The sequence below is a fragment of the Patiria miniata genome, unplaced genomic scaffold, assembly GCF_015706575.1.
Source record: "Patiria miniata isolate m_02_andy unplaced genomic scaffold, ASM1570657v1 HiC_scaffold_16, whole genome shotgun sequence".
Classification (NCBI taxonomy): Eukaryota; Metazoa; Echinodermata; class Asteroidea; order Valvatida; family Asterinidae; genus Patiria; species Patiria miniata.
Genome location: NW_024037054.1, coordinates 15,087,462 through 15,148,409, shown reverse-complemented (window position 1 = coordinate 15,148,409; position 60,948 = coordinate 15,087,462). Strand labels below are relative to the sequence as shown.

General features: G+C 40.0%; 3 protein-coding genes across 6 annotated transcripts in view; 2 read left to right on the top strand and 1 right to left on the bottom strand.

Annotated features, from left to right (window-relative positions):
• Positions 1-370: 370 nt before the first annotated feature.
• On the bottom strand, positions 371-19,316 carry LOC119723095 (ceramide glucosyltransferase-B-like). The gene is made up of 9 exons (XM_038193616.1): positions 18,907-19,316; positions 15,884-16,022; positions 14,640-14,742; positions 13,116-13,217; positions 6,088-6,200; positions 3,176-3,354; positions 2,137-2,223; positions 1,706-1,895; positions 371-893 (listed from the first exon to the last, which is right to left on the bottom strand). The coding sequence occupies exons 1-9, from the start codon at positions 19,020-19,022 to the stop codon at positions 729-731; spliced, it is 1,194 nt and encodes a 397-aa protein (XP_038049544.1). The 5' UTR covers positions 19,023-19,316; the 3' UTR covers positions 371-728.
• Positions 19,317-27,373: 8,057 nt separating this feature from the next.
• LOC119723093 (tubulin polyglutamylase TTLL7-like) lies at positions 27,374-52,353 on the top strand. Of its 4 annotated transcripts, XM_038193613.1 has the most exons (18): positions 27,374-27,586; positions 30,301-30,382; positions 31,828-31,962; positions 34,645-34,804; positions 35,808-35,865; positions 36,434-36,565; positions 37,102-37,260; positions 38,792-39,008; positions 39,835-39,999; positions 41,081-41,239; positions 42,334-42,522; positions 43,936-44,196; positions 45,505-45,582; positions 46,673-47,020; positions 48,017-48,151; positions 48,856-49,097; positions 50,210-50,392; positions 51,504-52,353. In XM_038193613.1, the coding sequence occupies exons 4-18, from the start codon at positions 34,651-34,653 to the stop codon at positions 51,631-51,633; spliced, it is 2,610 nt and encodes an 869-aa protein (XP_038049541.1). In that variant the 5' UTR covers positions 27,374-27,586; positions 30,301-30,382; positions 31,828-31,962; positions 34,645-34,650; the 3' UTR covers positions 51,634-52,353. The 4 variants fall into 4 exon arrangements, with proteins under 4 accessions (XP_038049541.1, XP_038049542.1, XP_038049540.1 ...); XM_038193614.1 differs by lacking the exon at positions 30,301-30,382 and having other exon boundaries at positions 34,648-34,804; XM_038193612.1 differs by lacking the exon at positions 30,301-30,382.
• Positions 52,354-55,880: 3,527 nt separating this feature from the next.
• The window catches only part of LOC119723092 (V-type proton ATPase 21 kDa proteolipid subunit-like), an 8,379-nt gene continuing 3,311 nt past the window's right edge, over positions 55,881-60,948 (top strand). Inside the window, exons 1-4 of the mRNA XM_038193611.1 lie at positions 55,881-56,062; positions 58,116-58,164; positions 59,121-59,204; positions 59,977-60,054. Coding sequence (XP_038049539.1) covers positions 56,005-56,062; positions 58,116-58,164; positions 59,121-59,204; positions 59,977-60,054 — 269 coding nt within the window. The 5' untranslated portion in view covers positions 55,881-56,004. The remainder of the gene's footprint in view (positions 56,063-58,115; positions 58,165-59,120; positions 59,205-59,976; positions 60,055-60,948) is intronic.

Genomic DNA, 60,948 nt, shown 5'->3' with positions numbered 1-60,948 from the left:
ACGCACAAGCCACCCATGCCACCATAATATAATATGAGGTATAGCAATCAAGAATGTTGCGTGAATGTTGCCATCGTTGATAAACGTTAACAATAATTACATTAAGTGGAACGCACCCCAAGATGTCACACATCCAGCATTTGACCAGAAATTGTGAAACGGTTACGTCAAGGTATCGGGCATTGGACCACATGGTTAACCCATTAACCCTTACACTAATTACATTGGGTTTATTCACTGATGACTCCCTAAAACCATAGAGGGCACTATAGGTGCAGGGCGATTTGGGCTGGTTTGGGGCAGTACAGGGACTAATGGAATAAACTCCAACAATCAAGGGCAAGTTCGCGCAAGAACTATTGCTGACCATTGGTTAACCAAAGTTCAACTAAAGTGAGCTCGAACTCTGTCTAGTCGACGGTGGTTGACTACGCTAGTCGACTATTTGGAACCAACCTACTGGGGCTGGTTGCATCCCTGGTAACCTCTAGCCGCGCGCATTCATAACGTACAGCAGGGAGCCAGGATCCAGAGGTTTTGCCATGACATTTTTGACCAGCGTTTGACTAGAGACGTTCGCACGTTGCTATTAGTGCGCAGGCGTAAGTTACGTCACAAATCAACCACTAGTCGACTAATGGTCCTTGCCCGAACTTGGCCATAGTTGGAGACGGAACTAAAGCTTGTGAAATGGGTACCTAGATATGTGCTTACAACATGAGCCGGGGTCAATGAACCTCTTCGAGATAGCCGCCCCACTTGACACGGAACGTTCCCGTCCGCCACTTGACCTTGTTGCCGAGGCATCCTCTCAGGAAGTAATACGGTGTGGAGCATTCCCGGTAGACCCAGGCGACCATGTAGTCGAATTTGGAGCAGTTAAGTGGTTCCACCTGTCAAATCAAATTGATCAAAATCACCGAACGGGCGGTCTGAATGCTTCTTCGTGTGAATGCAAAGGGTATGGGACACTGAAATTCGCCAGACTCAACATGTGTTGAACTTGGGCAGGCACAAGTGAAGCGCTTGCAGTGGCATCACACATTCGTGTTTTGCATATGTGAAACGGCCTTTTAATAACCAGAGAAATAAAACTTGGGAAAGTCTGAAAGAAATTCCCACTGTGTCGGCAGTACCAAAGGTAATTTCACCGCACAATCTTCTACTACATGTACGCATGTAGGCCTAAAGGCACAGAGTATACTCTAACCCCTTGGGAACAAACTCAATGTTTCTGACGAACTGGTTGACATTCATGGACTTGCTACACATGGCTTTTATCACAATAGCAGTACAGGAAGCTAGGCCAAATCAATTGGATACCACTAGCACTGCTTCAGGCCATTAGGCCAAAGTCCATCATACTCCATCAATATTTAGTCACATTAGGCCTTCTGGACCATGTCCCCCAAAATCCACCAAAATTAGGAGGGGGGGGGGGTGGATTTTGATGGAGTTGGGGTGGTTTGGGTTAGGATAAAGAATTTTTGGTAGCACTATGTGGCAAATCTCTTTTATGAGTTTCTAAGTTTCTGAAAAGAACCCAGGGGAGGGGGAAGGGGAACTCAACATTTCTTACGCATCATGGATAGCTTTACTTCCCTGATACGTCAGAACATCGACCAATGAAAGAAGCACTTTGGCTCATAAATATGTATGAGGTGAAGTAAACTTAATCTTAGTCCAAGAATGTACGTTTTCTCACCTGCATGGTACGCAGCTGTACATAATCGAGCAGAAACCACTGCAGCATGTGCACCATGAAGAAGACAATAGGATCCCAGTGAAATAGGTAATAGACGGCCAACGTACAGCAAAGCCCGCACAGGATTGACTCGGAGAACGGCTCCAGTATGAGAATGGAAGGAACGGACGAGGTGCGGACCGTCGTCCATCTAAATCAATGGAATTGGAAATCAATTTTCTTATCAATGAAAATGAGGTTAAAACTCAAATTTGAATTATCGTATATTAAAAAAGAAAAAAAAAAGGTCTGGCTGGCAAATTCAGCTAAACCATAACAGCAGTCAAAATCAATCAAGTGACTGTTTTGAACTGTTACGAACTCACATCGCTTGTATCATTCCTTTGAAATGACCTATTTTATTGAGGTGAAATGAAGCATGTTCGTCCTACCTGACCATGCGTTTAGCAAAGGACTCCAGCGATGTGTTTGCTGAATTCTGCATCGCAGGAAAGCTGCTTATTCTGGTAGAAAGACCACTGTGAATATAGGGGAAAATACACAAGCTCATTCATCAATGCTTGTAATTGAATTGATCCTTCAACACAGATCATAGGCCGCCTTAACGCCATCGGCTTTTAACACAATCAGGCTGTTTGTGCTGCCCAGGATCGAGCTGGATGGCTGAGACGAATCTCAAGCATTGAAAAAAAACATTAGTCACAATGTCTCAAGTTGAGTACAACTCCAGTAGCGTCAACTGGAGATTCTCCATGAAAAATCCATGCCAACAGCAGTAGATGTAGAATGGAAATTAGTTGGATCCTTTTATATTGCACCCAAGAAAAAGATTTGATGGATTTGTGAGAGTTTCATAATTGGATTATGTTACCTATGAGCATGGGCGTAGCGAGGGGGGGGGGGCAAGGGGGGCACTTGCCCCCCCCCCCCAGAAAAGAAGAAAAAAAAATAAATAAGGGAAGAAAAGAAAAGAAAAGAAAAAGAGGCGCGAAGACAAAGTGGTGTAAATTTAATGAGTTGGGGGAGGGGGCAAAATGTCCCTGCCCCCCTCTAAAACTGATAAATCGAGAATGTGTTGAGAAATACAAGCATTTTTTGGCCAACAAATTTTTTGCCCCCCTCTAGAAAAAATCCTGGCGACGCCCATGCCTATGAGGCCGTGTTTACACGCAAAAGTTTTGGGGTATTTGGAACGGATGACAGATAAACACGCAGGGAGCGAGGCCGGAAATATCCGTCAGCGACCCGCTCGCAGCGAGCGAGGCTGGAAATATGAGTGTGCTGCCCGAGGGTGATGGCCTCAACCCGCCTGGCTTGAGGTTGAATGAAAATAAATCCCGCACCTGTTCCATTCTCGTCAAAGTAATCCCGGCATGAACTGGTTAAGTATGATAAAGTACAAGAGGGCAAAGCACCATTCTGAATTGATCCTGAAAACATTGTTTTACGGGGTTCATGTCTGACTTTTACCTTCTGACAGCAGCAACTCCCATGTAGAAGTCCTCGGATATATATTTGCCTAGTTCCGTGAAGCCCCCAGCCTCTTCCAACACGGTCCTTCGTATCAAGTTGGACATCCCCGTCACGCATATGGCTCCAACCATGTTGCAGCAGATGTACATCCGAGTGTGCGACCCGCCAAAGTAGGCCTGTTGGGAAGCAATAGGCAGGTTTAGAATTAAGAGTTGAATAAAAGAATAAATGCGAGCTTGGAAGGTGTTAAACACTATGCTTAAAGGGAAAATACAACATTTGCAAACATCAAAAAATAAAACTACCAAATCATTTTGAAATACCTTGCTGGACTGTTAGTGAATGACAGTGTAAAGCATCCTGTAAAATCATGGCACCTGGTATACTGTCATTTTCAAGAAAAGTGGTATTTTTGTATCAATTTCCAACGCTGATCGGCCGACCAGCGTTGGAAAAAAACTGGCTTTTTTTCAAATACTGGCCCCAGTTGACACATCGCACTTGTTTGTAATCGATTACACACCTATGAACGGGTACAAGCCAGCTAGACTGGTTCCCTGACCTTACAATTCCCCAATGTATGTAAACTGCTCTGTTTCTTCTTAAATGGAGTCAGGGAACCAGACTACAGGAAAATGATTGTTTTTCTTGATTTTTATAGCATTTTCGAACCCAAAACCTCAAAAAAGTCAGTGTAACTATATTTGCTATATATTTCCAACCCCCCAATTCCATCCATTTCTGAAAATTACAGCAAAAGCAAATGATGTAGATTCCCTTTAAACAGAGTGTTTAATACCGACCAAGCACATATTTATTCCCATTCATAAATACCTTTTCGGTCAAAAAAAAATCAAAACTTTTCGGTCCAAAAGTCAAAACAAGTCCAAAATTAAAAGTTTGTCAAGATTTTGTTCAACAATTTTACATTCTGTTTTTTGAAACACCCCTCTAGCTATATAATGGAGTGTCCAGCTCGCGAGTAAGACGTAAACCACTCCCTTTATGGAGATTGGCATGCGCGTCACGCATACTGCGCGATTACGCGCAGATGCAGCTGTGGTGAGTGCGTTGTGAATTAGGACTTTGAAATACTGACTCACTTGTAGTATTGCGCATGCCTATGTGAGGATTGTGAACGTTCAACCAATAAAACGATAAAAGGCACTGGATTTCATAGGAGTCCAAATTTCATGTGACACTGGGAAAGTGTTTAAGACCAGCCAGCCATGTCTTTATCATCCATTTAAGACCAGCCACATGACGGGCTCTCGCCCAATAGGAATGGGTAAACTGTCTTAGGTATTTATGAATCCAGTTTTTAAAGACATTTCCCCATTTTATGGACTCCACAACGTCCACGCACAAGTACCCTTTCAGTGTTTACAAAGGGAGAGTTGGGGGAGACCACTGGGAGAGACAATTGAATGCAACTCCAACTACGGCAGACGCTGACGCGAAGACGCTACTGGTTTGTTCAAATTCAAAATTAAATAAGTTGTGTACAGGGTGAGTAAAAAAAAAAATTGGAAACCCAAATGATGCTCCATATTTTGAAAAGAATTTCTGCATATGTAACGCTTTCTGGATCTAGGATATGAAAGCTCAATTAATAAGCTTTCTTTTAGGCCGGTTTCTGGTATGGAGCTTGCCCAAAAAGTGGTGCGGCGAAGTGGCTTTGGTTTTTTTTTTTACCTGATTTTTTTGCTTCAAATGTCGGCTGATGACTGCAAATGATGCCCGACTAAATTTAGTGCAAAATATATGGAAGTCCAGAGAGGCCAAATAAAGCTTATTCTTGACCACAACCCCATCTAAAAACACGTTAAAATTGTGCAGCAGCAGGATTCCAGTCAAACCAGTGAGTTTGGCGGTTTTGAGACATCATCTTTCATTGAAAAAAACTTTTTCATTTTGCCGACGCACATGGCTACGGCGACGCGCGCGCATACCAGAAACCGGAGACTTTTTTTTTTTTGGCCTTAGTGAAAGAATCAGTCGAATCGCTCATGTGAATGTACTTTTACAGTCATGGAATTTTGAACACAAACACCGAACCCACAACCTGCAGAATTACCCACAGACCACAAATTCAATGCTCCAGACCACAAGGCCACGGCGCTCCACCGCACAGAATAAAATAAAGGGGGGATCCAGAATTACATAATATCTATGTTAGATGTAACAGGGATGGGGAAAAAATGGAACCCATACATTCTTTGAATGACCCACAGACAAAAAACAAAAAACCAAGGCCCCCCCCCCCCTCCAAAAAAAGAAGGAAACAAGTTCACATTTTAGAAGCAAACATTATAAGATACAATATTTGCAAACATAAAAAAAAACCTAAATGATCAAATAATCAAGAAATATGTTACTGGATTGTTAGGGAATGACAGTCTAAATCATCCTGTTAAATCGTGGCTCCTGGTGTGCTGACATTATCAAGAAAAACTGACCAGCGTTGGAGAAAACTGGCTTTTTTTTTCAAAAAGTGTTCTTTTTTTTTGCATTTTCTTTGCAATTGATTACACACCTGTGAAATGGTACAAGCCTGCTAGACTGATTCTCTGATCTTACAATTCCCCAAAGTCTATAAGTTGCTCCGTTTGATCTTAAGTGGGGTCAGGAAACCAGACTACAAGAATCGGATTGGTTTTCTTGGTTTTTCCAGCATCTACGAACCCAAAACGTGAAACAAGTCTGTGTAACAATATTTGCTACAACATACTAATCCTCCAAATCCATTTCTTTCTGAAAATCGCAGCAAAGCAAATGTTGTACATTCCCTTTAAGAGACTGTACGTATAAAGTGTGACAAAAAACATAAAACCTTATTTTGCGGTATCAAAACTCATCTAGATCAGACTACCTTTGCGTAATAAACTGAAATTGAAACAAGCACTCACCTTTTCGAGTGTGCCGCCGAAACCTTTCCTGTTGCAGCAATATGGTATCGCATGAACTAAACCCACGTCGGGCGTCATTTTGCACACCATTTCTGTCAAAGTGTTGCTATATACTGTGGGTCGGACAAACAAAGAAATGCGTTAGAGAGTACATCTACTACAGAATTCATGAATTGAAAAAAAAAAAAAAAAAATGTTATACAGTGGAACACCGCTATACAGAAAATTCTGCTATATACCGAACATCATCCTTGGCCCCCGATTTTGGTGTACAAAACTTACCAAACATTGTTGTTGAAGAAATTAATGGCAACAAAAGAGCGACAAAAGCCACACATTGCTGTAGGTAGTAAGCTCAAAAATTGTGTAATTACATAATTCAATAGTGAGCACATGTTCAAAGTCGTCTTTCAGTAACTACCTGGGTGTAATTCTGAAGGGTGCTATTTATTAAAAAGTGAGTACCTGAGCACCGGCAGCTTAAAATCGCTATACCGAACAATCGCTATTACGAACAATTTCTGTGGATCTTACGATGTTCGTTATAGCGGCGTTCCACTGTATACACTAACAAATGCACAAGAGATTTACAAAATGTAGTGCTCAATAAACTTCAAAAGTTCTGCAATACTTCAGCCGAAAAAATGTGTCAAACAGTAATCCGACCTACCTGGGTTTTTTTTTTTTGCCCAAACTTTTTAATGTCACATTTGGCCAAATATTGGAAATGAAATTTATTTTGAAAATAAAAAGTCTTCCCTCTATGCAAGTTGTGTAGTGTGTCATTGGTTTATTAACAATTAAACAGGTTAAATAAACAGAATATCGTAAAAGGTACCCTAAAAAAAAAAAAAGTACATGTAAGGCCAAGTAAAAAAAAAAACCCACAACCGACAACAGTTGATCGTCAGGGGTTTTTTTTCAAAAAGAGGAGGATGAAGGCCATTTTATATTTTATTTTCTTTCCAAGATGGCTACCAAGTATCTAAATTCGCCAAGTTCGATTCAAAATGACCGCCAGCTTTTAGTTAGCTATCCTAAAAGTAAGTCAAGTCAAAATATTCATGTTAAACATGTTCTATGCATTTTATTAAAGCGAAATACAAGAAACAGGTAGCTTTTTGAGGTGAGAAAAAAATTAAACTTTTTTTTTTTAGGATGCGGCTTCAAACAAGGATGCGGGCTGGGACGATCAATTGTGGTTTTTTTTTTGCTTGGCAACAGACAAACATAAAGAAGTTACAAAATGAAAGGATTTCCTTCTAGGGGGGTACCATAAAACATGTTTTGTGTTTTTTTGGCCTTGGATTTGTGTATGTCATTTCGTGAACCTACTGTGCACAATGAATGAGCGTGACAATGCTTTCAATACTGCTACAAACTCACAAACAAGTTGTGCCTGTTACCATTTACACCGCACCTGTCGTTGAACTATCCTACGATTGAAACGATTATAACTTGTCATGCAATTTGACCTTTGGGTCACAATGTGATAAATGTAAAAACATGTGGGTTTTTTTTGGCCTTGGATTTGTGTACGTGTTCATTTCGTGAATCAGTTCAGTCTTTATACTGTGCACAATGAATGAGCGTGGCAATGCTTTCAATACTGCTACAAACTCACAAACAAGTTGTGCCTGTTACCATGGTTACCATTTACACCGCACCTGCCGTTGAACTATCCTACGATTGAAACAATTGTAACTTGTCATGCAATTTGACCTTTGGGTCACAATGTGATAATGTGAATAAAATATTATACAAATATTGAGCGGCTCAGAGTGAAATGGGAGGAATACTATCGCAAGGTAAAATCTGGACTTTTCAATTTCACGAGGCGAAGCCGAGTAAACTGGAAAAGTCCAGATTTTACCGAGCGATAATATTCCTCCCATTTCACAATTGAAAGGCACTCAATATTTGTTTTATATAACTGACATATATCCTTGTCATTTGATATACTTGAACTTTTATTTTGATACAAAATATGTAGAAAATGTATTTCTCTCTTCCAAACTACCCCTTCACGAAAATGTTTGAACCCAACTCTGTAGCGCTGGCTTTTTGGAACAATACGCGCTACGCGCAACGCTGAACGCGCACACCAGCATGCATTTGCACACAAATACCGCGTCAATGGAACAAGAATGATCCTAACTGTTGAATAGTATTTCCCGTTCCCCATGGGCGAATGGGACTTTTTGAGCCGCGGCGTGAATGGGAGCAATAACGAATGTCACGTGATGTGAGTTCCACCAATCAAATGACAAGGATCTGTATGCCAGTTATATAAACCATACCATTCCATACAGTCAAATTCTGCTTCCCTTTTTTTTTTTGCATTTTTATCCCTACTGTGGCGCCCGGTGGCTTTGCCACAGGGAGGTAGAACATTCCAATTTCCTGTCAGTTTAGATTTGGCATACCGGTATATCCTGCAACGTTCATTTCCACTGAAAGCTGACAGCCGCGAGCCCAGAATGCATATATGGGTCACTGTGTCAACTCAAGGTCCATAAGTGTGACATTTTTCCTGTTCCTGTATCCTGTTCACCTTCAGACCTTGGTATATTGTAATTTTAACAGCTTCAAATGATATCTTTATTTGTTGAGTAGGTAGTCTTATTTTTCAGACCTATGTAACAGGGGAAGGAAATAAAGTGGACCCCACATTTATTGAATGTCTCACATTGCCAGTAATGTTCCTAGATAGTGAAGGTACATGTACAGGCTATATATTGTACATTATTGGTCTCCTGTACCGGTACATTTAACGTACATTGTATGTTGACTGCTGTGATGTGGGATATGACATTTTCAACACCCAAGGGTCGCTAAACGTCATATCCCACATCACAGCAGTCAACAATTGTTTTGTTATACCTCTGTCTTGGATTTTTTTGGATTGGATGTTAAAATCACGAAAACAAACAGCAGTAAACACAACAATCATGACAATCCAACGCCAACTCACATGCCATGTTGCGTGCTCGAAACAGCTAATTGTCTGCTAGTTCACTGCTCCCACTCGTGTATGAAAGAATGGTGAAAATAGTGTGGGTACCAACGATACAAGCGTTTCACACCATGCGTGCCGTTTAGGTACAAAGTCATAGCATGCTCCCTGTGGGATATCACGTACATGTACGTGATATCAGACAAGGAGTGTGCCATGACTTTTTATAAACTAAACACGTGATCCTTCTACTTCTAGGCCAATGAAAATACATTATTCAAGACAGAGGTATAACAAGTACATTTGCTTAAAGGGAATATACCGGTACATCATTTGCTTTTGCTGTAATTTTCAGAAATGGATGGAATTGGGGGGTTGGAAATATATAGCAAATATAGTTACACTGACTTTTTTGAGGTTTTGGGTTCGAAAATGCTATAAAAACCAAGAAAAACGATCATTTTCCTGTAGTCTGGTTCCCTGACTCCATATAAGAAGAAACAGAGCAGTTTACATACATTGGGGAATTGTAAGGTCAGGGAACCAGTCTAGCTGGCTCGTACCCGTTCATAGGTTTGTAATCGATTGCAAACAAGTGCGATGGTCAATTGGGGACAGTATTTGGAAAAAAAAGCCAGTTGTTTCCAACGCTGATCGACCGATCAGCGTTGGAAATTGATACAAAAATACCACTTTTCTTGAAAATGACAGTATACCAGGTGCCATGATTTTACAGGATGCTTTACACTGTCATTCACTAACAGTCCAGCAAGGTATTTCAAAATGATTTGGTAGTTTTATTTTTTTGATGTTTGCAAATGTTGTATTTTCCCTTTAACCTTAACTCCCTAGGCATTTTTGCTAGGATGCAACTTCAATCCTGCAAAATCCTCCAACTGCCCCCCAAAACAGCCTCACTCCTGCAAAATCCTCCATCAATCTCTTTCAATATGTCAAGGCAGAGCCAGTTACATCCTGGAGCACTGCAGAGTATTTCACATATTTTTGTCATACACATGTAGCCTCAATCCTGCAAGATCCTCCGTTTTGCAAAGAGGATTTGGAAAGGTTAGGGTTTACTGTTCCATGGTCCATAATAGGAGTTTATTGTCATCATGCAATTGTGCAGTTACATTGTACATCCAAGGCCAAGTTCGGGCAAGGACCATTAGTCGACTAGTAGTTGATTTGTGACGTACCTTACGCCTGCGCACTAATAGCAAAGTGCGAACGTCTCTTGTCGAACGCTGGTCAAAATGTCATTGCAAAACGTCTGGATCCTGGCTCCCTGCTGTACGTTATGAACGCGCGCGGCTATTGGTTACCAGGGATGCAACCAGCCCCAGTAGGTTGGTTCCAAATAGTCGACTAGCGTAGTTAACCATCGTCGACTAGACAGAGTTCGGGCAAGCGTTAGTCGACCAATGGTTAACTATAGTCCTTGCGCGAACTTGCCCCCAGCTGGGCATGATTGTAACTATAGATGTTGAGGCGCCCCCTGGAATGTGTACTGCATTATTTTCATTCTTATGTGGTGAATGTGTATGGAATAAAGTCACTCAGGCTTAACGGTGTGAGTGGCCAGCCAGAGCGAGCTGATGGCCTCGAGGCTTCAGTCTGAATCTGGCATCGAACCCAACTTGACTTACGCGCTATTATTGTCCCTGTAAGACTCCAGCTCCTTGGCGCCGTACAACACGCAAAGCACAACACTTTCTAACCCCAACCCTACTGAATCCAACAGGATCCAACTATATCATACACCCGATGGAGCCTGTTGGATTGAGCAGTAAACCCCTTGTGTACATTCCTGATGCAAAATGTTGGATTCAGCAGGCAACTGAACCGCATTATAACACCAAGTTGGACTCCCTTGGATTCAGCAGACAACTGAAAATAAGGCACAGTGGATTGAGCAAAAAACTCCGGTTGGACTCTGTTGGATTTAGCAGGGTAGTCCTGAGGAACTACTCGGGGGTTAGGGGTAAATTTATACCAAAGTAACTACCGGTACATGTATATTGTAATTCTGTATTCAAACAAGTGAGGGCAGCTTAGGTCACTATTGGCTCCTTGCACAAGTACCCCCTCAACGGCAAGATAGAGAGAGTCGGGGGAGACCAGCGGGAGAGGCATTCAAATGCATTGCCGATCATCCGATGATGACTAATGCTCATGTGAAGACGCTTTTGCTTTGTGCACATTCAGATACCGAGTACCTGCATTTATTGACACTACATACAATGTACAAATACAATGTACCTTCATTTTTGTATTTATGTAAGCATTACCTGCCTTTTCTGCATGCAGGATTGCAGCCTACATGTACATTTTGTACATATGCGCATACATGCATACATCGTGTAAGTCTTCACAGGGTGCCAATTATTTTGGTATATTTATCGCAAGTGATGTCGGCGCAGGCATGGTAACACGTCTATTCATTGTGTTGCGTGAAGCTTCGCTGAACATGTGAAAGATCAGAGTGTCCAATGTGGAGCCCATAATTTTTGTTCGTGGTTCCCACAGTTCTTGATGCCTTTCATCTCTTATAAATGCAAAAATAGTGAGGCAAACTTGCATGCAACAGTATGTGCGATGGACCATTGATGACAGTACAATACTTTGAAAAATAACGTACTCGGGCCTCAAAGGCACAAAAACCACAGTAGTAATGGGAATCTTTGGATGAGTTTTACATTTTTTTATTTTTTATTTAAGGTTGCTTTCCCAACTCTCTTCAACAAATTCAATTTGTTTCTATTGTACGTGTACATTTATTCCAAACACGAAACCTCTTCTTTTTTTTCGTTTAGGCCTTAAGCGCATATCTGTATCCGTCGATCGAAAAAGGTTTTTTATTTTGGGCATAAACAGATAGGTCTGGCTTCCAAGCAGACTGGTTCCCTGTCCATACATTATCTATACTGATTGTGAGGCTGGAACCAGCCTACCCAGAACGAATGGAATTACAGTCCGGCACGAAGTAATTAGACGTTCGTAAAGTAAAATGCAATACCTTAGCCCTAACCTCACGTAAATCTACAATATACTACTCAGTAGTAACCTGTAGTATGCATTTCTTTCCATACAAGTGTGAACAACACATTTCTGTGGTATTTCGTCCTTGACCCCTAAAGAGCCCTTAATCCTGACGATAGGGTTAGAGAGGGCGGATTTTTTTCGGTTGAAGTGTCATCAAGTAAACATCTTTTGTACTGCTAGAAAATAGCAAATTAGAAAAAGGAATCTATTTTGGGGGGGGGGGGGGAAGAAACTCGAAAATACTATGGGGAATGTAGCTTTCAGTGACTTTAAGAACCACCACTTAACAATTGCCCACATTATGCAGGGCGACCCCAAAAATACAACCCTAAAACATTTGCCTTTAAAAAAAAAAAAGGGATCGATGGATTTTTATGTTTTGAGTACTGGATTAAAGCGGAGAGCTTTTTCTTTCTAATAAAGAAAAAAATCATGAAAATAGCACTTTGGGTTGCTGGAAAAAAATGCCAATTATGTAAAAGTAGTCATTTTTCATCCTGTACACAAGTACTTCAAACAGTGAAACATTTTACTGTACGCCTACTGTGCAATTATCCTTCATTTGTGCAAATTCTTCAGTATTTTCAGTATTTATGATGGTGAAAGAGCTTAAAATAGGACTAAAAAGGATGAGATACCTGTTCAGGTGGAAAATAAAAGGTATTTTGGAAAAAAAATGTTGCAACCTGACGCCACTTTTTTCTTCATATATCATCTCAATGAAGGTCTTTCATTGCAAAAATGATGATAAGACATGAATCTGGGACTAAAAAAATATTTCCAATTTTGTTAGGAAATACTTAGAAAATTGTCTTGACTCTCCATAGACTTTGTACACAATCGCGGAAGTGGCATCAAGTTGCAACATTTTTTTCCGGTATTTCCATCGAATTCATTTGTACTCTTGTCACATTATGTGTCATGTTGTTTGTAAGGATTAGGACATGCACAAATAGGTACAGTGAAAATCCCGTATTGTGGTAATTTTTGTGTACAGGATTCTGATAGACATGTCTGCTACACTTACCCCTAATGCCGCTGTCGCTGATCATGATGAGGTCGTACTGAGCCGCACTGTAGCCAGGCATCAGGTTGTTGAGTTTGGGATTCATTCCGACCCTAGACCCACCTGTAAAGATAGTTATAGCTAAGTGAATATTGTACCATTCAGTAAGGGAATAAACGTGTGCTTGGGATGTGTTAAACACTATGTTTAAAAGGGAATATACATTTGCAAACATCAAAAAATAAAACTACCATGTTTTTACGAAATACCTTTCTAGGATGTTGGTAAATGACAGTCTAAAGCATCCTGTAAAATTATGGCACCTGGTGTGAAGTCATTTTCAAGAAAATGGTATTTTTTTATACATTTCCAACGGTGGTCGGCCAACCACCGTTGGAAAAACCTATTTTTCAACTACTCCTCCAACTTTACACTTTTTTTCAGTCAAAATTTTGTTTGCTATTGGTTACATGTTCATGAACGGGTGCAGGCCAGCTAGACTGGTTCCCTTACCTTACAATTTTCCGGCATCTATAAATTGATCCATTTTATCTTTAGTGGAGTCAAGGAACCAGACTACTTGAACATTTTTGTTTTTCTTGGTTTTTCCAGCATTTTCGAACACCAAACTTCAAAAATGTCAGTGTAACAATATTTGATCTACATGTATTATACTAACCTCTCAAATAGTTCATTTCTGACAATTACAGCAAAAGCCAATGATGTACATTCCCTTTAAACAATGCTGATAATTACCTGAAGCGAAGGTAATTTTCAGCATCCAGACTATAAATATCTTTCCAGGATCCACCATCATAAATACCTTTTCGTTCAAAAAAATAAAACTTTTCAGTCCAAAAGTCACAACAAGTTGAAAATTAAAAGTTTTGAAAAATTTGGCTCAACAATTTTACTTCAAGTTTTTCGAATCACCCCTCTAGCTATATCCTACAGTGGAACGCAGCTATAACGAACATCGTGGGATCCACAGAAAGTGTTCGTAATAAGGATGGTACAGTATAGCGATTTTGAGCCGTCGGTACGCTCTTTGACCAATAGTGAACTAGCAGTTCCCACATCACGAAACTTTAGCAACGGGTGGTTTGCCCTTTTTATTCCTTGGGGAAATAATAGCGATCTATCTATCTTGAACATTCAAACACGATGTAACTATGGGTCGTTTGATGTTCGGGAATTAAAAGTGGCCCAAAAAGTGTTTAATACATGTACAACTGGTAGATTCTTTTGTTAATCTGTTGACCTTTTTCAACAACAATTTTCGGTACGTTGTGTACATTAAAACCGGGAGCCAAGGATGATGTTCGGTATAGCCGAATGTTCAGTATAGCGGTGTTCCACTGTACTGTGGAAGTGTCCAGCTCGCAAGTAAGACGTAAACAACTCATTTTATGGAGATTGGTAAATCATGAATGTGGTAAATTAGGGGCAGAATTTGAAGTCACTTTTTTCTAACGATAGTCGGCAGACCAACTTACAGCCCTACCGTGTCAGTCTGAAACTGCAAACTTTGAAATGTGTACTCACCCACAAAAAGCCTGGCGTCCACATGAGGGAACTTTTCCATGAGCGCTTTCACTACATTGCAAGCGGGGTCCTTTTCATCTTGTATGCAAAATATGAGCTCAAACTACAGCAAATAAGAAAACAAATAAATAACATCAGAAAAACACTGTGGACAAGTGAGTGTGATGGTCAGTTTTCAAAACTATGCATCCATGCCTGCAATGTTCCATGCTAGTCCAAACATTGAACTCTCGACACTGTGTACAAGAGTCCAAAAAAACCAAGATAGTGAAAACATACACGGACTGTACCAGTCTAGTCTAAGGCTTTAAACTGAAATCTCACTCAGGTGCAAATTATTGAAGCAAAATCTCCTTTAACCATAACCATCCCAAATCCTCCAAACTTTTTTTTGCAAATTGGAGGAATTTGCAGGATTGAGGTTACATGGCAAAAGTGCATTGCTAATTTCGGAGTACGCACTGTGTCAAGGTCTTGGGCCGGACCTTGTGTTGTTTATGCTCAGCAGTGCATAAATTTAGTCCTTGATTATACTTGAAATCCTCCGCACTGCTCCAGGATGTCACTGCCTGTGCCTCAGCCTATTGACAGTCATAGCCAGAGGATTTTGCAGGATTCAGGCAGTGGTCACCTCTCCACGGACCATATTCAAGAAATAATGGAGGAATTTGCAGGATTGAGGCTTACACGTACTATTTTTCCATGAGGCCAATTGGAGGATTTTGCAGGATTGAGGCTGCATCCTAGCAAACAGGCCTAGGGAGTTAGGGTTAAAAGTTGAACTGAGACTTCAAACATGGCTGGTGAAATACTGAGGACCTTGTCTTTGCCTCATAAGCATTTCTTGGGACTTTTGTCAGCTCAGGTAAAGTTGGCCAGATTTGTTTTACAAGTTTTGGGATTGAGCATACTCCACAATGCACTTACATACATGTGTGATGGCCCTTCGCAAATGTAAAAGGCGCAAAATGCATTCCAGGACATCACAATTTTTCCCGTCGTAATGTTGCTCATGGTTCAGCATTGTCTTTCTCGTTGGCACGCAAAACACGTCATGAATTTTCGGTCACGAATGACCGGAAATACTTTGGAGCAATAGATTCATAAGGGCGTGTCTGCCCTAGGCAGAGGTTGACAAATATTTTATTACAAGTTCCCGAGCTAATTTCTCGTATCACCGACGGGAAAAAATTATCGTCTGCGAAAATAAGACAGCATCGTCAGTGCTATTGCTTCAATCTTACCTTTGGATAGTCCAAATTGAAATAGGTTTCCAAGTTGTCTTCTAGGTTGGCATCGACACCGACTAGAGGCTTCAGGATCGAGACGCCAGGGAGTTCTTCCCTCACTACGTTGCTTGGTTTTCTGTGCATGCATAATTTTCTGAAAGCAAATAGCATAAACTATTACAGTACAGCATTCAACATGTAAATTTCTGTCTTCTGTCAACGATATTGTATCTCTTATCTAATTAACTGGCTGACTAGATACATGTACTTGGTACTTCGCGGGGGAGTTTCAACAGGATGCCAGAAACACCGGGCAAACCCCTTCTCTCATAAGTGTTACTGGGTTCTTTTACGTGTATTGCATTACACAACACACAGGACCTACGGCTTTACGTCCAATCCGAAAGGACGAAGCTATCAGGAGTGCCTTGGTTAAGGGCACAACTGTCAAGACCCAGGCTCGAACCCACATGCTGCTGCCTCTGAAACACCAGAGCATGAGTCTGGGGCGGTGCTCTTAACCATGTTAACCGCTAGGCCATGACACACTGACAAAGAAAGAACTATAGTAATTAGTATTGACTAGTATTTGAATTTACTTTACTTCATTTCATCTCAAGACATAAAAGAATACAGTTTGTACTTAGAATTTACTAAGATTCATGTAGTTTTTAGAATATAAAGATAACATTGAAATGACACTGTCACGCCCCAACTATCGCATCGGTCCCAACTATAGTTGGGACTGTCCCAACTATAGTGCGGCAGTTGGGTCGGCCCAACTATAGTTAGGACTGGAGTTGCGCCGGATGCTTCATGCTTGATAGATCTTGTTGGATTAAATGTTCCGCGGCGCTGGCACCGTGTATTCGTCGTGCATGCATGCCGCAAGGCTGGCCGGTCACGTGGTACTGCCTAGTTGGATGAGTTGTCCAGCTGCTGGGTTGATTGTCCAGCAACATTTTGCAAAATTCAAAGATTGCCATGGCCGGCCAACTATAGATGGGCCCCACCCATAGCTAATGTCAAAGGTCCCAAGTAAAGTCGGACAGTATGTAACAGAGCTGTAGGGAATGTTTTATAGTCGTCGTACATCAATGTAAACTATAGTTGGGACCGCCAAATAAAAATATTGCGGTGGCCCAACTACAGATGGTCCCCACCCATAGATAATTTCATTGGTCCCAAGTAAAGTCAGATGTGTATTTTAGAGTTGTAGGGAATGTTTTATAATCATACAACAATGTACACTATAGTTGGGACCGCAAAATAAAAAGATTGGAGTGGCCCAACTATAGATTCGCCCCATCAATAACTAATTTCAGTGGTCCCCAGTAAAGTCAGACGTGTATCAGAGCTGTAGGGAACGTTTTACAGTTGTACATCAATGTAAACTATAGTTGGGACACCGCAAAATAAAAAGATCGGAGTGGCCCAACTATAGATGGGCCAGCCCAACAGTGGAACTTACAGTTGGGATCGTCCCAACTATAGTTGGGACAGGCCCAACTATAGTTGGGCCAGCCCAACTGTGGAACTACAGTTGGGACAGGCCCAACTATAGTTGGGACCGATGCGATAGTTGGGGCGTGACACCACCACCAAGAGATGCAGGGGACCCACAAAAAGCAAAGCTTGTGTGAGTGTGAGTCCCCTGAACACAAACAACAAAGAAGATACAGGATGACAAGAACGAATATAAACAAAGACAGTATGAAAGTTAAACAAAAAACATACTGTACATGTTCATACACAAAAATAACGTATTGTTCAATTGGTTGTTTTGAACACGAAACCATGCAGGACATTTTTGAGAAATATCTCCCTATGCACATTTCTCCATTTTATTTTAAATATCTGGATCTGGACATCGTGGATGTAGGCCCCTAATGTGTTTTGAAAATGATAGGGGAAAGAATGTTGCATCCTGAGGCCATTTTTTTCATCTGTTACTTCAATGAAGGTCAGTGATTGCAAAAATGTTGAAAATGTCTGGCAATCTGGGACTGCTGACTGAGAAACATTTGAGATTGTGTATCTCAAGCCAGTATAAGGGAACAAAATCCACTTTTCAATTATTTGACCTACCAAACTTGTTGGAACATACAGGTATGAAATAGATAAAGGGCAGGGTTTTGAATTTTTGAGAGAAATTTTTTTTGGGGGGGGGAGAAAGAATGTTGCAACCTGACGCTACTTCAGTGGTTGTTTACAAAGTCAATGGAGAGTCAAGAAAATTTTCCAAGTATTTCCTAACAAAATTGGAAATATTTCTCAGTCCCAGATTCATGTCTCATTATCCTTTCAGTAATTGAATGACCTTCATTGAGATGATGAAGAAAAAGCAGCGTCAGGTTGCAACATTCTTTCCTTTGGGGGTAAAATGACGATGACGACAAAAGGCAACACGGAAATAAAGGCGATCACCGCGTGATGAACCATGTCATGTGCACCGTAAGCACGCAAGCAAGACACGCTGCACGGCACCAAACCAACCGGCCTGTAAACCGCGTAGGAAAATTGTAATTTCTACCCCAAGAAACTGTTCAAAAATTACCAAAAAGGTGTCTCATTACATTGAGATAAGTCTGCTTTACATGTAGGTTGTTGACGTTGACGGAAAGATTTCCATATACGAAGTTCACTAATTTTCCTCTGTATTGACTAACAAGCCCCCAGATAGCAATTTCATGTCATCAAAGTCAATTTGAGCAGTGAGAAAATACAAGCATTTTCTTAGAAAAACTTAGATTTTTTCAGTCCAATAGGGTTTGTACACAGGGTGTTGAGTGAACTTCGTATATGGAAATCTTTCCGTTGTTGTACAATGCCATTTTTTAGAAATAAAAAAAAATCTTGATTCTACTTCTAGGCCTAATCAAAACAGGGGCCCTACACTACACGATCGCCAAAATGTTGAACATGTTGAAACCTGGGACTGAGAAACATTTCCAAATTTGTTAGAAACTACTTTAAAAATGCACTCAACTCTCCATAGACTTTGCACACAACCAAAAATTCCCATAGGCCATACTTACATGTAGAGAATGGCAACCAAGTGGAATACATACAAGCACACAATCTCAACGCACACGAAGAAATAGGCAAGTCCTAAAGTGAAATTCGACGTCAAATACAAATTCCAGAAATCCATATTTTTACTAGACCGAGATTATCGATTACAAATTGATTAAAAGAAAACCCCACTCGTCAGGGTTTTATCATGATAACTGATTTTGTTACTTTGTTAGTGGAATAGTGGGTTGCAATACACTAGTCTACGTCGTTGAAGATGTGCAATATCGGGTCCGGTTATTCATGGTCATGTGTGGGTTGAAAACACGTACACCCAGTGCATAGTGTATAGTACGGGATTCGTAGTACATCACATACGCGTGATTCATGACGATGATGACATGATCACGTCGTAAGATCGTGAATGAAGTGCGCCCTCTGCACGGAACGGTCGGCCGCACCCATGCTAGGTTAATGACTTGTTCGTATCAAAACAAGTCGAAGTATCTAACTGATGAGAGACTCGAGTCAATCGAGTCGAGTCATTTACCCAAAACGACTCGAGCCGAGTCGAGTCATCAAATTGTGACTCGAGTCGGACTCGAGTCGAGTCATTGACTCGAATCATTTTTCATGATCAAGTTCCAAGTTGATATGTCTTCTGCTTGTCTCGCCCATGTCTCAATGAGGTCATCTCTCCATCTTGTTTTTGCCTGCCTCTACTTCTTTTTCCAGTCGTCCTTGGTTGCATCTTCTTAATTTTCCGTCCCGTGTTTGTCCATCCGTTTTGGCCAAGTGCCCAGCCCATCTCCACTTTGACTCTTTGTCGTTTATGTTGACATCATTAACTCGAGTTTGCTGTCAAATGACAGTACATCTTTCTTTGTCTCTTAACCCTTTCCTTACCATGGGCGACTTTTGTCGAAGTTTTGTCGACTTTTGTTGCAGGGGGGGGGGGGGTCATCAGTAAAAGTTGAACATATGATTTCCACTAAGGCGAATTTTGCAGCGACTGTTTCATGACGTCACTTTGCATTGGCATTATTGTGAACCCGGCTGATCTTTACTTTATAGAGCCTATGCGTCGGCCGAGGGGAGGGGGGGGGGGATACCCACGGTTGCCGGCGGTGAGTTGGGGGGGGGGGGGGGGGGTGAGTGTAGGACACGGTCGGCAAGTGGCAGTTAGCGATCCGTGTTGGCATATTATAGCTGCTTCGTTTACAAATTTGCTCACCTTCAAACTTTAAAAAAAAAATACAGCAAATTAAAAAACAAAGACACAAGACAGCTACTTTAGACTAACTAAGTATGGCGTGTCAAACGTTGCAATATTCAATATTTTGCAATATATATGTTGGATGTTCAATATGTGTTTGTTATCTTTTACATTTATGTGCGATGTTCAATATAAGTGTGCGATGTTTTTCATTATTTGCGCGATATTATTTTAATATATTTGTGCGATGCTTTACAATATATGTGCGATGTTCAATATATGTGTGCGATGTTTTACATTTATATGCGATTTTCAAGATAATATATGTGCGATGTTTTCAATATTATGTTCGATTTTTTGCATTAAATGTGCGATGTTTTTCGGTACAATTGTGTGTGTTGTTTTACAATATATTTGCGATATTCTCAAATATGTGAGCAATGTTTCACACATATGTTTGACATTTCGAGCTATTTGTATTCGATGTTTCATCGGTATGTTTGCATTCGATCTTTTGCAATATGCATTTGATATTTCCCTTTTCATTCGATGTTTCTTTAAGAGTCAAAAGTCTGGTTACTAGACCGCGAAAGTCTGACTATTTTGCCTAAAGTCAGTGTATGAGACGTCAGGGGATCGCGTAAAGTGATTAGCCAGACCTAAACGGTAAAAACCGGAATTGTGGGTAATTCTGTAAGCATACGCAATGCGTTCATCATTGTTTGGGCAGTACCCCCAGCTGTGCCTGTACTACCCATAGTGTTATGTGCATCATCTATGCATTGAGGAGTGCATGACACATGGTCTGAGCTCCAAGGCCGATGTGCACCTGTCCCGTTTAATGATCCAGTTACCTGATAATTTGTTAGCATAAGCTGATGTAAAATTGGGCAAAATTAGATGTTTATGAAAAAAAATCAAATTGTAAGGGGTTAACCTTGCATTTTTTTTAGCAAAATCGGGAAAAATCAGATGTTTCTGGAAAATTGCAGATTGTATGAGGTTAGATGTTTATGAAACATTTCAAATTGTAAGGGGTGAACATTGCATATTCTAGCGAAATTGTGCAAAATCAGATGTTTCCGAAAAAATTCAGATGTAAGGGATTATTAAACCTTGTTTTTTTAGTGAAATTTTCAAAGTTAGATGTTACGAAAAAATTCAAATTGAAAGGGGTTAACCTCGCATTTTTTTAAAGCGAAAATGGGAAAAAATCAAATGTTTCTGGAAAATTGCAGATTGTAAGGGGTTAACCTTGCTTTTTGAATAAGATTGGGGAAAATTAGATGTTCATGAAAAAATTCAAATTGTAAGGGGTTAACCTTGCATTTTTTTTTGCAAAATAGGACACAATCAGATGATTCTGGAAAATTGCAGATTGTTAGGGCTTAACAGAAATGTTTATGAAAAATTTTAAACTGTAAGAGGTGTACCTTGTATATTAAGTAAACTTTGGCAAAATCAGATTTGTATGAAAAATCTAAAATGGTAAGGAGTTAACATTGCTTTTTTTAGCAACATTTTGAACATATTTTACTAAAATTGGGCAGAATCAGATGCTTCTATAAATCCAGATGTAAAGTTTCCGCTAAAAATACAAGGTTCACCCCTTACAATTTGAGATTTTTCATATAAATCTGATATTGCCCAGTTATGCTAAAAATGCCAATTAACCCTTACAATCTTCAATTTTTAAGAAACATCTGATTTTCCCAATTTCGCTTAAAAAAGCAAGGTTAACCCCTTTCAATCTGCAATTTTCCAGAAACATCTGATTTTGCCTTAATTTGGCAAGGTTAATCCCTTACAATTTTTGATTTTTCATACAAATCTGATTTTGCCCAATTTTGCTAAAACTGCAAAGTTAACCCCTTACAATCTGAAATTTTCCATAAACACCTGATTTTGCCCTAGTTTGCTAAAAATGCAAGGTTAACCACTGACAATTTGAAATTTTTCTGATATAAATCTGATATTGCCCAGTTATGCTAAAAATGCCAATTAACCCTTACAATCTTCAATTTTTAAGAAACATCTGATTTTTCCCAATTTCGCTTAAAAAAGCAAGGTTAACACCTTTCAATCTGCAATTTTCCAGAAACATCTGATTTTGCCTTAATTTGGCAAGGTTAATCCCTTACAATTTTTGATTTTTCATACAAATCTGATTTTGCCCAATTTTGCTAAAACTGCAAAGTTAACCCCTTACAATCTGAAATTTTCCATAAACACCTGATTTTGCCCTAGTTTGCTAAAAATGCAAGGTTAACCACTGACAATTTGAAATTTTTCATAAAAATTTAAATTTTTTCCGATTTTACTAAAAAAGCAAGGTTAACACCTTCAATTTGAAATTTTCCATAAACATCTAATTTTTACCAAATTTCTCTAAAAAAAAAAGTAAGGTTAATTCCTTACATCGGAATTTTTTTCAGAAACATCTGATTTTGCCAAATTTTGCTTAAAATGCAAGGTTAACCCCTTTCAATCTGCAATTTTCAAGAAACATCTGATTTTGCCCTAATTTGGCAAAGGTTAACCCCTTACAATTTTTGATTTTTCATACAAATCTGATTTTTCCCAATTTTGCTAAAAATGCAAGGTGAACCCTTTACAATCTGAAATTTTTCATGAACACCTGGTTTTGCCTTATTTTGCTAAAAAATACAAGGTCAACCCCTAACAATTTGTAATTTTCAGATGTAAGGGGGTTAACCTTGCTTTTTTAGTGCCCTAATTTGGCAAAGGTTAACCCCTTACAATTTTTGATTTTTCATACAAATCTGATTTTTCCCAATTTCGCTAAAAAAACAAGGTTAACCCCCTTACATCTGACATTTTTCAGAAACATCTGATTTTGCCCAGTTTTGCTAAAAATGCAAAGTTAACCCCTTTCAATCTGCAATTTTCCAGAAACATCTGATTTTGCACTAATTGGTCAAAGGTTAACCTCTTACAATTTTTGATTTTTCATACAAATCTGATTTTTCCCAATTTGCAATGTTAACCCCTTACCATCTGAAATTTTCCATAAACACCTGATTTTGCCCTATTTTGCTAAAAAATGCAAGGTTCACCCCTAACAATTTGAAATTTTTCATAAACATTTAAATTTGCCCAATTTTACTAAAAAAGCAAGGTTAACCCCTTACAATTTGAAATTTTTCATTACATCTTATTTTGCCAAATATCACTAAAAAAGCAAGGTTAACCCCTTACAATCTGAAATTGTCCAGAAAGATCTGATTTTGCCCAATTTCGCTAAAAATACAAGGTTCACCCCTTACAATTTGAGATTTTTCATATAAATCTGATATTGCCCAGTTATGCTAAAAATGCCAAGTTAACCCCTTACAATCTGCAATTTTCAAGAAACATCTGATTTTTCCCAATTTCGCTTAAAAAAAGCAAGGTTAACCCCTTTCAATCTGCAATTTTCCAGAAACATCTGATTTTGCCCTCATTTGGCAAGGTTAACCCCTTACAATTTTTGATTTTTCATACAAATCTGATTTTGCCCAATTTTGCTAAAAATGCAAAGTATACCCCTTACAATCTGAAATTTTCCATAAACACCAGATTTTGCCCTATTTTGCTAAAAAATGCAAGGTTAACCACTGACAATTTGAAATTTTTCATAAACATTTAAATTTTCCCAATTTTACTAAAAAAGAAAGGTTAACCCCTTACAATTTGAAATTTTTCATACACATCTTATTTTGCCAAAATTTTACTACAAAAGCAAGGTTAACCCCTTACAATCTGAAATTTTCCAGAAAGATCTGATTTTGCCCAATTTCGCTAAAAAATGCAAGGTTCACCCCTTACAATTTGAAATGTTTCATAAACATCTAAATTTTACTAAAAATGCAAGGTTAACCCCTTACAAGCTGCAATTTTCTAGAAACATCTGATTTTTCCCAATTTTGCTAAAATGTAAGGTTAACCCCTTGCAACTGTTAAATCAATACATGAAGTGTCCCATTTGAATTTTTTTTAAACAAATTATTTTTCCAGTTTTTAGGGTAAAGGAATTTTCTCTTTTTCCTTTCTCTTTTGTTGTTGCTATATTTTGCGAATTAACTCATTCGTATGGAATGCTCATAGTCAATCAAAGAATATTTCACACATAGGGGCCTAAATTATATATTTTTTAAATTTAATAGAGACGCATTGATCGTGCTATCATATACCATTCTAATACCATTGCGAATTACGGTATTGTTTGGAATGCTCACAATTAAAGACACGTTATTTGAAAGATGTATAAATAATATTTATATTACAATGTACATCTTTATTCTTTCCCGGTATAATTTATGGCGTTTCTTACGTCAATTGGCAATCGCGTCATTATATAATGATAGTCAAATTGATCAAACGAAACTCCGTTTTGATTATAGTCAATTATGAAATATTCATTGATTTATGACATACACCTTTGTTTCAATTTTGATACTACCCGTAGACCTGCCGAGCAGCTGTAGATATCAAACTAAACCAAAGTATAAAAGATAGAGGGTAAACAAAATCAAAAAGTTATGTGCTAGTCAAGCTTTCAGGGATCGGTCTGAGCCATAACAATGCCCCAGCCGATCCCTTAGTTCTCTTCCGGGGTCTCGGCGTCCCCGACCAATACACACTTCCTTCCCTATCCATCCATATAACCCCGGAGGGCCAGGCACCATGTAAAAGCAAAGAGCTAAGGGAGGAACAGGGCGGCCCCTAAGCCCTGATCCTCCGAGTGGACCACATGCCCTGAACCTGTACGAAGGCGCCAACCTGGAACTCGCGGACAGTACCAGCAGCAGTGCTTACCGATTAAGCTAAGGTACTGTTGGTACTTTACGACGGGAAATTAAATCTCTTATAGTGAATAATTGAACTCATTCGTTAAAAACCAAAAAGACACCAGCGGGATTCGAACCCGGGACCCCGCTAACCGTGGACGACGAATCGTAACCACTCGGCCATTTCGTTACCTTAGAATTTTCCTTAAACTGAGAAAGTTGTCTTTATAGGTGAGCAACTGCGCCAGGAAGATTGCTGGGTCCATTTGCTTTACCTTAATGGGTAAAAACAAGTCGATATAATGAGCCCAGTGTGTTTGGTTTGTTAGGAAGCTGCATAACACGTACAGCCTAATGTGCAAAACAGTCGTGTGCTAGGCGGATCATTACGCAACAATGAACACCGCAATTGTGTATTTTCAAAAGGCAGACGCGTAGATTTCTACTCTTTGTATCTGGGCACATATAGATTCTCACCTCCCTCTTCAGCTATTTCGACTTTCTTAAAAAGAAAAATAGAGACTGTCAGCGAATCTCCGGGAGTTGAAATAAGGATCGTCCCCTCGATAGACCTCAGACTCAGTAAAGTTCAACATTGGGCTCTTTTTCAACAGCTGTTTTTGTGGAAACTTTACATCTGGATTTTTTAGAAGCATCTGATTTTTTCCCAATTTTAGTAAAATATGCTCCAAATTTTGCTAAAAAAGCAAGGTTAACCCCTTACCATTTTAGATTTTTCATACAAATCTGATTTTGCCAAATTTTACTAAATATACAAGGTACACCTCTTACAATTTAAAATTTTTCATCAACATTTCTTTTTGCCCAATTTTGCTAGAAAAACAGGGTTAAGTCCTAACAATCTGCAATTTTCCAGAATCATCTGATTGTGTCCTATTTTGCTTTAAAAAAATGCAAGGTTAACCCCTTACAATTTGAATTTTTTCATGAACATCTAATTTTTCCCAATCGTATTTAAAAAGCAAGGTTAACCCCTTACAATCTGCAATTTTCCCAGAAACATCAGATTTGTTTCCCAATTTCGCTTAAAAAATGCAAGGTTAACCCTTATAATTTGAAATTTTTCATAAACATCTAACTTTGCCAAATTTCAATAAAAAAGCAAGGATAATCCCTTACATTTGAAATTTTTCGGAAACATCTGATTTTGCCCAATTTCGCTAGAATATGCAATGTTCACCCCTTACAATTTGAAATGTTTCATAAACATCTAACCCCATACAATCTGCAATTTTCCAGAAACATCTGATTTTTCCCGATTTTGCTAAAAAAATGCAAGGTTAACCCCTTACAATTTGATTTTTTTTCATAAACATCTAATTTTGCCCAATTTTACATCTGGAATTTTTCAAACAAATTATCAGGTAACTGGATCATTAAACGGGACAGGTGCACATCGGCCTTGGAGCTCAGACCATGTGTCATGCACTCCTCAATGCATAGATGATGCACATAACACTATGGGTAGTACAGGCACAGCTGGGGGTACTGCCCAAACAATGATGAACGCATTGCGTATGCTTACAGAATTACCCACAATTCCGGTTTTTACCGTTTAGGTCTGGCTAATCACTTTACGCGATCCCCTGACGTCTCATACACTGACTTTAGGCAAAATAGTCAGACTTTCGCGGTCTAGTAACCAGACTTTGACTCTTAACGAAACATCGAATGCATATTGCAAAAGATCGAATGCAAACATACCGATGAAACATCGAATACAAATACAACAGTAGCTCGAAATGTCAAACATATGTGTAAACATTGCTCACATATTTGAGAATATCGCAAATATATTGTAAAACAACACACAAGTGTATCGAAAAACATCGCACATTTAATGCAAAAAATCGAACATAATATTGAAAACATCGCATATAAATTGAAAATCGCATATAAATGTAAAACATCGCACACATATATTGAACATCGCACATATATTGTAAAACATCGCACAAATATATTAAACATCGCGCAAATAATGAAAAACATCGCACACTTATATTGAACATCGCACATAAATGTAAAAGATAACAAACACATATTGAACATCCAACATATATATTGCAAAATATTGAATATTGCAACGTTTGACACGCCATAGCTAGGGGCATATGATGTTTTTGGATTGTTGCACGTTATTCGTACCTTGCTTTTATTTATGATGGTTGAAAAATATTCAAGTATAGTTGGCTATTTTATTGAAATACACGATACACGATATTTTTTTTCAGTGGGGTACTTTTCGAGGGTTTTGCCTCACCGGCCGGCCGTGTCCCGGCCGCCCTGACAGAATGAACAGTAACTTTAACTGACCGGTACCAGTCTAGTAACCAGCAACGGAAATCACCTGTTTGTATCTATGGGAAGTCACGTGATCAGATTCCACCGGTACCGTCGTCTGATCCAGCTGTGCTATTTTGTGCATGCATCTACGTACGTATTGTACAGCATTATGCATTCTGCATAGACGTTTGTATTGTTAACGTGTTTACATTCCGGTGACTGCGCCTACATTCACGACATTGTTCAATACTTCGATCGGTTGTGTTCCTGCCATTGCATTTCATGATGGACGAGGAAGTTAGTGGGAAAAAGGCTACACTTCGTACAAATGTAGAGATCCAGTCGTAAATGATCATTTGATTTTGAGTAGCCTAGGCCTGCTCAAGAAAGGTTAGATTTTACATCTGTCAAAGTGTCATGTCTTTGCATGTGTGTCAAGTTTAATTGAACTGATTGGTCGCATTAGTTGAACTTTTAATGGCTATTGACAGATTGATTGGTAGTGTTTTGATCAACAGTACAAAGTTCTACCTGTGTCTCACTATTCTTAAGTTTTTATACAAGTAATTCCCATATTCAAACCGTTAAAATAAGCCGTATTAATATTAGACATATCGTAAGTCGCACCACAAACTGTTGTATCCTGCTTTTCGGCCAAATTGAGTTTTTCATTAACATTGTTATTTCATCAAAGTGCTCATCCTCACAAAGTTTTATTATGATCTGTGTTCTAATTAGCTTAAAACGCTAGGCTAATTAGACTGCGGCGTATCTCTAACAATTAATAAAATGTTTCACCACAAAGTGTTGTATCGCGATACGCCACTTACATGTATCTTCGCACACTAATTCCCAAATACTGTGATGTAACTAAACAGCACCAGCATGAGAAGTGTGAATTCATCGTTTCACGAACCGATATCCTCGTATCTGCCACATGGCTACTATTCCGCGTGTTGTATGAATACAATAATGCAAGTTTTACAAAGTGACGTGTATCTTGGGAACTGAATATCTTAAAAACTAAGCAACTCAGAAGCATTAGGATTGCATACGATGAACAATTTTCTAGCAGAACCGAAACCGATTGAATTCTTACACAGGAGGTATAAGGAATGAGCTGACCAAAATATGACCACTTTTTAATCGTTTTTTTTTTCCTGGTGCAACTGACTGATATGTTAAGACCCCAACATCATTTCAGCGTCCAGGACCACGGTAGTCTAGTGGAATATCCCCTTGCACAGCAAGTCATTGTGACGAAACTGTTCAATGTTGCTTAGGATCAAACCATGGGTTTCCTTATAGTTGTGATGATCATTCCTAATTATTTGTTCCAACTATAGTTGGAACCAAAACATGTCTGCCAACAACTTGATGTCTGTGGATTAAACTGTAGCCCAGGTTGGACGCCGTAGTTACGCACCAACTATGGCATCGATCCCAACTATAATTGGGTCCGTCCGGATGCGTCCCAACTGTAGTGTGACGGTTGGGTCGGCCCAACTGTAGTTAGGACGCTCGTCGCTTGGCGCTGGATGAATCAGATTTTATGGATGAATCGGCCAACATGAACATAGCTCAGAGCTATTGGGAATGTTTTATAGTTGTACAGCAACGTAAATTATAGTTCGGACCGCAAAATAAAAAGATTGGAGTATCCCAACTGCAGATGGGCCCAGGCCAACTACAGGAAATATAAACATTATAAAGTACAGAAGAAAAATAGGGAAATATAAATCTCATCAGCACACAAATAATTATCAAGACAGGTCGATTTAATTACTGTAATAAACAGGCATTCACTTCCAATTGTGGTTTAAAAATGATGGCCAAAAAAATATTTACATAAAAAACAAACAAGTCTGAAGTATTGGGGGCCGGGGTGCAAAACCTCATTTAAGTTCCACTGGGGTTGACGCGTGCATGAGTGGGTTTAAACCCCAACGTTTCAGTACAGTGTTTCCTTGTTCTGGCATAAAGGGAGTTCACTGTGTAGTTCATTTAAAATAAAGTCACAAGGAAAAGGCCATTAAATGATTGTCCAGTGGACATATCAGCAATTCGCCAGCTGCACTCGCTACAACTACTGCGGTACGGTCATGACGCGACGGTACTTGTCGCATCTGGGCAGTAGCAGCGCACAGGCTGCATGCAGGCGCCGGCCTCCACCCTCGACTCCCAACTATAGTTGGGCTAGCCCAACTGTAGAAATACAGTTGGGACCGTCCTAACTATAGTTGGGACGATCCCAACATCCCAACTATAGTTGGGACCGATGCCATAGTTGGGGCGTAACAGCGTCTTTATTGCATTACGTCCGTAACGTTAGTGTAGTAAGGGAGTCCATCTGGGCAATGATTAGACTGAACATGATTAGACTGAACATGATTAGACTGAACAAGTATACAATTTTGAAAATTTTAAAGGTTTTTTGTTCCCCAAAAGAAAATGGATATAAAAACACTTTGTGTACAGGTACATGAACATGTGTACTGGTTTTGATTTCTTACAAATGTTTGGCAAATGTAATAGAAAGTGTTTCTTAAACTGAATTCATAAAAACCTAAGACAGTTAACCCATTCCTATTGGTCGTTTGCCCGTCACGTGGCCAGTTTTAAATGGTTGATATGGACCAGCTGGCTGGTCAACAAAAGAGGGTGGGTTTTTACCACCTTTGAGAGCCCCTTGGCGTGTGTGTACTGTACGAGTTCGTGCGCGAAGTACACACGACTTCCATGATCCTAGTGTGCACAAAGCTAAGCCATAGCATTAGTCGCACGTGAGCATCAGGCGTCGTCGTGACGTTGGTGCACGAATACGTTCAAATTTAACTTGCGATGGTCTCCCAGACTAACCCCTACCCCAATAACTTTGTATCTTTCGAAATACGCAGTGGATGGACTGGGAACCAGTCTAGGTCTGCCCCCAACTCTCCTTTTCTGGCCGTTGAAGGGGTACTTGTGCACGGAGCCCATATACGTACAATGTACAATGCATACATGTGTAAAATTCAGGATTTGCAACCTTGTTTTTTAGTTGTGATCCAACAATTGGATGAGACATGTATGTTTGATCATCCATGGGTAAACACTTAACCTAGCAATTCTAGCTCAAACAATGGAGGCTGCAATTTGCAAATACTTGAGAATCCTTCAAAAAGCCGGATCGAGGTCCGTGATCAGGTAAACACAAACATTAGTCTTCTGCCCAGTGTGTTGCACAAAAGCCCCTCACATGCTCAACCGAATGTACGCAGTGACGTTGGTCTGTCAAGAAACCAAATTGATTGCCATTCTGAGGGCACAGAAGAACGCGGCCGAACTTTCATGGAAACCGCCAAGTGGATCGGTTGCCAGGCGACAGAACTGGCCAATCCAGTGAAGTGACCTTTAATTGATCAGAACCACCACCATGTGAAAATCAAAACACTTGGGTACAAAGCTTGAAACTGGACAACTTGAACCCCCCCCCCCAAAAAAAACAATCCTCAATAAATAGTAACAGATGGTGTTAATGTATTTATAGCAGCCTTCCAGCGGTAAAGTAAATCAGCGCATTGTATGCTCTCATAATAAGTACCCGGATGACTGCAATATTATTTTTGATATTGCAGTCATGCAGGCATTTTCGATGGTTCCTAAGATAGAAACACACAGTCAACAGAGCGTAAATGCGCGGAACCATTTTGCCTGCATGTGGACGCAGCGCGCAGCACTACCAGGTATATGCGCACTGTTGTCAATAACCACAATGGCAGTTTCAAGCGGCACGAAATGTGCTCCGGTAAGCGGAGAATAATATGACGAAATTTGAGAGATAAAGACAGTGTCCTGAAATGTGTATGTATTTCTTGCAGATCAAGTCAGCCTGATATAAATAACATGAATAATAATAATATTTGATGGCTTTTTTAGGGGGATACAAGAATATATTGCACTAGCTATAACAATATTGCACTTGTCTTCGACTCAAGCAATATTGTTATAGCGCATGCAGTATATTCTTGTATCCCCCTCAAAGCCATCCAGTATTATATTTAAAGCTATAGTCCATCATTTGTAATTAGTGCATTTTGTTCGTTTGAAGCAACAAAAGTGTTCAAAATCTAATGAAGGATACTGAACAACTTACTTGATGAAGTTTCAGCTCAGCTTCAGCTTCATATTCCGAGAAAAACAGCATTCTAGGATCTCAATTTAAAATCAAAAGTTGCTAAATCATGTTTCGAATTGTTTTGAATTGCAGCTTTACGTGATGTCGCGCACTGATCCGACGAATTATAGCAACCGCGCGCGCCTGTGCGTCGTTCCAATGCTTGTGCGCGCTGCGCCGAATAACAAAACGAACAACTAATTTAAATTTTCCTACGGTGCTTCTTTAAAGAAGCACCGTTGGAAATGCCTTCTTTCGTTGATTTCTTCAAAATGAGAGCTTGCCAGAAAGGATAATTTCACAGGGAGTTTAGTCCCCTTACTATCTTTCAACCAGTATGTTTTTCAACAATAATTACGCCAGTTACTTTTTTGGATAGCTGCAAATGATGGACTCGGGCTTTAAGTATTGAATGTTTCATTTTGCAGACTGTACTACATATATGTACATGTGGACTTTGGGTTAAATTTTGCAGGAACGTCTGCTGAGCTGCAACCACTTTAATCCAGGGATGGGTACCTCTTCGGCCCAGAACAACGTCAGCCAAATCTGGAACAGAAACTCGTCACACCAACAAGATTTCAGGAGCATTGCTCATATTCAGGTTTAGGTGAGCATCCTTGACTGGTTGACCATTAATTGGTGCAAAATGTTTGAAAATTATGAATTAGGTTTTAAGTCGTTGTATTCCAATCCTGTTTTATCTGAATCTAATATTGTACACAGGTCTGTGCAAGAAAGGTAGATAGCGCTGGGTGCTAGTGCTGTGCAATGTGCGAATGATTTATCTAATACTAAATTTTTTTGAGTATGTGAATACGGCATATCAATTCGTGAGCGCTCCTTTTCAAGCGTCCACACAGGAACTGATTTTTCCGCTATGGGAATTGCCATCAAAAACGGCGCCTCGATTGTTTTTTTTGTACACCATTGGAAAACGGAGCACCGCTTTGACTTGTTAAAAGAATATAAGACAGATAATGTTATTCTACATCATACTGATATAAAATATTGAATTTATATTAAAAACAAAGCCCGTACTTTTCAGGATATATATTGTTGTTTTAGCAGAATTTAACACGATTCTGTGTGTAAATCGAGGTTTTCAGTAAACCCGCACCGCTTCAACTCGCCGTAAACACAAACAGCGCCACCGTACGGCATTGTTAAAAAAAGTGTTGTTAGGGAAAGTTCTGGTCTAACTAATTATCTAACATGTATTTTGATTGGACATTGTTAAGGCCCGTACATTGAGGATTGAAGAAGACGATCGCCAATCATAACCCTGCTCAAATACGTCGTGGGCATTGCGTTGTACGTGCGTACACTACGCTCAAATCTTGTCACGCCGGCCGGCCGCTCACGTCCACACACAGTACACGTTGCGCGTACGCGCATTTGTATTACATTTTGTTACAATCGTGCTATGCGCAAAATCGGGTTGAATCAGGTAAAATAAATAGGAGCGGTTTTTGCCATAAACAAATTGATATGTACATGTTTTTCATGTGCCATTGCCTGCCTAAATTTTATGTGCCTGTTGGAAATAAATTGGACCACAAATTATTATTGAATTATCAATTAAGCGCATCATATCATGTATTGTTGTGGTACCGTATTTGACTGTGATATTTGAAAGATTAAAATAATGCAAATGAAGCTAATGTTCCTCGCAGGAGCTCTTAAGCAATGTGCGTAACGTGACAGTTGACCAAAATGTAACATTCGACAAACATTAAAACCATGCAACATCATTCAAATACGGTAGCAACACAGACCTTTTTGCCTGAAGCCCGGTTCATACTTCATGCGAATGCGAAGCGAATTTGACGTCATGAAACATTTGCTGCGAAATTCGCCCGAGTTGAAATATGTTCAACTTTTACGAATTCGCAGTGCGAATATTTGCCATGACGTCACAACTTTGCATTCGCTTTCGCTTTCACGCCGAATATGAACCAGGCTTTAGACCCCTCACATTTGTTTGTTTTTTAAAGATGATGATGTGTCTGTTCACGCTTTGGATGGCTGTGACAGAGTGGCCATATAATACAGCCCGCCGAGCACCCAGCGTCTCGACGCGCACCCATAAAATCTGATTGTTAAAAGTTCTTCCAGTGCAATTTGCATGCCCGTGAACTTTAGCCCTTTGCATAGTTATCCCTTTTAAGGTGGGGACCCGTCCGGGCCTGTAATAAGCTAAGCGCGCCACACAAGAAGCGGCAAAAAGTTTGGTGACCGAGATAAACTTAATTGTGGGTCACCAGCTGTGCGTAAGATCGATACTTTTTATATAAATAGTCAACAGGCACGTACGAAGAAAATGGCCTGGAATAAAAGAGATTTCGCCGAGTATTTTTAAGACATTTTGCCCTTGAAAGGGTAAAACGAAGTAATCTGTACCGGTATCTTTGGCACTGCCCCACAGGGTGAACTGCATGTATACTCTGTATACATACATGTAAATGTATGTATACATACATGTAAATGTATGTATTCACGAAAACCAAGGTGCATGCATTGGTTGACACACATATTTGCCATGGAGATACAAACTGTGTGACATGATGTATTGTAATCTCCACAATAGGGTTTGTGAGTGAGACGGCGTGTATTTATGAGCATGGACACATCGTGGGAGTGGCAAAGGGTTCTTCAGTGTTGGCACAGACTTTTTGTCATTGAAAGGGGAACATGTACACGTATTAGTGCTCTATGCATGGATTCCTTTTGATTACAAGTACATTTAGGGCTGTTATCAATGACAAATTTTTTGCCTACATGTTCAAAATGTTCACAAAGGCCATTAGTCTGTCGCCTTGGGTTGTGTTCCACTCACACAAACTTTAGCTAGGCCCTTGCGAACATGACCGCCCCAAGTTGAACAATAGTGTCATTGAAAAAAATAATATGGCAGCACCTTTGGTACAGTGCAATGGAGGAAAGTAACTTCTAAAATTCTCCCCAAAACACGAGCAAGTGATATCAATTTATTTGGAAGTTTTGACGTAAAAAGGGACAATATTAGCCCGGGACTGAAGCATGGTGCTGAGTTCGTAAAAGGCAGCCATTTTTGAAAGATTAGCAAAATGACTTTGGAAAATTGTTTGCCTTTTGTGGCTAATGTGAGACAACGTTTGTGGCCTGCGGTCAGTCCCATTTGCATGAATGTTGCCAAAGATATTTATCAGATTGTAGGTACTTTGTATGTACATGTAGTGAGTCCCTAATTTGCTGAACACTCAATACAACGAGCTATTATCAACATTATTATCGATTTCAATTATGTCAGAAGAAAATGTCTACAACTCCGTCTGCCAAGAAGTCATCGTCGATGGACGGGGGACAGGAGGAGGATGAGGACACGCCCAAGACGCTGCAACCCAAGAAGAAAGTCAAGAAGAAGAAGACACCTGTAGGAATCAACGTGACCCTCACCAAGTATGAAGTCGGTGAGTATACTTACATGTACAAAGGTGACGTTAAGGTCTACATTTTGTAATCTGCGCTGATCAACTCATCCTTGATCAAGTAGTTCTACACTAAACAAACACAATCTGTTATGAGCCCCATGTGGACGCTTTCAGAGTTGGTTGTGCGTAGATCCGCTCACCTCCAGACATGTTTATTTACATGCCAAGCCTAAACGGGTGAGCTAATGTCGTATTTTTGAACATAGGGTGCTTGACTAAATTGAAAATTGTTTTCGCTGAAATCATCTGTGCACAGGAGGAATTATCCTTCTTGTGGGATCTGAAGTTGTGTGGCATCATCGAGAATCCTCAAAAAGAGAGACAGAACGAAAAGGTTATAAGTCTGTATTGAGGAATATTCCTTTTTTTCACCAGAATGCTCATCTTATAACTTGACATGTATTCATCAGGAAGTTATGCAGTTTTTCCAATATGTTCACAGCTAAACAGACTTTTTCAATTGGCATGCACAGCACATACAGAAGTACGTACCGGTAAAAAGAAAAAAAGTGCTCCAATTGGAAATAATATGTATTCCCAAGTAGAACTGGAATTATTCCTAGTTGGACTTTCCATACTTCCATAGCCCCAAGAAGCTCAACACATTGCAATTTCTTTTCTCTCATAAAAGCAACCCTATGGACCTTATTCACAAGGAAGCCATTTTCGGTCGTGTTCCCTGCGTGCATTTTATAAATTGTGAACTGCTGAATGGGATGGTGCCAGACTATTTATGCATTCTAGCCTCACTTTCAATTAATTTTTTTAATATGGCTTAAAACACGAGGGTATGTTTAATCTCAAATTTAAAATTATTCATCAGAGCAGACTGATATTAATTTGCAATTAACTTTATGTCATTGCTTTCATTTTGCTTCGCAAGTTCCAAAAATGAACATTTTACCTCGCTTTCAATTTAATATGGCCGACTTGTGAAGAAAGCCATAGCATTCTGATGATACTTTGTTTTTACTGTTAACAGTTCGCGCAGTGGCCCAAAAATTTGGTGTGCACTCGACCAAGGAAGATGACCAAAATTGGTGAGTAACTTGATTCCCTGGACATGCTAGATATTTTTTTTCTTAACATGCTGGGAACCGTGTATGGATTTCATGCTCAAACAGTAAACACTATACTTTGTGACCACTCTCAAAAGCCGCTGACTGTAATGAGTAGGCCACAAAGTGTCACCCCAGTTTCCGTAGTGAGTGTAGTTTCTTTGGTTAATCAGTGTTGTGCTGTGAATTCGTGGTCTGTGGGTAAAGCTGCGGGTTGCGGGTTCGAGTCCAGCCAGGGTCATGGTGCGTGTGCCCTTGAGCAAGGCACTTTGTCACTCATAGCTTCCCTCCACCCAGGAGTAAATGGGTACCTGTGAGGGCAGAGATGTTATTGTGATTGAATAAGCTTGCTTGCGCCTAACAGGCAGCATCGAGCTGTATACTCCCTAGGGAGCTGAGATGGTATTTGGAATGTTTAATTGGCCCAATGATCAGGGGTAATAATAATACTGTAAGTGCTGTGATTTCGTTTACTAATAAGAGCGTTCTTAAATGCCGATTATTATTATTATTATTATTGTTGTGATTTTTGTTTTACTTTTTTTGTCAGTTTTGTGTTCTGGAGTGACACGGCGCCCCCGTCAGAGCAGATCTCCCAGCTTAAGTCATACCAGCGCATCAACCACTTCCCAGGGATGGGGGAGATTTGTCGCAAGGACTCGCTAGCGAGGAATATGGCCAAGTAAGTTCAGTTGACCCAATAGACGGTTATGAGTCCATCAAAATCTGTTTTAAATGGTTCTAGACTGTAGGACCCAGCTTCTGTTGTAGGACTGAGACTTTGGAGAGAATGTGCCCACTTGGAAAAAAGTGCAAAATTTAGCAAACAATAACTCGAGGTACCTCTCCGGCCAGCCAAAACTATTTGGTCGTCATGTACTTAAATTTAGTATTGTAAAGTTTTGTAATGTCATGATTTGTAAGTAAAGTAAGTAAAGTCTGTCCCGAGCCAATGTGGCTCATCAGGCCGGAGTTTATCTCCGGTTTCAGTAGCATGAAACGACTGAGAATATTTCTACTCCCCCTGGATGGGATGCTAGTCCATCGCAGGTTACTCCCCAGCTAATGCCGGTACCCATTTATACTCCTGGGTGGAGAGGGGCAAGTGGGGGTGAAGTGCCTTGCCCAAGGACACAATATATGACCAGCGGCTGGATTCGAACCCTGGACCCTCATGATTTGTAACCCGCTATTTTTGTTTCTTTTTTTTTTTTACAGAATGGTTCGAGCCCATCCAGACGAGTACAACTTTGTCCCCAGGACCTGGATCTTTCCCTCAGAGTACAACACCTTCCAGAACTATTTCCAGGATCTCAAGAAACGGAAGAAACATCGGACATTCATTGTGAAACCAGCAAACGGATCCATGGGCAATGGGTGAGACTGTCTCTTATTTTTATTGTGTAGATAATAAGCGATTGTTTGTTGCACAGTTAATGGGAGCCTAATGAGACTATTGACTCTGTGCATCAATACCCAAATAACAGTACCTATGGGTGCGTTCGAGTAGCTCACCCAGATCGACTCAGCTAAAGACAGATGGGTTAGCTACGAGAGCTGGGCTAATCGAACGCTCAACCACGGGCCCTAGCCACTGACAATACGCCCGTTTCGTGCTGGGTCTTCGTTTCAAGATTTACTGCTGTTCAGTCCATTGCATAACTGAAAAAGCTGGCCTCTAAACCCCCCCCCCCTCCCAAGTCACAATGATCTTAAGAATTAATTACATTTGGACTTCAAATAAAGTTGAATTTTGGGTCCACTTGACATTTCCGTTGTCCGGCTGCCAGATTTGTCCGTTTCTAGGGATGAACAATGCATGCGTGTGACGTATTTCCACCAGTGACTCTGCTCCACGAGCAGGGTCTGTGGTGGCTGACCCAGGTGAGCCCTGAGAATGACGTCAGTGCTAATTGAACAGCACAGGGCTGACCGGCGTCGACCCGGTTGAACTAAAAGGAATGCTCCCAAAGAGAAAGATATGATACACGTAGGTATTCGGGTGCTATTGCTACTGTGCACCTTTCTATGGCAATAGTGGAATCCGGCGATCAGAATTAGAAGTAGTTACTGCGGTGGACGTCACGCTCAAGCACATGCTGCACGCGTTCTTATTTCCTATTGGTCGAAGGAGCCCGGAGTGCGTACATCAAAATCTTCAGTATTTGAGCATGCTGTGGGCCATGAACTTGAGGGTTTGTAAAAAATATGGGTGGAAGCCGTGCACAGGACTGTGAGCTTGTAGTTCCGTTCAATTTGGATGAAATTGGGGCCCTTAAGGCGCTCTATTTTGCAAATTGGAGTGTAGGCATCGTTTTTCAAAATGGCGATGGGCTTCAGGGGTGTTCATCTTTGGATGGAAATTTCTCCTAAAAGTCATCAGTTGACCCCCCGAAAATTGAAAAGAAAATGAAAGATGATGAAATAAGCTTTAATTTGATGTGTGTCTCGAACACCTTGGAGAGTTGTGAGTATTTTCCCCGAATTTCTGAAGTGGGAGCATTTACCATTGGGGTCTATGGAAGTTTATTTACTGGTCTGCAACCCTATAGGCTTGTGAACACCGTAACGCAACACGGTGTATACATGTCCAATGGAACCTTGCTGCATTGAAGCCATCAACAACAGTGCATAAACAGTCATCTCTGAGATAATGAGAGCTACATGTACATGTACATGCACATAGTCCCATTCAACAATGCTACAGTCGACCACAGTGACCACAGACTATAAGGCCATTTGGCCTTGAAATTTTTCACCTGATGGAACTTAATTGCTACACTGTGCAGGCTTGTCGTTTTGAGAAGTATGGCGTGTTAACATCGACACTGACAGACTTTCACTATTGTGTACGATTAATTTGGGTTTTTTGCTTGGAGTTGTAAATTCAATAATGTTCTCCTTCCAGGATCTCCTTATACCGAAACGGAGATCGCATCCCTCCTACGGAGCTGACGATTGTCCAAGAGTATCTGGACAAACCATTTCTCTTGGAGGGGTATAAGTTTGACTTGAGGGTCTATGTTCTCATCTTGTCGTGCGACCCGCTCCGAATATTCCTCTTCAACGATGGACTGGTCCGAATGAGCACGGAGAAGTACTGCAACCCGAACGACAGCAACGTGGTATGGTTTCATTTGAATCTTGCCAGTTTTAATATGAACTTGAAAATTCATAATCAAAATTTAATTCTAAGAGAGACTACATAAGTATGCTTGCATATTAATCTATTAGTCCCTCTACCTCCCCAAAATGCCCTGGCTGTTTCTCCCAGTACCACCCAAAACCACCTAAGCACTTTGTGTTCTTATGAGGACAATTCCACGAATTGTATAGTCTGAGTATCACCCGTTATCCACGGAGCCCAGTCTCCTGTATAACGTCTGATATATCTAAGCATGCAGATTTATACGATCCCGCGCCTCGGAGTCGACTTTTCTAAATTGTGATGTCATTTCATTCCCAAATCAGGACTAACTGTTTGATTGGCCAATTCGAATGCAGTGTTTTGTAATACAACAATTACGGCCGGGCATATAGTTCGATAAAACCTAATTGAGTAACATTAGAGCGCGTGACCACATGCACAGCCTTTGTTGCTGTGTCTAGGTTTTTTTAATCCATGTCCAGCGATGTCTATGATGCGACAACGGGTGAATGACCAAAGACCTGATATATAGAAAGCGCCTGCCGATTGGTCAAAATCTAGAGGTCAAGAGGCAGTTGTCTTGCATAATTAATCAGCGAATCTGCTCACACATTCTACAAATTGTGTACCTAAATTTGTTTTCATGCAAATCCATCCACAACTTTTTGAGTTAAGTTGTTAACAGACAAACCAACCAAACAACAAAATCCAATGAAAACGTAACCCCCTTTGAAAAGGGAATTAATACACAATGTAATACAATGTAGAACAGGTCAAATTAAATACATTTGTGTATCTAACAGGACCAGCTGTACATGCACCTGACCAACTATTCCATCAACAAGAGGAGCGGTAACTTTGAGCGAAGTGAGGACGTCAACACGGGGAGTAAGCGCTCTATCAAATTCCTGAACGAGTACCTGCGTAAGAATGATTACGACGTGGCGCTCATGTGGAAAAAGATTGCTGTGAGTGCAAAACGTTTTCTCTGCATTTCCTGTGGCTTATGGCAGATTGTTTTTCTTGCACCTACCGGTACTACCCTTAAAATACAATGTGAAAAATTGCATGGATGGCTTCAGACAGTTTCGTGTCGCCTAAACAAAAGTTTTGGGGGACACTTACCAGTCCTAAATTCTGTATAACCGTACTGACCAGGACCACTAGTGGGGTACAAAGGGAATGGTACCCCACAAGTGAAATCTTTAGAAAAACGGTACCCCACAAGTAAAATCTTTAGAAAAATGGTACCCCACAAGTGAAATCTTTAAAAAAAAGGATAAAAAGACAACAATGCTCCTACCCCACAAGTCCTAACTGTGAAGTCGTCCATATCTCCATATGTAGGTTAAAAGTTTTGGTTCAGTGAAAAAATGTATAACTTCTACATGCTTTCATGGATTTTGATGAGACTTGGATGCAGTGACCCTTGGGTGGGAAGACACGATTCTTCATTGGATTACTGAGGTCGAAGGTCATGTAGGGGTCATTGTTCAAATTCTTTGTCTACAGAATTTGATGGATTTTAATGAAACTTGATGGAATGATCCTTGTGTGGGGGTTATCACAACTCTTCCAAACTTCATGGAGGGGTCATTTGAGGTCATTGTTTAAAAATGCACAAAAATTGACTTTTTTTAAGAACACAAAACATATCCAGAAAAAAAAGGCGATCTGCCGATCACCATGTTAAGCCATCCAGGCGCCAATTTCGCTTAGCTGCTGAGAGCATTTGCTAAGGGCAGAAAACTTTGCTCAGTAGAAAATAGTTTTTAGCCAAAATATCATGCATCGTTTCATTAGAATAAATATATGTAACATTTTGCTGGTGTGAGAGGGCAGGCCAACAGTTAACTTTGTACAAATGTACATCACTGAATTACTCACTGTCACTGGTGAGTGGAGTAGTACAGGATTATGAACTGGCCAAATCCGGACCTTTGACCCTCATGAAAAGCAATTCTCGATCAGAGCTCATATTCGTGCAAGCTTCAACATTTTTCTGTCACCATTTTTATAGTAGTGTTTTGGTATTGTCCAATCCCACAGGACGTGATCATCAAGACCATGATTGTTGCCGAGCCTCATGTGCTTCACTCGTATCGCATGTGTCGGCCCGGGCAGGCGTCGGGCGGTGACAGCTGCTGCTTTGAGATTCTGGGTTTTGACGTCATGTTGGATCGGAAGCTTAAACCGTGGCTAATTGAAGTAAGATTTTCTAGCTTTTGTTGACAGGAGACAAAATTAATAGCTCTTCCAAATTAGGTTGCGTTGGCTTGCAAGTACATGTCTGTGGAAGCGGCTGAAGCCTGCTTGCATAGACATTGTTAGCATGAGTGTGAAGTTTCTACATTCGACCAGTTTTCATGTTCCAAAAATGGAGACTGTTTGACAGCAGTCAGTGGCCATAGGCACTCATTTTTGTGTTGCTTAAACAAAGTTTTTGGGGACACTTACCAGTCCTAAATTCTGTATCCACGTATTCCCATATGACTGTTTGACCGTAGTATACATGTACATGTATGTGTGTTAAAGTTTAGGTAAATTTTTGAAAAAAATGTATAACTTCTACATGCTTTCATGGATTTTGATGAAACTTGGATGCAGTGACCTTTGGGGGGGGGGGGGAAGACACAATTCGTCGTCGGATTACTGAGGTCAAAGGTCACATAGGGGGTCATTAGAGGTCATTGTTCATATATGCTTCAATATTTCTTTGTCTACAGAATTTGATTTATTTTCATGTAACTTGGATGGAGTGATCCTTGGGTGGGGGTTCATCACAACTCTTCCAAAATTGGAGGTCAAAGGTCATCTAGGGGTGATTTGAGGTCGTTTACAAATGCATAAAAAAATAAACGGGTGACACGTGCGATCCGCGGATCACCTTGTGTCGGGAAATAAAAAATGTCAATTAGGCTTTACAGGTTGCAAATAATGTATTTATTTTCTTGCAATGGTGGTACATTATAGCTCCGTGGACACATTTGGAAACTTAAAGCTTGACGTTTGTACCTTATGTTATGAACCTTACTAGGCCAAATTCATATTTACCTCAAATGACCCCTAGATGACCTTTGACCTCCAATTTTGGAAGAGTTGTGATCAAATTGTCCTTTATTCTGGTCATACATCATCAAAGTTCAAAATTCTGTGAGTGCCACTAATACCAAAGTGCACAAGATTTGGGAAAACCAGAACCATATAAAGTATACTCCAATTCTCACACAAAGCGGCTAGGTTCATGATAAGCCTTGCACCACTCTGAGTGTACAAAAACAATTTGTGTTTCTACATTTCAGATTAATCGAGCACCCAGCTTTGGCACAGATGAGAAAATCGACTTTGACATCAAAAATGGCGTCCTGACAGATACCTTCCGTCTCCTGAACATGAAGCAATCCGACAAGAGAAGAGGGCTGGCCGCTCAGAAGGCCGAGGCACAGAAACGGCTCTTCAGACCTGCAAAGAGACCAGGCGTGGAAATTTCAGTAAGCGAAGATTCTGAACACTTCCAAACAACCAACTTTTGCAGAGATGGACAGCATAGAAATGATCAAACTGCTGATGGAACTAAAAATTATTGGAGAACAATAAGTCTTTTGCTCTTGTGCTTGATCATATTTTTAACAGTTTGACCAAGTACAGTCATGACAAGGCTTAAGATGCATTTACATGTAGCTTGGCCAAAGAGTTATAAAAGAGTTAAAACAGAAAGAAGAATGGATGCAATGTTTGAGTGTATTCTTTATAACTTTCAATATTACCAAATTTCCCAGGGTCAGGTTGGTTTAGCGGTACTTTCCTCGACTTCCACCGCTGTGACCCGGGTTCGAATCCCGCCTTGGTCAACATGTGGATTGGGTTTTCAGTCCCTACCTGATTCCATGGGTTTTTCCCAGAATATTCTTCTGGGGTTTTCCTCCCACCTCTAATACTGTAATTTCTACTCATTGTCTCCTCTCTACATGACTCTTCAGGCCTGCGAGCTATATTGCCTTAAAGCTACAGTCCATCATTTGTAATTTGTGCATTTTGTTCGTTTGAAGCAACAAAAGAGTTCAAAATCTAATGAAGGATACTGAGCAACTAACCTGATGAAGTTTCAGCTAAGCTTCAGCTGTACATTCCGAGAAAAACAGCATGCTAAGATCTCAATTTCAAATCCAAAGTTACTGAATCATGTTTTGAATTGTTTTGAATTGCAGCTATACGCGACGTCGCGCACTGATCCGACGAATTATAACAACCGCGCACGCGTGTGCGTCGTTCCAATACTTGTGCGCGCTGCGCTGAATAACAAAACGAACTACTACTTTAAATTTTCCTACGGTGCTTCTTAAGAATCACCGTTGGAAATGCCTTCTTTCGTTGATTACTTCAAAATGACAGCTTCCCAGAAAGAATAATTTCACAGGGAGTTTAGTCCCCTGACTATCTTTCAACCAAGTTTGTTTTTCAACAATAATTACGCCAGTTACTTTTCGGATGGCTGCAAATGATGGACTATACCTTTAATAACAATAATAATAGTATTAATAAAACCAGGTCTTAGTCAAGATACAATAATTGGGTGTGCAAATTTGCCCATTACTTGTATGTTCACAATCATTATGAAAATCTGGCTTTTCAATTTGTGGACCCTGTTTCTCTTTGCAGTGTTGTAGACAAGTCCATGAACAGTCCATCATGAGTTTATCTCAAGTCCGACCAAAAGTAAATCACAAGTTCTTGCGTGAGTCTAACCACGTGATCACAGTGAATAGCTTGTGACTTGAATTGAGACTAGGGGACTTGCTGTGGCCCTATAATGGAATTATGAGGACTCATGATGGACTTGACTACACCATTGTTTCTTAGACCATTTTTCCATTTTTCGTAATATTTTGTTCTGCATCATGCAGGAGGAAGAAAAGCAAAAGGCAGCCATCGAGAAGCGGAAGCAGGAACTGAAGGAGAAGCTGGTGCAGGTCCGACGCGACAACGCCCGCGAAGACTACGAGAATCGCAACATAGGCTCCTTCCGACGTATCTACCCGCCACAGGACAAGCTGAGCCAGGACAACTACTACACGCTGCTGACAGACGCCTTCCAGTTGTTCCTCTCTGGCAGGGCGGCTGCTCTGCAGCGAGATGCCACCAAGATGTACAACACCGGCCTCAGGGTTAGTATGGTCTCCATCAGATTGCAGGCCAGTAAAATGGTCCGAAATTGCCTACGCCAGCCAAATCATGATTTGCATGCCCTCAATTTCTTCGGTATTTGAGCATATTCATGAACTTGAGGGTTTGTAGAAAATATGGGTGGAAGCCATGCACAGGAATGTGAGCTTGTAGTTCTGTGCAATTTGGATGAAATTGGGCCCTAAAAGTGCTCTATTTTGCAATGGAGTGTAGGCATCGTTTTTCAAAATGGCGATGGGCTTCAGGACTATTTTAAGGGGTGATCATCTTCGGATGGAAATTTCTCCCAAAAGTCATTGGATTACCCAAAAAAATTGAAAAGAAAATGAAAGATGATGAAATAAGCTTCAATTTGATGTGTGTCTCGAACGCCTCAGAGTCGTGAGTATTTTTCTTGAATTTCTGAAGTAGGGGCATTTATCATTGGGGTCTATGGCAGTTTATTTACTGGTCTGCAACCCTCAGACTGGGACATTGAGTGCTGAAAAACATGCAAAGCAAAATCAGGCCAACTTTACTCATTCTTTAGCCAGCAACATTCTCCAAAAGTTTCATCGGGCAAAGAAAAGGTCCTCAGTATTTCACCAACCAAGTTTGAAGGCTTGATTCAATTTTTAAAGGAGACTTTTCTTCAATATTTTACACATGATAGGGAAGTCAAGTGATTTCAAAATGAGGCTAAAGACTAGACTGGTACATGTCCAACCACGGTCCAACTTTTTGAAAAGACGGGCCTCATCATTCAGTGTCATTAGTCTGGTGACTGACTATGGAGAAATGTGTAGAAATAGAGACTAGTTTCCGACATGCCTTCTTTTGGCACAGTTGATTGGTGCAGTACTGAAGGGTTGTTGGACTGGTTGTTTCAGGTGCCAGTCCATTTTCTTGTATTGCATGTTTTCAATACCTTACGTCTTGGGACTCTCATACACAGGATTGAGAGTGAATGTAGATTTTTGGACTAGGTCTCCCTGTACCTCAGCAGTTACTAAGAGAAAGTTAGCAGGGACCACTGGGTCGTCGTCTGATGGTTACATGTGCCTCGGAAATGGTGCCTGTGTTCTTAAGCAAGACACATTACTACAATTGCCTCTCTCCTCCCAAGAGTATAAATGGGTACCTGTGAAGGTAGAGAATTGCATACTGCCCGAAATGTTGAGTTCCCTCCGGTTCTTTTCAGAACCACACATACTCACAAAAGAGATTTACCACATGGTGCTAACGCATACAACTTATCCCTTTAGTCACAGAACATCTTGGTAATGACCACTCACTTTGTATGCACACAGGAGGAGGAAATATTGGACATGCTGCAGCAGTGTGAGGCATCACCAGGATTGCAGGGCATGGCTGCAAGAGGTCCAAAGGTAAACATACAGACCTTCTTCAATTCCATTTCATTGGGTTCTGTGTGCATTTTACTCTCCTCTCAGGAAAATGGCAAAAGTTACGTTGCATCTGAATCTCTTGTATAAGGCTACGGTTTAGGTCTTTGAACGTAACAACTACATGATGACAATAGACATATAGGAGTACATCTTGACACCTGTTTTAAACAAGTTTCTACCATTAAAGGCGTTTCAGTTGAATTTTGTTTCTTCTGAGCTCTAATGCTGCAGTGCTTTAATGTAATTCAACCATTAGGGTGTCATGCTTTATGCAATAAAACAGGGTGTATCAAAAAGATGTATACATTCAGGAAAGTGTCCTAAACGTGAAAATTTTATTATTCTTGGAATATGGCTTCATACATATGGGTGGGTAGAAGACATTTCAGGCTTTAGCATGGCACTATGATCATTTGACACACTTCATGCATGACTGATTCATTTGCAAACCTTGTCAAAAAACGGCTTGCGCACTCAAATGCGGATTTTTTAACTAGATCAAATTCAATAAAAGACAAATCTAACATGTGCCTACTTAATCACCACTGACTGTGGAAATTTAATTACAGATTAATCTTCAACATGACCACCATTCCTTTGGATACAGACTTCCGCCACGCCTGACCATTCCTCTGTCCTGTTTGATGATCGCAACCTCAGCGGTTATGCATTTTTGTGTGCAAGCCGTATTTGACAAGGGTGGCAATTGTAGCCCCTGATCAGTCATGCATGAAGTGCGCCAAATGATCATGGTGTCATTTTAAAGCATGAAAGGTCTTCTACCCATATGTATGGACACATATTCCAAGAATATTGCAATTTGCATTTTTGGGACATTTTTTTCTGAATGTAGACTGTTTTTTGATACACCCTGTATACACTTTGCTGCTGGATCAATTTGGGATTGGTCTTAAAAGCTGTTAGGGCTTGCGTGGTTGCAAAATGCCAACTACTTTACATGCATGCAGTCATTAGCTTAACAGTCAATGTAGATACATGTAATGGGGAAAAAAATCCAACTCTGAAATGTTAATCTTAACTTTAAAGACTTCTGCTTTTTTTCTCCTAGCCTCTCTCCAGTATGCCAAGTAGTGCTGACCAAGCCCCGGAGGACGAGGCAGAGGAATACGACGAGAGCATGTCATGTGACATGTCCCTCCCAGACTCTACCCAGGACTCCCTAAGCAGCACCAACTCGACCCTCAGCAACCACCAGCCCCCGCGCCCCTCCCGATCCCTCACCCGGGCCACCCAGGCCTCCCCGACCCTCAAACAGCGCCCTCAGTCGGCCAAGGGGCTCAGGTCCCGGCCCCAGTCGGCGGTCAAGACGTCATCGGGGACGAGGGCCCGCTCGCTGACCCGGCCGATGTCCTCCGTTAACCGGAAGTTGTCGGGAATGAGCCTCAGCCAAGCAATGGTAATGCATTGTTTGCGTAAAGGAGCATTTCAAAATGTTTGAAGTTACGTTTTTGTTTTTGTCTAGTTAATGTCTTGTTTTGTTTAGTTGGGTAACATTGTTTTTAACATGGCACATTCCTGGTGGGAGCAAGAAGTGCTGCAGGCTTGTTTTCAGTTGATGAAAGAATTCATGCCGCTATAATTATATTTTGCGATCTTTAAATACAAGACTGAATTAAAGTTGCCGAATTGCTCCAATAAATGTAATATTACAGTGCCTTTATTTGCTAAAAATGGCGTGTTTAACATGCTGTTCCGAGTTAGCCTGCGAGCGCTTTGAAATTATCTCAAGGGGTCAAAGCTCATGCTTAACCACTTTGCGCCGGGATTATTTTTGCTGAAAATTTCGATTTTTGCAAAAGGCAAAATTGTCCAGCCAACTTCTGATATACAGCCAAACGCCACAAATACTGATTCACAAGAGTAATTTCAACACTATTTGTATGATATTTCTTGCCGAAACCTCATATGTTTCACTACTCCGGGGTGTGCACTGGAGCGTAAATTGTAGAACAATTGGCCGTGCACAACGGCCAATTCAAGATCAACACACAGTCCGACTTCACAGACTTTGTGTGCGTGTACAAAAGACACGAGGGATTAGCGTGTTTAGACGTCACCCAGAGGTGAGTCGAGACACGCTTGACGTATTAACCCGTCATTGGTGCTTGTTTATAAAATCAGCCAGTGCGTGTTATCACGACCTCCGACGCAAACTGGTTATAAAAAAATGGAGTATTTCCACTTTAAGTTGCCTTACTGGTACTCAGATTCTTAGCCTGAATCCAAAAAACTTAGTTCTCTGATCACAAATGCTTAATCTTACCGTACAGCCTTATATTTTTTGTTTGTGTCTGATACTAAAAAAATTGGTTCAATGACAGATATTGACACATGCGCACATCACTTATCTCAACTCGAGCTAATTTCATCTGTGTTTTTACTCTATGTTTAGGATGAGGCACTTGCCACAGCAGCAGCCAAAGAGAGAGAAGAAGAAACAACGAAGCGAACACTGAATGCACTCAACGACATGAGGATCAAGTTTCCTGGAAAGACCGACGAAGAGGCTGAATGGATATTGTCTCAGGTAAGTGAATTTTTTAATAGAATCCACCCCACCCGCAAACAAGGGTAGAAATAGTCAATGGTTAAAAGCCAAAGAAACAAACAAAAGCTGTGTCCTTGGGCAAGACACTTTGCCATTTCCCAGCCAATCTGGGTTCCCAGTCGACCTGGAAACCAGGGAAAACTTGAAACTGAAGTTTCCTTTTTCCAGTCAAGAATTCTACAGTGGCCCAGAAGGGAAAGGTTTTTGCCAGTTTGGCCTATGTGTGTCTTTGCCATGTGTCCATTGACTAACCATTGACTAACTGGCTATGGTGGCTTTTTAATGTTTGTGCTGTGTGAATGAATATTACACACCTCTCCAGATAATATTAATTGGCTGTGCTACAACACCTCTTGACCTACATGTGAAAATATTTCTCATTCATTTTTGGCAATTTCTCAGGGAAATATCAGGGAGTGTTGTTTTCATAATGTACTGGGAACCCTGAATTAGCACTCCCGACCCAGGAGTAAAATGGTACTAGTGAGGGCAGAAATAGTATTGAGCTGCTTTTTTGGCGCAATCCAATGGCAACATCGAGCTTTGTACATGTCACCCCCCCCCCAAATAGAGCTCAATGGTATCTTTATGAGCACTACAACCAAGGGTAATCATTGTATAAATCACTTTGTTGAAAATGCCATACAAATACCCGTGGTTGTTATATATGTTTTTACGATCAGATCCAGGAAAACTGGAGATTCCACAAGCCACGGATAGCGTCCTACTGGCTGGTCAAACTAGACTCCATCAAACGCCGGAAGGTCATTGAAATCGTGCGGTCCAATGTCCGAGCCCTCCTCCAGCGAACGTGGCATTCCAACGACGTAGATAACCTGCGGTTGTTCCGTATCTTCACCCGCGTGTTTAATCGACTCCTGTGGAGCCATGGTCAGGGATTGTGGAATTGCTTTTCAAGCACGGGGTGAGTACTCATTCTTTAAAGAGAGAGTTTTTGATTAGTTAAAGGGAATGTACAACATTTGCCTGTAATTTTCAGAAATAAATGGATTTGGAGGATTAAGTATGTTATAGCAAATGTTGTTCAACTGACTTGTTTCACGTTTTGGGCCTGTAGATGCTGGAAAAACCAAGAAAACCAATCATGTTCTTGTAGTCTGGTTCCCTAACCCCACTAAGATGAAACGGAGCAATTTATAGACTTTGGGGAAGTAAGGTCAGAGAATCAGTCTAGCAGGTTTGTACCCCTTCACAGGTGTGTAATCCAGTGCAAAGAATATACGCAATAACTAAATATGAAAAATTAGGAGCAGTTTTTGAAAAAAGCCCGTTTTCTCCAACGCTGGTCGGCTGACCAGCGTTGCAAAAACACAACTTTACTTGAAAATGTCAGCACACCAGGAGCCACAATTTTACAGGATGCTTTGGACTCTCATTCCCTAACAATCCAGTAAGGTATTTCGTGATAATTTGATCATTTTGTTTTTTGATGTTTGCAAATGTTGTATCTTCCCTTTAATCAAGAGTTTTAAGCCATTATTAGGGAGGTTTGGCATCATAACAGGTACGTTAACACATACGTTTAGCTATCTGTTAACAGGTATCGACCGTTCCTTGTTTTCGCATCGTGTACGGGTACGCCTAAATGCTTTGTTAATAGAACCAAAGCAGTTATCCAAAATGGCAGCCTCCAATGAAAGCCTCGTATATATGCGGCATATCCTGCGTTGAAACACAGACAAATGGCACATGTATGTTCAGCAATTCATCCTCTCTCAATCTAATCATACATGATAAAAAACCTCCTCGTTTCACACTGATGCGTAGCGTGCTGATATATCTGTGCCGTTGCCTTGGTTTGTCTTAAACGACAAAGTAGATACTCAGGAAAAGTTTGAATTTTACTGTTAAAATTCCAAGTGATTTAAATGTTAATAGGCTTCATCCTTCATTCAAATTCACAATCCAAAATGAAGTGTCAAAAGAAAAGTGTCGTTCTCATTTATTCCAAAATGTTCCCATTTGTGTTGAAAAAAAAACCCACTGTATTAATTTCCTACTTTACATCTTATCCAGCAGCAATTCTTGGGAGATGATTTTCAGTAAGAGCTCGGACGTCATATCCAGCACTGAGATGAGCTGCAGCCGTCGCATCGTGCAGCTCTGCCGCGACTGTCTTCTGATTGTCTATCAGTTTGCCGCAGAGGCCAAAGGTCAAGGGCCACCGGCGGTTGCCATGGGCGACGGACCAGTCCAGAGGTCAGTAAATTGAGTAATATTTCTTGTTTAAAGACATATAGGATCATTTGCAATTATCCCAAAAGAAACCTACCAAATTCTTATCAAAAGGCTTACTTGGATTAAAGATCGTACTGGGCAAAACACCCTGTGAAACTATTTCGTCTGGCTTGCTGTCATTTAAAAGAAATCACAAATTTTGGTGATATCCAATGATCCGTCAAGTGTTGACTTTTGGAATAAAGAGTGCTATTGACAAAATTGTGTGTTTCGTGATCGAAAGGTTGTTCGTGATTTTTCACTGTTTTCTCAAAAAGTGTAATATCCACTGAGCTGAAGGTTATAGGTTTTGAACTTTCTTCTTTGGATTTTGAGTGGTGTTATTATTTGAAACAAACAAAATGCATGAAAAGCAAATGATCCTATATGCCTATAAGGGAATTTAGAGGCAGAAATGCTGAAAACCATGGTTTTAAATAAAAACTTGCACAATGTAAAGTAAAAAAAATGTTGTAGGATTCGATGATTGTAGGAACAGATCTGCTATGCCAACCTGAGTAATATACTCAGTACTGTGAATGCTGTCTCAATTAAAATTTGTCATTTTTCTTTAAATTCTGATAATGTTGATGAGAGTTATCACAATTGACCTATTGCTGTAGAATCATGTCAGAATCGCGTCAATGCCGCTTGTGAAATATTGTCCAATTACATGATATACAAACGGACGCGGAACGCGCAACATCTGAGACAAACAAAACTTAGCGTACAAAAATTCCATAGGGTTGTCTAAGGGGCCTGGCCAACTCGCAAACGGTGATAGGTCAATTCATATCATATGCATTTAATCATTCCTAGGTATAAACAATCTTAGCATTAGAGTGACAAAATGTTGATGCTATACGTTAATGGAACTTTTTTTTAAAGAAGAAATTGTTGTTTAAAAGAAGAAATTGTAGTTAAACAACCATTATCTAATTTTCTAGTGATATTATTTTATTTATCCAAAGTTCAAGATGACAGTAAACCTTTTACACAATCTTTATTTGAAAGACTGTCTTCTGTTACTCACCTTTAAAAAGGAATAACCTGTTTTATTAATCATCATTTTGTGATATGTCTTTGTGAACAGGCCGATTCAGCCCAGACCGTCTAGTCTCCGGATGAGTACATGGAACAAAGTGGGCAGTCCCACCGTCATGACGCCCATCAGTCAACGCATGTCACGCCTCTACCCGAGCATGTCCATGGACAATTTATGACAAGGACAACTTCTGGCGACTCCTTGAGAAGGAGGCTAGAGGACGCTGAGGCATTGACAGGAGGCTACAGCTTAGCTGGTACTCTGTACAGAAGGAGGCATTGTGATGCTGGGAACCGGGGAGGAGCTGCATAATAGCAGTAGTCTTTTTCAGGAACACTTCTAACTTCCCTTTGAGTTTTCGGCAAGGACATTTATGATGTTTAAAGTCTTTCGGAGGTCATGGAGGTCCTACTGTGACTGGAGAACTGTGAGCCAATCAGAACTCTGCAAATTTTGTAATTGGCATTTTTATAATACGTCCGAAAACTCGGGCAAAAACACTTGTGTGGTGTATTACCGAATTGGTAACTACATGTATAGTGGTGTTCCCTAACGTGGCGCACTTGGACGTTTACCCCGACTTTCCACAACAGTATTGCCAAACTTCTTTGTTGACAAACTTCAAATTCATTCAGTGAAATACTGGTACTTTTACCTTATTAATGCTTGCTATTTAACCTCTGGTGTCATGAAATTTCGGTGTCATGAAATTTAATCGGAAATTCAACAACGGTGGCGTTCGGAAATTGGGCACAAATCAGCTGAGTCTTCCCAACATGGCACACTTGAATAAATCTTGGAAAATTCCAAATTAACATTTAAAAATTTCTGTAAAGTTGATAAATTTTGATAAACCATTATTATTTCTACTTACATACCCAACTAGAAGTTTGTCAGAAAATTATTTTCTAATATTTTGGGACATTTTCAAAGGGTTCACTGTGCACTTCGAAATAAAAAATCGGAAAGTCACGCTGAAATAAATTTTTCTTCTAACTTTGTAACAGGTAGATAAACTCGTGATTTATAAACAGGAGTGTTTAGAACTTGATAAAATTTCACTTTCTGTGAAATTTCAGTTAAAACCTTTGCTCTAGATAGGCGCTACAGGCGAAAAATCAAAGTGCGCCACATTAGGGGCCGCGCCATGTTAGGATTCATCAACAATATTTCAAATGAAAAACTTTCACAGTTTGATTTTATTAGAATTTGTATATGTTTTTGTATATTTATGGACTGTTTATATTGCTGAAAGAAACGCACACGAAAATTTTTCATAAATTGAATTTTTGAAGAAAGTTTTGTTTTGTTGGGGCTTTGGTTTTTTTTGGGGGGGGGTCTTCTTTTTTTTTTTTAGGTGGACTCTGTATCTTTTTTTAGGTGGACTCTGTATCATCAAGCAGAGGAGTATGTGGCCAGAATAGTCAGTGCTTGGTACCAAGACTTTCACATGGGAAACAAGCTTAAAATACTTTAACACACTGTTGTCCAATTACCGTGCAAAGTCCAATCCATTTAAACTTTAATGTGTGTGATTATAAAAACATCGAGTTTTGTATTTTGCAGATACGATATAAATTTTATCATGATCATCATCTTAATAGTTAGGTTGTCTTTCAAATGTAAATACATGTAGGTATGAAGATGAATCGCATATTTTTATAATCGTTTCAAAAGATTTTTGAATGAATTGTAAATTTAGCTTTGTATTAATTTTTGCGTTTGGTGATTTAAATTGTATGTGTGTATTGGGTTAACTAACTTATGTTTTTAATCATAAACTTGTGTTTATTTAAAGCCGCAAATTCTGTATCATAACCGATAACACGTTTTTTGAAGAAATAATTTAACACCTCATCAGTAAGGCTAAGAAAAAATAGTCGGTCTCTGGTCAGTGCGCGCGTCGATTTTGATCATGCGCGTCAATGTTTGTTTTTCTCAAACTTTTTAAATTTTGCCGACGCGCATGGCTACGGCGACGCGCGCGCAGACCAGAAATCGGAGCCTTTTTTTTTTGGCCTTAACTTAACTGTTTTATGTCATAGCTGCTACTACAGCCAAAATGTTTAAATAAGCCGCATGGTACCAATGTAGGTCAACTACATCTTGATTCTTGAAGAAGATGGCCTTTTTTCCAAGTGTATCAACTTGATCACGATAATCTCATTACATTAAACAAAACAAGAGACAATACACATCATTTAAGTTAGCTATCTATACGGGTTCAACAGCAGGAAAAAAAAAGGTATTTCTATAGATTTTTATATTTTGCTGACTGACTGATCCTACGTCAGAGCCAAAAACAGAAGAAGAGAGAACCATAGAAATAAACAGGGACTCTCTTAGGTTAGCAGTTTTTTTGGGGGGGGGGGGAGGGGGGAACCACCCTGTATTACCCTGCAGTTAGTTTTCAGTAACTGTGTTGTACAGTCTGTATATAGTTGTTAAGACTTTGTACATGCTCAATTGTCTCTTTTTCAAGAGAATCTTGTAGAATTTATCTTCTGTTTTTTATTTGTAATTTAAAAATTCAACACAATTTTATTTTGAAGTCTTTGGTTTTTAATTTAAGGTTGGGAATATTGTTCTTATGACTAAATGACTTTGTATTATATGCATAAACAAATCCACGCATGTACATTGTACATTCACCGAGGCGGCGAGGCCCCCTCCAATGGTGAAAGCATTGTGTTAGCTATTGTACAAAACATCTTCGCCATTGACAGATAATCTGAACAATAGCTAGTACAATGCTTTCCCCATTGAAGGGGGCCTTCATGACTGTTCAGTGATCGCGTGCCCGGGTTCGTCTATACAGGGCGAGTAAAAAAAAAAAAAAAAGAAACCCAAATGTCGGGACTATTGTTTTTGTGAAGTTCTGCATGTAGCACTTTCCAAATCTAGGATATGAAAGCCCAATTCGTAAGCTTTCTTTTAGTACAAGAATCATTCAAACCACTCATGTACCTTTCAAGTTACGGAATTTTTGCAACGTTTTAAAGTTCTGTCCACTGATCACAAAGAAAGGTGTGTGTTCTTTTAGCAAAACGAAAATAATTCACACACATCCCTATGTGATTTGTTTTCTATTTGCTCAAAAGAAAACTTACCTTTTTGTGATCCCTGGACATGCAGAACTTTAAAATGGTGGTTGTGTTTAAAATGCTGTAACTTGAAATTTGCACGAGTGATTTGAATAATTCCTTTACTAAAAGAAAGCTTATGAATGTATCCTAGATTTTGAAAGTGCTACATGCAGAATTTCACTAAAACAGTGGCCCCGACATTTGGGTTTCTTTTTTTTACTCACCCTGCAGTTTAAGATGGCATTGTTAAAATACATTCCATTTTGCAACAAATTGTCAGTTGCTGTGCCAATGTGCATTGTCAGTGGCGTAGCCAGGAATTTTTCAGTGGGGGGGGGGGGGGGGGGGGGGGCTGGAACATTTCATGGGGGGCGTCATGTAGATCAATGATAATTTTTTTAGAAACTCAAAATCTCAGTGGGGGGGGGGGCGACAAGGTTTCATGGGGGGGGGGGGGGCTGTCTGCCCCCCACGCCCCCCGTGGCTACGCCGCTGTGCATTGTGTATAAGATTCAGCAATTATTTCCTGTTATTTCTCGTGATTTTCTACCATTTTGTTTTTAATTGATATAAGCTTGCTGGCATCTTATCCTATTTGACCCAAAACCCAAGGCTTAGGTGTGTGATTTTTAATTTTCATTCAGGAAAGTTAATTGTTTAATCTTGATTTTTTAAATGGTTCCATTTAAAAGACTTAACATTTTTGCATTAAATATTTCTAAGAAAATGCATTTGTCTTTGTCATGTGTGTTTAATATTTGTTGCATTATAAAAGCAACAAACATACAAAAAGCCTGACAGACAGACATCAGACATTAAGCGAACAAGCTAGATAACTGAACTTTTCAAAGGAACAACCATGCCCCCCCCCCAAAAAAAACACCCCAAACAAACAACCCAACCCCCTTGAAAAAATTGCTTCAGTTGTTTCAAGAACGTGTCACAAACTCAATCAGAGTCAATGAATGGGAGGTTTGTGGTTATTAAAACACCAAGTGAATAATGAAAGATGTCTCTTACTAGTGAGTTGCGTGGTTCTAATAAAAACAAGTTGGTTTAACCATAGAGCAAGGAACTCGACATTCGAACAGAATGCTCACAACTCGTATCTTTCAAACCTCCCATTCATTGATCATGTCCACCATGCAAACCCTTTAATTAAGTCTTATTCAATCATAGTCCCTTTAAAAGCGTGCATTAGTCTCCATTCAAGCTTCCCCGCAATCAGCCGCTCGAGAGGGAGTCTAGCAATACGTCACATCACGGGATTTCAATGACTAGTTCCTAGACTCCAACCCTCGAAACTAGGATGATTTCCGCTTGAAGGATATGACTCAATTCTGTCTCTCGGTACCAGTCTGATTACTACATGGTGTAATTCCTGTGCAGTGAAGAGTATGTAGTGTGGTGTTTATTTCTTCATTTTTTGGCACCTAGGGCAAGATTAAACCTCAAAAGTCACAATGGGCTACCACGGGTACATCACGACGTACCTACTGTCGGGGATTTTTATCGGAATATGTGAGTATTTGATATGAAAATTTACGTAAATGTGTGCCATATGATTATGAATGATGGCAATTTGGCATTTATCAATTTCATTCGACATGTTCGACATGTTCGACTTGTCATGTTCGTGAAAAAGAATATTGATTATGTTAAAAGTAGGGCCCTATCTATCAATTGGTTTTTGAAAACTTAATTGTCATTTGTGAAGAATAATTGCGTATGAAAATGTGCGTATCCTGTGACGAGTAGTCACGAAAATGTATATTTTTTTTCATATTCATAAATACCCAAAATTGAACTTTGAAGTGTTTATTTAGCCCTGAACTGGTATCGCATGTTTTTTTGTTCTTATCTTTCATGAAAGTGTATACGAGAAGGCCTACGCAAAACTTATTTATTAAATTACCATTTCTTGTCGAGCAAACGTATGGGTTAGCACGCCTGCCTCGCAAGCAACCCAACTCGATTTGAGTCCCACTCCCTGCGCATGGTGAACAATGTTTTTGAAACTTTATTTTTTGTGTCCCAAAAAATACAAATGTCTTCTTTTATGGTTTTAAAATTGAATCTTACTTTAATTGCAGAGTATTTCATCTTCTTTTTATGATTGGTTGCTCTGGGGGATGTTTTTAAAAGGAAAATAAACTCCGAAATTGGAATAGGTCTGACGGAAAAAATGTTGCAACGTGACGTCACTTCCGCGATTGTGTACGAAGTCTATGGAGAGTCAAGAAAGTTTTTCCTAACAAAATTGGAAATGTTTCTCAGTCCCAGATTCATGTCTTATCATCATTTTTGCATACTCCTACTCCTACAACTACATGTATGATGCTCCGCAGAGCGGAGCCTCATAGACACAAAACCCCGCAAAATTGTTTACAACACCAAACACCAATTAAGTACAAAAACGTCCATCAAAACAGAGACATTTGCCCCTAAACTTCATACTAAACCTCTTGACATACTCATGTTAGTTGCACCTAACAAACATCACTGGATTCTGTCGGTTTTTAGGCCAAAATGATGAAAAATATGCCCTTGCCGCACTGAGCCAACCTGACACTTGAAACGTGCACGGAGAGATTATGATCGATCGATGATTCTGTTCGCTCGATCGGATCGCGCCGTGGGGGGTACAGTACTTGCACTTGTACGCATGCGCATGCTATCATTTCGCTTGTACCATACCCCCCGCAGCGCGCTCCGAGCAAACCGAAAATCATCGATCGATCATAATCTCTGCCGGTACAACATCGGTCAAATATCCACTACCTAAACACAATTTTTATATGCAGTGGTTTTTTACAGAAGTCGTAACACGTTTCTGCAACAGCAATATGGTTTAGGTGTAAGCCTTAATTGTAGGAAGTGCAACATTAAACTTTTCATTGCGAATATGAGGTTTTTAATTCCTGCGATGATTGAATTTGAAGTGCTTCCATGGCTCCATAAGTAGGGAAGACACAGTGTGTTTAGACATGTTAGAGTGTCGAAGACTTAAGTTTCAAATCTCAGTAAAAACCCTTTCTTGTTTAGATTCCCCAAAACATCTATTTGTTACTTTTAATTGTTTTTAAATGGTCCTGTAGGATTTGTTTAATGGGAAGTAAAGTTACCCTTTGTGGTTTGTTTGAAGATACAAAAAAACCTAGATTAAATAAAAATTGCAGGAGTTAATTTTTACACAATAGTGTTTATTGTTTCCCTTTTTAAGACAAACAAAAACATGTGTACATTGCTTTATGATTTAGTTATGGTTTAGGACATGATTTAGTTGGTGAATCATGTTACGTGTGCATATTTGGCAGGAAATTGTCAAAAAAAATTCTGATCAAATTAGCAAGTTCCCTGAAATAGATCAGTGTGGTTTCAGTGACCCACAGTACAGGAAGTTTATGAGGTCATCCAGCCAGTCAGGCACCAATGCATTTTTTGTTTCTCAATGAACCCTTTTACTTGTGATTGACTATCATCAGTCAGGGAACCAGGCACTGAGCCTTGTCATATTTTGTATCCTTTGTGTCTTAATTCTGTTTTTCTTTTCCTCTTTTCTTCTTGTTTGCAGTTTTTGCATATATATTCACGAACCAGCTGTATCGGCTAGACTTCGGATGGTAAGATAAGAGTATTTCAAATGTCAACCCTCCTGTCGTAGCATCCAATTTATTAACCCAAACTCCCTAGGCATTTTTGCTAGGATGTAACCTGAATCCTGCAAAGTCCTCCAACTGCCTCCGTGTAAAAATAGCATACAGCCTCAATCCTGCAAAATCCTCCGGCAAACACTGTCAGTATGAGGCAGAGCCAGTGACATCCTGGAGCAGTGCGGAGGATTTCAAGTAAAATATAGACCTGAATTTATGCACGGCTGAGCATAGGTCCACGTAGTGTCAATCCTGCAAAATCCTCCATTTTGCAAAGAAGATTTGGAGTATTTTGGAATGTTAGGGTTAATGAAAACTATGTGAGGCATTCCCCTCTTAAAGAAAAAAAAACTATTCTCAGAAAAAAAACATGAATTCTGGTTTGACTGATAAACCAAGTCAGCAGGGGTGAGATGTGAACCTGGGCCACAGGAGGTAGAAGGCAGAGAAAGTACCACGTACCCAACCTGACCCATTGACTTTAATCCACTGGCATACATGTATCCCCACCCGGTCAGGAGAAAAACAAAGAACCAATTCAGAGAAAAATACTCTTTTGAAAACTATAAGATAGATTTTGGGACTCAAATCTCAGTTGACATGTCCATCTGAGTCACAGCAGTGACCACAACTTGCCTGCTTTGTCTATTGACCCAGTTTTACTAAACAAAGTACTTGCTTAACATTATGATCTGACTGCTGGTGACCAGCCTTTGTTAGAAGTATAGCAGGGGAAGTGAATTTTGGCTGTCTGTGACTGCTGAAATAGCAGCAGTTTATTGGAAAGCATGGAACATTTAGTGAGCCAACTTGACTTTTCTTAACTCTTCTAACTGCAGGTTTCCTCAGCCTTGTGGGAATCCTTAGGTCAAATGATGTTAAAACATTGAATTCTAAAATACTGGTTTCTATTTGTTACCATCTAGGCTCCTTATGTCAATCTCACCTGTGATGTGGGCCAATCTGGGCATTGGCTTCTCCATATCGCTCTCTGTTGTCGGTGCTGCATGGTAAGAATTCTTGAAGTTTTGCAACGTTTTGTTAAACATTTTATTGGACTGGAAGCCTGTTTCCACCAAGCTACTGTTAAAAAATGCTATGGGTTGCTTGTAATAGTTTTGCTCTTGTTAGCAGTATTTTCAGTCTCATTAAATTGGACCAAGGATTTTTTTTATGAGCTATCATGACTCAAAGAGAATTGTCTTACATCACCCAGTGTTCCCCAACATTGGAAAATTTAAGGTTAGACTAGACAGGTGACGGTATTTTTGCAAACAAGGTTAGTTTGTTCATAAGATGGAATTTTGCATTGAGGTGATGTAAATCAATATTGGGTTATTAGACGTATGCACTAGACAGCAGAAGGTCGCGGGTTCCAGTCCCACCCCAGTGATTTTTTCCAACTTTCACTCGGGAGGTAACACATTGAGTATACAGTGTTTATACGTCGGTGAAGGGCAAAACCTGATATTGATTTACATCACCCCAACACAAATTCATCTTATGAAAAGTATATAACACTTAAATATTTTCTGTTATAAAGATAAAGTCGTTGAATTTTAAAGTTGGCTTTAAAGGGTGGCGGCAACTTTCTACATTGTAAGCTTGACGACAGTTGCCAAAAAAATGGCAGTCCGCCAGGCTTGTTATATAGGTTAGAGACTACTAAGTTAGTACCATATCTGCAAAATCCCTTATGAAAACAATAGAATGATAGTCTTTCTAAAGTCTGAGTTTGAAGTTCCTTCACTGTCTTTTCTTCTTTTTTTCCTGAATTTTCAGGGGCATATTCAACACAGGCACAAGTATATTAGGTGGAGGTGTCAAGACGCCAAGAATCAGGACAAAGAACTTACTCAGGTGAGTCGAGCATTATCTCAAATACCATCATGTTTTCCCCAAAACTCCATTAATTAACCCTCCTATACTTACATAACTATCCCAAATTGTCAAAAAGCCTAACCCCTACCTCTCTCAATAGCTTTTGTACAGGCTGGTCACCAACTACCAGAAACCCCTATGGATTAAACCGTGTAACCGTCGAAGCCTGTTGAAGGAGTTTGATAGATAGGGTGACCATAAATACTGGTACAGATTGTGTAGCAGCCATTTTAAAGGGTGATGCCTTTGTTTGGCTGGAATGCATGAGTGAACCTTTTGTGTCTTCATTGTTACTGAGCTCAATCCATCATTGACTGGCACTCACCAGCACTGACCCACCACATCTATCAATGTCAGTCAAGGCATGGTACCCTCAGTTAACATACCTACCACAGCCTGTCAATTGTACCAATATGAGGCCAGTTTGACAGGCACTCACCAGTGCTGGCCCACATCTATCAATGTCAGTCAAGGCATGGTACCCTCAGTTAACATAACTACCACAGCCTGTCAATTGTACCAATATCAGGCCAGTTTGACAGGCACTCACCAGTGCTGACCCACCACATCTATCAATGTCAGTCAAGGCACGGTACCCTCAGTTAACAAAACTACCACAGCCTGTCAATTGTACCAATATGAGGCCAGTTTACAGACCTGTTAAAATCTATCACCTGATACATGTTGACGTATAGTAGATTACTATACCTCATACATATTCATGATCGAGAGCTGAACTCTCACTGGTCAATTCACCATCACGTGCCAGATGTTATTTTTGGTGTTTACCAAGCGCGCGCGTGAGGATTCATGCACAGGGTAAATACGCATGCGTAGTACCGTAGACTGTCGCATGGGTTACCCTTGCGACAG

Bases quoted from the DNA above. Each gene is read 5' to 3' on its own strand.
- LOC119723095 (XM_038193616.1), bottom strand. From the start codon at position 19,022: ATGGATTTCTGGAATTTGTATTTGACGTCGAATTTCACTTTAGGACTT. The intron at 6,201-13,115 runs GTAAGTGTAGCA...TCCGACCCACAG, and splicing joins CAGCGACAGCGGCATTAGGG to TATATAGCAACACTTTGACA. The intron at 1,896-2,136 runs GTAGGACGAACA...CCATTGATTTAG, and splicing joins TTTGCTAAACGCATGGTCAG to ATGGACGACGGTCCGCACCT.
- LOC119723093 (XM_038193614.1), top strand. From the start codon at position 34,651: ATGTCTACAACTCCGTCTGCCAAGAAGTCATCGTCGATGGACGGGGGA. The intron at 34,805-35,807 runs GTGAGTATACTT...TACTGTTAACAG, and splicing joins CCTCACCAAGTATGAAGTCG to TTCGCGCAGTGGCCCAAAAA. The intron at 39,009-39,834 runs GTATGGTTTCAT...TGTATCTAACAG, and splicing joins ACCCGAACGACAGCAACGTG to GACCAGCTGTACATGCACCT.